Source organism: Amblyomma maculatum, chromosome 3 (genome assembly GCF_055883805.1).
Source record: "Amblyomma maculatum isolate TAMU_Amacu chromosome 3, ASM5588380v1, whole genome shotgun sequence".
Lineage (NCBI taxonomy): Eukaryota > Metazoa > Arthropoda > Arachnida > Ixodida > Ixodidae > Amblyomma > Amblyomma maculatum.
This window is the reverse complement of record NC_139346.1, coordinates 84,253,379-84,325,467: the sequence shown is the minus strand read 5'-3', so window position 1 is coordinate 84,325,467 and position 72,089 is coordinate 84,253,379. Positions and strand designations below refer to the sequence as shown.

The following is a 72,089-nucleotide window of genomic DNA, read 5'->3' as shown; positions in this document are numbered from 1 at the left end:
CTTGGATGACAAGCAAACTTTTTGGCAAGTGACTCAAGTCCTGGGACGACGACCTGGTAAGCCAAGGCAGAAAGGTCTGCTTGCTGGTTGATAACTGCTCTGCGCACCATTGCAACGTCAGCAACATCGAGCCTCGTTTTCTTCCGCCCAACACAATGTCGGTGCTGCAGCCTTTAGACCAAGGTGTCATTCGTGCACTGAAGGCAGGCTATAGGCAGCGACTTGTGCAGAGGCTTTTGCTAAACCTCCGCACTGGCCGGGAACTGAAAATTGACCTCCTGGGAGCAATAACCATGCTGAATGCATCGGCAATAACCATGCCTGGTATGCATCGGCTTCCCCCTCCCTCTCATTGCTCGGCGATCACGGTGGCTCACCAGGCCAGAAGATGCCAGTCTCCTCTGGAAGCTTCGGCGGCACCTAACCAATGACAATGCGCGGCTTGGAGGGAAGAAATAGGAATGCTTAAAACAAGCAAAGCTACATGTGTGTGCGCGTTAGCTTTCGCGCGTCAACAGACGCGGCGTGCCCTATTTATGGAGGCCGCGTTGCTTGTGTAAGTCAGTCAGTGTGTGAGCTACTATTGCGGCGTGTTCGCAAGTGCTACGGCTCGACTCCCGGGGTTCTCCCGCTGCTGGCAAGCCCAGACCTGCGAGAGAGCTGCGCTCGTCTTACATGGTGGCCACATCGTGACTCTCGAGGCGTCGGTCTGCAACAATGCCCAGTGAATAATTTGGTGTATGTTTATTTGGCTCTCTCATGTATTGTTCAGTGTTGTAAAGCCTCTGTGTTATTGAATGCCTCTTTAGTTGCGTGCTTAGCGATGCTTTTCTGCGAACCTCTCATCTGTACATTTTAAGTGATCATGTATACTCCTTTGTATCGTCTCTTGCTGTGTATAAAGATTGTTTTGTTTGTTACTTCTGACTCAGACCCTTACTCTGGCCTGAACCGGCGAAAGCTGGGCATCAAACGGCAACCCCCTTCTGTCACTACAAGGTAGTTGAATTCCAGTTGAGCTTGCCACGCAAGTCGAGGGCATCTCCTTTGTGACCGGAACAGTTACACCCCTCACTCTAAGGGTGTCTGGGAGTGTGTGCACTATTAAGGGCGCATCGTTAACAATTCTCTAATTATTAACGGGTGACAACAAGGTACCAGCCATCAGAGCTGTACAATGCGGATGAAACTGGATTTTTTATCAAAGGCTACCAAATCAGATTCTAGCACTAAAACAGGATCACTGTCACGGCGGGAAGCAGAGCAAGCTGTACATCACGGCTCTTCTGTGTGTAAACATGGATGCCACAAACAAGCAGGTGCTGCTTGTGATTGGCAAAAGTAAGAAGCGGCAATGTTTTAAGAACGCTCAGAAGCTGGAAGTTGAGTACACTTCATCTTCAGTGACTGGTTCTAGGCGTTTGACAAGGAAATGGAGCGTGACAGCTGCAGTGTTTGCCTCTTGGTGAACGAATGTTCCGCCCATCATGCAGACGACATGGAGCTGAAAAATGTCCGAGCTACGGTTTTTCTCGCTGAACTGTACTTTGCTGATTCACCAGGGAATAATAAACAGTACGAAGTGCGCATGTCGTCAGTTGATCGACAAGCTACTGCTTAGCTTGAAATGCCCCACCAAGGTGGATATTTTTCAAGCTTTGGGGATGTTTGCTGCACCCAGAAAGGCGACGACGAAGGACGAGATTCAGAACTGTTTCCGGAAGGCCGGGTTTGAGAACGTTGCGGCTGGAACGAGTGCCCCTGAAGAATGCGACAGCGCCGTTCACTGCCCATGCACTTGGACATGGCGGGAGAGACGATCGGGCCGGCCTCGAAGAAGCATGCAGATGCCTGGAAAGTGACGGGGTCATTCCTGATGGTGTTACATTGGAGAACTTCCTCTGCACCGGCAATTGCATTGTTGCTACTGAGGAAGTGACAGACGAGTCCATCGTACAGGATGTGTGGGGAAACACGCAGGAGGACCCGGGCAGTGACATTGACGCCGAAGACAGCGAAGCCCCAAGCAACCGTGGAGTGCTTGACGCAATTGACGTGCTGCGGCGCTAAGCGAGTTTAACAGGACTGCAAGAAGTGATGCAATTCCTGTGGGCCTATGAACGCAGTGCAAGGCCATCTCTGATAGCTAAGCAGACGCAAAAGGAGGTCACGGATTACTTTCAGAGAAAATAAAAAAGTCCTTACAACTGGCAAGTGCCTTGGTAATGTCACTGCATGTTAGGCATGGAATTTCAATGCGAAATTTCACTCTAACAAAGCAAACTGCAGCCGATTTTTAAGACTTTGTTATATCAAGGGTTAACTGTACAATAAAAATTAAAAAAAAAAAAATGGGAGGAAAAATGCAGCAGTGAAGGAAAAGCCCGGCAGTGAAAGGCTTAACAGAAGCACTATATAGAAAAAAAATGGACAGAGCTCACCAGACGTTGAGGTGAGGCCCACTTGCTCACTGGTAGTGCAGCTTACCGCTGGAGCATCACTATTTATTGGGGTGAATTTCTGGAAAATAAAGACGAAATGCGTGTAAAACCACACTACTTAACCAGCTCCCTGTTTGTTAGGCCCGTGTGACTTTCACAAATAACTATGAATATGCAATGTAGTCGCCAAGTGCGGCATTCCTTGCTCTGATGAAGCCCCCCCCACCCTTTACTCATTTTTCTTAGAAACTGAGCAGTACCTTCATCAGCTATTTACATTCTTGGCCAACACAACAAAGCAGAACATGCTTAGATTCAGTTCGTCAACCCTATGAGTGATCTGGGAGATGTTTGTCCCTACTGCTGACACAAACATTTAGACACATACCAAAAATTCAACATGCTGAAAATGATGTCAAAACCAAAAGCCATAAAATTTCAACAAAAATTATGAGAAGCTGCTCATCACATCACAACCACTCATTTCAAAAACTGTGTTCATGCTGAACAAAAGATTTGAACACACGCTTTGAAGAGGAGGGCTAAACACTGGAAAAAAAAATTCAAGGGCTTTTCAGGAACCGTAAGGCACTGATGAGGTAGTCTCAAGGACTTCAATCGATGGTGAGATAAGTGTTTTGGTAGAAAATAATGCCTACAATAAGACTGCTAATTTTGGTTATGAAATATAAAAGCAAGCAAGATGTACCATCAGGGACAAAAGTCTGTGGACCACACAAACTGCAACCAAAGCATATAACATTTGTACCAGCCAGTAGTCTCTGACCAGATTTGTCAATGTGAAAGTTGGACTTCAGTTCTCTTATGTGTGCTAGAGAAATAAGATGATACGAATTTGTTTACATCGTGTTTCTAGTCCAAAACCACCAGACATGTGGTACTTAACCCTAAAAAATACTAGTAATTCAAAACTAAATATTTCAGTTTCATTGCACTTTTTCAGGTCTCCTTCAGCACTATGATATAGGTAGTTACGCTTGCTGTTGGTACTAAAAAGCAGGCTCAACTACACAATGCTAAACAAGAATACTAGGAACGCTTTTGAAGTTTTTGCATTAGTGCAGAATCAATGGCTTCATACCAGACTTGCCTTCTGCAGTTATCCAATATCTGTCTTGTTTCACAATATGCCTTTTATTTTCAATTCCTCCACTGGCTTTTTAAACATACTTGTAAGCAGGTTACCTTATGTCAGCAACTGCTTAGAAGTTCACACTTCTGTCTGCTGCAGAGTCAATATCTTTTTGATTGCACTGACTGCTGAGCTGTATGTTGCCTTTGTTCCATCGAGTACACTCGCCAATGGTGCCATGTGGCTCAAACAGACATCCGGAGCTCCTTAGTAATTGGAATTTTAAGGACACCACACATCCTTCATCCTAACATGCAAGAAATCTATTTTAAGCTTTCCGTAAGCATTTGGTGATTAACACTATACACTGTTTAGTAGCCTGTCCCTGGATTAAAATAAGAAGAATGTAGACTACACCACAAAGGACTGATTTTGAAGTAGCCAGTATCATGACAAAAGAACCCTGAAAATTGCGGCTGTGGTTCACTGTTTCAAAAAACCTTCGAGCTGCGTCATGGGCACACTGCAGGTGGCTGCAGTGAAAAGCACTCATCCCTGTTCCAAAAGGGTGGAGAGAACAGAAAAGAGTAGGGGTGGATCTTTCATGGCTCACATTCTATGACTCGACGTCAAGGAGGCATTGGTCCAAGTACAGCAGGTACAAATCAAAATGCGTTGACTTCAGCCTTAGAATGCCAGCACACACTTGGCATAATCTGCATAACTGTACTCAGACTTCTCAGTAGTTCCGTAAATCCAAGGGTCTTCAAGACTTCGAATATAGTGTTTAAGAGATCAATAGTTTAAGGATTTATGGCACCATTGTGAACCCTATAAATATCAGCCTTTTCTGCAGCAGGTTTTTTCTGGACGTGACAAAGCCATAAAAGGGAGTCCTTACAGAGGCCTGCACAAAGTAAAAGGCAGCAACTTGTGAAAAAAAGATGAGAGAGAAGAGTGATAAAACAACTTGGCTTTCCACTGATAGTGGTGGGCAAGCCCATGAAGGTGCAGATGCGCAAGCCCTATCAGGGTTCGTACAGGTTCAAAATAAGCAAATTCAAGGATATTCAAGGAATTTCAAGGCCCAGTTGGAGTATTTTCAAGGACTCAATGCAATGCTACATGCAGCAGTTTTCAATATCAGGTACCGATTTTACTGAACAAAATCGAAAAAGAAACATTTCTAGGAACAGCTTGTATTGCACTAAGCCAATATTGTACTAAGCCAACATAATAAAGCCAGTATTGCACTAAGCCAAAATAATTAAAAAATGTTCAGTCTTGAAAAACACCCTGCAATGCATTGCACCATTGTCGAAGATTAATCCACTCTGCAAAACTGCTAATGGCAACTTCAGTGGAGCTGCTGCCACTTCTCCTGACTCTTTTCGTTAATGCTACACAGCTCCTCAGTCTTGCTTCGTGCAGCCTTCCTCAGGCTATTGGATCTGACAATTTATTTCAGATCATTAGCTGCCTCTGTCTTTTCAGCATACGTATCTGCTGAAGCCGGTATGAAACCGGTGCAACAGCAAGTGGTGCAAGCCGGTGAAACCGGTGTGCAACAACGTTTAGGGGAAAAGTCTCTTGACCGGTAACTGCTGAGAAGTCTTTCCTCCTTGCAGAAGAACCATGGAAAAGCGCGCTCAGACTTGAGAGCAGGCTGTCAACTCCCCACTTACTTGCTGTAACCCCTGCCATGTAGGCGTTGTGCATGGTGTGGAGGCCAAAGGTCCCAATGTTTAAACATTGAACTTGGTCTGCTTGATGCAGGTGCTCTTGGAAATTCTTGAGCAACTCAAGGTTAACATTGGGACTATTCATTGAAATCTGAAGAATTTTCTCAAGAGGGAAAGGCTCGAGCGCACTCAGCAGCTTTCCCTGGCTGTCCTCGGATGTCGAGTGCCTCATAAACACCGAGGTATAGTACCTCGTTGCCGCCTTGTGAGACGAATTCCAAAACCGGATGTGAACATCCATTTGTTTTCGCTGGAGATAGCCGTTTGTGGACTCGTCGAAGAGTACCATGTAGTAATCACAATCGTTTATCTCCTGCTGCAAAGCAGATAAAAAGAAGGGTGTCAGACCATGGCACGTCATGTAGGCACATTCTCTCCGCAAGAAAATGCTTTGGCCGCGCCACTGTCCAGGAACATACGCTGGAATAGCTGGCCTGCTTCCGATGATGACCGATAGGAGAAATGCGATGTGACAACCTTCAAAGTCCACAGAATCTCTGCGTTCGTCACCAGCTCATGTGCCTTGCAAGCACCACCTAGCTTTCCCGATTGCGAAGGAGGTGGAATGGATGACTGTTGGCTCGTACTTGGAACTAAATACTTTCGCACAGAGCTGTTGACTGCAATCTTCATGACACCAGCATGCTAAGCATTCTTCATATGACTCTTTAACGCCGACTCGCCCATGGTGGTTATATCGAAGGTCTTGCTGCAAGGCCTGTATGTTGCGCGGTGCTCGCTCGTCGTATCTGGTGCAATCCAGTCTTTGCTAGCGTCGTTGTGAAGCCACGTGCCTTGAAATTTGCATTTCCCAGGCATTAGCTTTGCATTCGGTTGCTTCAGCTGCAACAAGTCGGGTGCAGAACAGACGTGAAAATACAATGCCATCAACCACCATAACAAAGCGCCAAAGTTGGAGTGGATTGAATCGGCTCAAGTTGGCTTCAGAGCAAGTGGCTCCAATGTGGCTAACCGTGGCGCAACATTGGCTATATTAGCACAAACTTATTTTTTACACCTGAAACGCAGATACTGAAACACATTATTGAAAATACAAATATTTTAATTAACCGCATTTTTTTCTGATTAATAACCATTTGCATGCAGTACGCTAGGAATTCAAGGATTTTCAAGGGCCTTGAAAACGAAATTTTCAAATTCAAGAGTTTTCAAGGTTTTGACAACTTGACACCCTGTAGCATATACCAGTGACAAAACAATAAAACACTCTCTAAAGTTGCAAAGTTATGAACTTGTTTAAACAAAGAACCCCAACAGCAGGGTTGTTCAAACACACAGGCCTCCAGCCTTCTCTTTGGAAATCACCCTAACGCTAACTATCCCAACAACGACAATAATAATTAGTGATTCTAAAGCAGCCATTGGCAACTTTGTCAAAGGCAGAATCTCACCGATCACAGCAGAAATTCTCAGAAACTTCCCAAAAGGCACGAAATATGTATAGCTTATTTGAGTTCCGGCTTACTTGTCTAACCCTGGGAACAAGGCAGCACACCAAACAGCTCGCGAGTCATTTGGCTGAGCTATGGAAGAGAGCTTGTACGAAGGGAAGACGAGCAAGGAACTGAATGCATACCACATTACGCTACATTAAGGCTTTTAGAAAGACTCTCCCATCTCTGCACAAATACCTAACAAAAGAAGAGGAAGTACTTTGGAGGCAAATCAAAACCAAATCACTTACAAATCCATTCATATTTAGTAATGTGTACCCAGATAGATACAAACCAGAGTGCAGCAAATGTGGCCGCAAAGCCACTGTAGATCACATCTTCTGGAACTGCCCGACAGACGTTCACGAGAACTTCTCCAAAGGCTTGATCGCTTGTGCCCGTGGGAAGACTTGCTGTTCAGTTTCAAACTGGAAGCCCAAGTACAGGTCGTCACAAGAGCACAAGGGGCCGCATCAGACTACGCTAATGGCCATCTACAAAGACCCACCGATAGGTTAAAGGGCCACTGTCCAGGAAAGGACCTTTTTAAGCAAAGGAGCCCAGTGTTTCGATCAGGTACCGGAGATAGTCTGTGCAAAATGCTACAGTGACACACGCACTGCAAAGCAACGAAAATACAAATCAAAGCTCTCTCATGCTCTCCTTTCTGAAGCCAGCTTCCCTGTTTCCTGCGATGGCCCGTCGAACCACAGTTATGACATACTTCCCGAGAACGACGTCCATTGGTCCGTCTCGTTGACTGGTGGGAGAAGGATGGCTGTCTACCACTCGCTGCGCGCTTTTCCCTCGCCACGGCCAGACTGAATCCAGCGGCGCGCGCTCCCTCCCCCGTTTTTTTTTTCTCGCGCACGCGGAGTGCCACGCCCCACCTCCCACCAAACGCGAAGGAAGGGGAATTCGTCTTGCGGAGGCTAGACGACCTCGGGCAGGAGAGTGAAAAACCTTTGCGAGGGAACGGAAGGAGAGAAGCATGACAGAATCAGATGATTGTGGTGGCTTTTCAAAAACATTTTGCGGCCTTGCGTTCTAGGGGCGAAGCCTCACAGTCACCGGTGAAGAAAATATTTTCGACCGGAGGGTGGACAGTGGGCCTTTAAGACGGTAATAAAAGTTTTCCAATTAAACTGCAAGTTTGAGCACATGAAACTACTACTGCGCAAACAGGCCCTCGGGGAAAGAGGGGTTGGTGCACCGTTTCCACGGCCTGCAACCTTGAACTGAACAAACCCAGTGAAGAGATGATATTACAAGCTTTAGCAATACGCTAGAAATAGTTGCACCACCATAAGTATTCTAGCTTCGTGTTCGGGTGCATACTGTTTTTAATGTATAGCAAACCCTGTACGAGCATGTCATTTGCACTGAAAATGTTAAGGGCTCGCGTAGCCTTTTTCCTTCTCAAAACGCCTCCATCAAAATCGCCACTTATGGCGTAGATTGCACTTCACAGGCGCCAGCTACTTAAAAGCAGTTTCTCCCAAGATGAATAAAACTGTGCACAAGCCGCGTTTACTATACTCACCATTAAAAATATTTCTGCTATGTCAAAGCGCCAGAACAGCGAGCCTAATTTTTAAATCTATCACAAGTATTTAAGTTAATCCTACAAGCATACGCACAAGTATGTACAACAATACTGTCAACCCTGCAGACTGTTCATTCACCTTAGACCCAAAAAATGACCTTCAGGCGCCAACAACAAAAGAAGTGACAGATAGATAACTGGGCACCACAGGTTGTATATCTGTACAATCAACTCATCTCCATAACTAGGTGCAACAAAATGGTTGCAGAGCATGAATGTAATCATAAACCAATCAAGAGGAAAGGAAAGGAAAGGTGGGCAACTTGCAACTAATCGGTCAACAATAAAAGCCACACATTTTAGAGCGCAGCTCTTTGGCGTCCGTTCCTGGGTTTCGCGTCGGCGTCGGCCTCGTAACCAGCTCCGCCCCCCTTTCATCCCCCCCAGCGCTAGCAGCGACCGACTGATACCGCTGAATGCCGCTGACGCCGCCAGAGAGTCAAGATAACGTGACTGCATAGATCACCGTCGCCGCCATGCAGAAAGAGGAGGGGAGGGTCCCCCCCCCCCTGTTCCTGTGTGGCGGATAGGGTGCTCTTCAGTTGCCGACGTGCCGGTTATTTCAAGTAGGCCCCGGCACGTCGACGAATACGTGACCACCTTCCCACGGCTAGACCTGGTTCTTGGCGCTGCGGAAGCGAGGGTACCATATTGTTTGCGTCGGCATCGGCGGCGTTGTCCCTGAAACCAACTCCGCAGCTGGGGTTGACTCACTATCGGCGTCAGCAGCATCAGTCAGTCGCTGCTATCTCTTCCCTCCTCCCTTTATCGCGTTGTCCGCTCGCTGCGCGCGCTTCTGACCCCATCGTTTGCCGCTGGGTGTACACGCCGCCCCCCTCCCCCCTCTTCCTGCGAGTCTCCGGTTGTCAAAGCGCCGGCTCGAATTTAATTCCTTTCTTCGCGCGCAATAAAAAATTCTGTGATAGCGCATACATGTGTTGCTCGATTTCTTTGCCTCAATCTATCGAAAAGGTGGAACAGCTTATTTGCTGCGCTCAAATTTCGCATTAGGAAGTAACGTAATCGTCGGTAATTTTTTTTTCAATTGCGGTATGCACTGCACTGTGCATCAGGCGATAAGTCGCGTGACAGGACGAAATGAAAAGGAGTTGAGCTTAAACTCAGCTCAGATATGCAGACGGATTACGACTGCTATGCATTCCTCTCCAATCTGGATAAAAGGTTACAATACTTCTTTTGTCAAGCCATTACTGTGCCAGCTGCTACCACTTTATCCATGCAACTTCCTAAAAACACAATCAACTAAAGTTATGTCGCCTCCTTGTACACTTACTTTTGGAATCCAGTCAGTTACTATTAGCAACGATCTGTTATATTGCCTTCCCAATTACACTGCTTCCCCATTTCGATTAGGTTGTCCTCAACTTTTCCCACTTCTTATCGTCACGCTCACCATTTTCCCTTCCACAGCTCAGTGCTGCCCTCAATTTAAGATGAACCATTTTCATGGGGTTCTATGCTTCTGATTCACATGACAGTATGGGTAAGATACAGCTTCTATTCAAGGAATATGGCAAAACGTCATTTTTACCTAAGAGAATCTGGCAAATATGGTCAAACTAATCCTTATTCTTGTAGTTATTTCATCCTCATGGTATGGATCTGTGGCAACTATACAGCCTATGTAGGTGTATTCCGTTACCACAGTAGTGCTACTGGCAGAATGCAATTTAGAGCAAGTTTTGTAGCCCTGATATTTCCAATCTTCAGCATCTCGGGGCAATAAGATCTGATTTAGGTGCACTCTGAAGTGTTCTGCAGTATGAGGCTTTAAGTTTCTGACTTTTAAGTAGACAAACAATACTGAAAAAGTTGGTCTTACATTCTGTTTTATGCTGTATAATTATGAGCTCATACTCTGCATATATTGCCAAGTAAGCACATGCATGCTAAATATGTGGCTCCCCACTTTTCTTTGCAAATGTAAGGCTTCATTTATCTCAACATTAGAACCATTCAGCATTTTCATTTATGACAACCATGATGCCACACTTCATGTGCACATGTGCTTCCCTTGCGCAAAACAATAAAAAGCAATTAATCGAACTTCGTCACATTGATGACTGTCGTGAACCAGGGCATTAATGAGGCCCTTGTGCTCACTGAAGAAGTTCTGCCTGGAGTGCACACAAACATGCACTAGCTCTTTCTTATCTCCAATATTTAACACAAAAAGTGAAGCACCAGGCTCATCATGTTTCAAACTAAAATGAACAATGAAGTGCAAACGCAGCAGCTGCATGCTGTCGCGTCCTTCGGATGGGTGGATGGTACCAAATAGCCATGTTCGCCATCAGGCACGCTGCCCAATATTTTCACAAACTGACTTTACAAGAGTGAACGCCAATTATCTGGTGTGACTGCGTAGCGTGGAATGCTTGCTACGCACCACCACCTTACCCAAGGGCTCTTCCCCACAAGCTGTAGCTCATCAAAGCTCAGAAAAGGTAATATTCTGGAAGAAGCAATATGCTGTATACACGAAATAGCCATATTTGCTCACGTGGTTTATGCCACCTAATCACTGTTTCATCAAAAATGCAACCTTTGGTCAATTTCTCACACACGGGCCTATGTGAACAGCCAGTCAAAATTATGGCGGTAAAAATTTGACTTTAAAGGCAGAGAGCTTCAATGTGACCGTTGGCCTTGATCTTAATGTGTCCACTACTTTTTTATTTATGGAAAGAGCGGTAAGGGCAATGGCTAAAAATGCTCACCCAAGTTTCACCAGGCTGCATGCACATGTGGCATAAAAACTGCCGTCAATGTAGGTTTACACTGCCACGAGACAGTCATGCTCGTGTAAGTGGCCTTCAAGGGACGTTAATATTTTTGCAACAGCAGCAACAACCAAAGTTAGCCTTGGTTTTCCTGAACAGCCCACATATGGTGCAGCTCATTTCAAAACCTATGAGTCCGGTGTGGTTTGGAGCAATTTTCTCAATTTTTGTAACAATGGTACACTTTTTGGATTGGCACGGTTTGGGGCAAGCATAGTGTCACTGTTTAATTTCAGCACATCAATACCTATAGCATATTACTCTTCCTTTCTGACACTGATGAACACTGCCCATTCTGTTTTAACCTGTTTGGGTCATTGATCATGTTTTGCAAATTCACCCCTTGTCGCTCAGCTCGACAATAACCTCAGTGAAACGAAGATTACTAACGTTGAGTAACTCTCATGCCCAGGTCTTCCCAGCCCAGATCTGTGAACACCTCCTCTAAAGAAGCAGTGAACAGCATCACAGAGATCATGTCTCCCTGTATAGCACTTTTCCTTATTGTGATTTTATTAACCTCTTTATGAAGGACTATGGTTGGCTGTGCAGCTACCATAGATATCTTCCAATACATGGTTCCGCAATGCCTTTGTGATTGCAGACTGTACATACTGGACCGTGCAGGAGTTTGTTATTTCTGCACATTTCATTGTAACCTGATTAAAACTGTACTGCACAATTCGGGAAACTCGGCTTCTTTATTTACGGTAATGCACAGATTGAGAACAACTACATGGGTGAAGAAATAACTGTTATTTAGGCAAAAGAACCAATAGCCTTGAGCTCCCCATTGCTAACCATGCCAGCTATGCAGCTAAACAAAATTATCTGATTTCACTGCTATTTTCATGCAGAGAGATGAGTTGTCCTGCGATCACCGAGACACTCGCAAAACCGCAACAATAGCGGCTACTTTATTGAAAGGGTGAGCAATGCCACGGGCAGCTTTCTGGTGCACTGTGCAAGGACCTGATTAAGTAGTTGGAACGGCCAAAAGAATTTGCAGCAGACTTTGTAACACGCGGAGCAGCTTTATGTTTTGTAACACAATCAAAAATACTGCTAAAAGTGATATAAAAAGATGCTTTCACTAACTCTGTCAAACATTTGGAAGGCAACAGTTGCACGATTTCATGAGAAGGGGGGTGCAATTTGAGGAACTATTGAATATGCCAACAACCGTTGCCGGTGCTCGAAAATAACTGCTACGGCTACCTGGCCCCTGCTTTGTGCCCAACGGCCGTATCCCTTAGCACGAGTGCGACTACCAAGGCGAGAAACAAGGGGCAAGCAACTTACCTCTTAGCACTTCCATAGTTTTCGGAGATTGTTGATTGTAGCCCTCACAGTCTTCAGAACAGCCAACTGAGATTACAGTGCAGTACCAGCGTCTTATGATATCCTGACCGCCGTACGCCGCAGACATAAAGCATGCAGTCACAAACGCCCGATGTAACCCAACCAACACATCAACGCACGTCACACACGTGAACCTTCCCACAAAATCACGACAAAACGCTGTACCACCCATAAGTCTATCTGCCTCTAACGTTGTCGCTGTGAGGGGCGAGACTAAAACCCGCCATGAATAGGGTTTTTTCGGCTGAAACGTTGTCCCTAGATTCCCCCAAACACATTGCACTCCATGTTTTTTAAAAGTACCTAGAATTCGGCGAATAATTCCCTATCGGGGCTCAAGTTTTCGCCAGAATATTCATGGCGTTCTTTTTCGCCCCGATAGGGAATTATTCGCCGAATTCTAGGTACTTTAAAAAAAAAAAAAAAAAAAAAACATGGAGTGCAATGTGTTTGGGGGAATCTAGGGACAACGTGGCGTTCTTTTTCGTGCCCCGCCGGGGTGGTGCAGTGGTAAGACGCCCGACTACTGTGCCGGAGTTCCCGGGTTCGAACCCGACCGCGGCGGCTGCGTTTCGATGGAGGCGAAACGAAGTGGCGTCGTGTGCTGTGCGATGTCAGCGCACGTTAAAGATCCCCAGGTGGTCGAAATTACTCCGTAGCCCTCCACTACGGCTCCTCTTTCTCTCTTTCCACTTTCATTCCCACCTTCCTCCCTTCCCTTACGGCGCGGTTCGGGTGTCCACAGAGCAAGTGTGACAGTTACTGCGCCTTTCCCTTCCTGTGAACCAATTTATTATTATTATTATTATTATTTTTCGTCGTCTGCCGCTGCGTGGGACATCATGCCCGGTGGGAGCGTGCGCGGTATTGTTGTTGGTGATAGTCAGGTGAAGTTTTTGCAGCGTGTGCGAATCCCGCTGCTGCACACGGTCAACGTGGTCACCTTTAGTTTCGGCGGCGCTACAACGGAGACGTTGCGAAGTCTTCTCCACGGTCTTGGCCTTCGGCGCCAAGATTTCATCGCAGTGTACGTCGGCGGAAACGACTTATTCATTCGGGGCAACGATCCAGTGTCTGTGATCGTTGCGCGCGTTGAGGTAAGCCGCTGTCTCTTATGTTGGGTGGTTGTCATATGTGTTTCGTTTCATGGGCTGGCAGTACTAGATCCGTAAACTGTTTCAGGGCATGCTGCTAATCGGGGCTGACTTTCGCAACGAAGCGGGTAATTCGTCCACTATACTTGGACTGCTAGTTGTTACAGGTCGCTTACTTCCAGAGCGCTGACACTTGTCACGTCGAATTGCGTTGATTTTGCAGCCAGCGGAAACGTGTTTTAATTTGTATAGTAGCAGTGAGTGTACCGTTGATTCAGGGCCACATTTTGAGCTTTCGAATGGAAGCGGCACGCATGGAAGTGCATGTGTGCCGCATTATTGATCTAATATTTAGAGGAAACCTCTAAGGTGGAGTAGATTTATAACACTTTCACTTTGCGTCCTGCATTTCTCGTAAAAACAAAAAAAATGACATTACGAAAATGACATAATATTCACTGCATGTTGCTTCATGCAATGTTATTCACTGCTCATCATATATGTTTTGTATGTGTGTATGTGTGCAGGAGCTTGTAGAAGAACATGATTATACAAGCAATATCTTCATATACAAGATAATTCCTCGTGGGGATGCGCTTGGCCATGAGAGGGAGGCTGACCGCCTCCATCTCAACACTTTTTTTGCGACGTCTTACCAGGCTTGGAGCCAGAATTCTCAATGTTGACGTAAGCATAATTTACATTCCATACATGTCCTGTTCTTCTTATGGTTCATACTGTTCTTAATGCAGTGTTGTAGATTGAGAAATGCACCATATGATACCAATTATATACAGTAACACCAGATAGCTTGCTTAACTTTTTCATTGTTCTTTCTGGCATTTGTTAATGGTTGTCATTGTATCGATTTTACTTTACCTAGAGAGCTGGTTGTACAAAGTGCAGCTCAATTTTAATCTGTATGTGAATTCCTTAACGTGCCATAACATACATGCCATACATGACATACATGTACATAGGTTCCTTGCGAACTGTTTAAATTGCAAATTGATGTACAGGAATGGAAAGGCATAGTACCCTTCATATATGCTGCTTGACACCAGAGCCGTACTTAATGGGAAGGGAACAAGGAAGAGTTAAAGAGAGAAACAGGTATATTGGAAGGCTATGGAACAGTTTCCACCACCAAGGGACTTTTACGTGTGCGAACATTGCTGTGACAATTTCTCAATGCTAAACAATCATGCAAAATCATGCCAAACTGTGCTTTCCTACGTCTTAATTAGTACAGGTAAACCCCAGCATTTTTGTTCTTTTTTTTTTAAAGAAGGCTTATTAAGGTGTTATGATAATTCCATCACCTGTACACTACCTAACCCCTATCCTTTCTTTTTTTTCTTTTTTGTGCCACTGCTTAGCAAACACCCATGTATTGTGAGTGAGGAATAGTATAGAATGGTGAGCAGGCATTCACGCATTCCTTAGTGAACTTTGTTATGCGACGTCATCACACTTTGTACATTTTGAAGTGGAACAAAGTTGTGCAAACTTAGCACTGCAAGAGTCAAATACAAAGGACATGCAATGCTCCAAAACGTTTGCAGCTTAAAATTGCCATTGTGGAAACATAGTTCTGCATTTAGCAGCCAGCCATGATGGCAATGATTATGTGCTTAGCTACCGAACCAGAGTACTTGGGTTTGAACTCAACTGCCAGGGCTGCGTTTCAGTGAAGGTGAAGTGTAAAGGTGTCTGTATGCTGTGTGATGTCAGTGCACATTAAAGATCCCCAGGTGCTGGAAATAATTCTATAGTCCTCCACTACGGCACCTTTTTTTTTTTTTACTCTTTGCCATGGTTGAGGTGTCCACTGAGAAGTGTCACAAATGCAGTGTTTTTCCAGAAACCAATTTACAACTTTTATTTGCAATCACTAGCATTTTCAATGAATGGCATGCTTGACATTACTTTCAATATCAGGCCCTTGTGTTCCCAGAACAAAGTCAACATCAGTTTTCCTGCAGGTCACTCTGTGTGTAACTTGTGCAACTTTGTTGGCTTTGCAAATATGGTACAGTACCACTCCATCCTGTCATGTTTTTACTCAGGTTACAAATGAACTCGGATACTGCTCACCAGTGCAAAGCATAACACTTTCAAGAGTGTGAAAAAATGGTGATTTGTGAGGAGTCTTTGCAAAACTTTTAAATGACATATTTAAAGAATCCATGAGTAAGTAAGGTAAACCAGCTCTGATATGTTCTTTCATACAGCCGTTATTTCATATCAGCATATTACACGACACGGAAAAAAAATCTTACAGTGCAAGAGTTTGAGGGGGAATATTAGGCAAAAATCTTAAAAGAACATGGATGTAAAAGTCAGAAACCATGTTTCAAAAAGAAATTCCAGAACATGCAAAATGTGATACAATGTCGCCAGTTTCTTCTGTTGCTGTTAGCTTGTTTGTACTGTTAAAAAAAAAAATGACCGACTCTAAAAAGGCATGGAGAAAAAAATATGCCACAGTAAAACCTCACCGATACATATTCTTAAAGATGCTGGAAAAAGTGAAAACTTTAACTGCTAAATGAGCTACGAAGGCATTTAAAATTGTGACTTTCACTGCATAAAAGTGTAGATTAGCATTTATGGACATAAAGTATGCACTGCTTTTCTTATTTTTTTTTTTTTTTTGTTACAGAATTTAGTCCATATTTGTGTTGTCCTATATTTGAGTTGTCCATATTTGCGTTGGGAAGAGATTTATTAACAAATCGCGTTCGTAGAAGGCAATGATGAGCTGGGATCGTTTCTTTGGGCACTTCCGGATGCCTCGCCCCCCTTATGCCAGTGACCTGTGGGGAAGCCATTGCAATGGCTTACAGTCGCAGCATCTTGTATTTTTTTTAGTGGCGCCGTGTTGGCGCAGTGGTTAAGATGCCCGACTACTGTTCTGGAGTACCCGAGTTCAAACCCAAGCACCGGCGGCTGCGTTTCGATGGAGGCATAATGGAGAGGCATCCGTGTGCTGTGCGATGCCAGTGCATCTAAGAGACCCCAAGTAGTCGAAATTTCCGGAGCCCTCCACTGTGGCATCTCTCATAGCCTGAGTCACTTTGGTATGTTAAACCCCATAAACCAAACCAAACCATTTTCCCTTGTGTGTGCGTCACCCAGACCTGGCCCGCTCATATGCAAGCTAAAGGTTATCAGTTGTTCCACCCCTTTGCCCCTAAGGCACTACAAAGAAGCCACAGCAATTTCTCCTCATTAATCCATGTTTCTGCGGGAGGAACAGGCTCCTCGTATGTTGGCTTGTTGGCCTTCTTTGATGCTTCACCCCTTCGCAGCCTGGCACAGCTGAAAAGTAACTGGGGCGGATAAGTGCCACTGACAACTTTTTCATGTCAAAGTGCTCGTTAGCACATGCCTCGCTGATCGCAGAGCATATTATATGATCAGAATTTGTCAAAATTTCCAAAGTAGCAACCAGTAAATCATGTTATCCGGAACTGTATTAACTAGCAGAAAAATAGTACAACTCTATGGGAGATGCTTTACTGCACGCAGTTTTAAGCATATGAAAAGGTAAATCGTATGAACCAGGAATGTATCAGCAAGGTTGTGCAGTATGTACACAGTATTTAAAGCATGTATAAAATGTTGTATTAAAACATTATACATAACGTGGAGAGGAGCTGTTTGCAAACTTACTGAAAAAAAAGGGATTGAAAAAGGCATGAATATCAAAGTAAACAACCAATATAAAAACAATTCAGAACATACAAAATATGCTACACTGCTTCTTTTCTTAGCTGTGAAAGTTTGGCACATCTATCTGTTAATTTATTTTTTTGCTCTTTTGGTGGTGTTTGGCACCACTGGTCGCCAAGCTGTTGTCACGGCGTGTTTCGACTTTGGCATGCCCATTGTACCAACTACACCAATAAAATACAGTGAAGCCAAAGCACCAGGATACTATTATGTTATGTGAAGTCCATTGTAAAGGTGTGCCGTTCTTATAACAACATTGCTAAAAACATTCATTTTCAGCTTAGCCTTTTTCTGTCCATAGCACAGCTTACCGTTTCTCTGTTTTTGACCTTGTCTGTGTCGGCACCTTTAGCAGAGGGTGGCAGAGTGCAAACTGTTTGCCACCAAGATTTAAAATCTGCTCAAAGAGCTGTTCTCTAAAATCTACGTAATCAACCCTGACTCAATGTTCCTGAAAGACCTTCGCGTTTTGGTGATGTTCTCGGCACCGGAGGTTTCCTCGTGACAGCTGACTCGCATTGTCCAAGTCTGCAATTTGTAGGAATGTTGGCAGCACAATGAAGCGGCTTTGCATCATTATCCATGGTAAAGGTAGACCACTGCAGATGTTTCCCACATTCCACTTCATCAGCCAGAAAATGTTCACAGTGCTCACATAGATCACGAGGCCCCTGAACTGGAGCATTTGACTTAGTGTCACTTGGAATCTCAACACCTCTCATAGCGAGCATGCATTGGTTGCCATGCATTGGAGAGGCAAGATTTCATAGTGTTGAGGTGAAATTCACATATGTGGACACAAAATCTCAACAAGATATAAATAAATGTATTGATATCATTCCAATCGCAATAAAGTTCCCAATAATAAAAAAAAATAATATTGGCATGCAATTGCTCAGTGAAAATAGCACCACAGTGCTCATGCCTCAAAAAAAAAAGAAAGAAGCAGGAGCAGCTGACTGACTTCTTTGTAAATAAATGCTGTCTTTGGACTTTATAAGTCCAGCCTGACAGTGTTTTGGGGCTGATTTCGCCGTGACAAATTTTTTTGTATTCCCTGTCAGTTTCGTTGTAGTGAGTTTTTAATCAGAATTGCCACTTTAATTGCCACTTCTTAATCAAAATGCAGTAATGAGTAAATATAGGCCTATTTCAAGGCCCTATTCAGAGTTTGCACTGTTTTCAGAAGTGTCGTTTTCACCGTTGCCTCAAGTGACCTGATTAGTGGGGACCCGGATGTTAGTTGGTTCAGATGAGGGCAGAAATGGTGAAAACAGCACTTTTGAAAACAACACATACTCAGAATACAGGGCCTGCTTGGCTTTTGTACCTGTTTAAACTTTGTTCACATGCTCATACCTGCTGCCACATGCATGAGCAGACATTTAAAACCAGTATGTTGGTCAGTTACTAAATAATATGCTGTGTGCACCCTTCAGAAGCACTTCATCTCATAGTGAGGCAGTTACTGCTGGAAATATTATTTTTTCACTTAAGTTCCTTGTTTCATTGCTTTTGATGAAAATGCAGCTGCTTTGATTCTCGCTACTTATGCATGGGTATTACATACCAAGTAGCGCAAAAATCCTTGCTATTTGGCTGTATATCTTTTTCTGTAAAAATTATATAGCTCATACAAAATGTGTTTCGTGGAAACTAGTCTGCACACACCACCTAATGAAAATTGTTTTTATCTTTCTAAGCACCTCTTCCTGAACACTCAGCGGAAGCCAAGACTAGACATGCTTGCCATGGACCAGTACCATGCGTGCCGTGTTCGCGGCATTCAAGCGTTGGCATTCGTCTTGAGCCGGGGCGTGGCTGCCCTCTTTGGCTCTGAGCATCGTGGCAGGGCTGAAGAGGCTGCAGCCCGTTTTGAAGCACCATTTTGTGTTGAGTGTCGGGCCAAGGGGCACCACCGTGGGGAGTGTACAAGGTTTAGGATGAGGTTCTAACAGTTTATATTCTTAACCTGAACTCTGTAAGTGAGCAAGGTTGCAAGTTGGGCGAGTTGAATCTTGTTCATTTTGAAGGTAGCGCAAAAAACGAGGCCGAAAGAGCAGGACACAGCACGAGAATAGAAGGACACGGCACAAGCGCTTCGTGCTGTGTCCTACTCTCGTGCTGTGTCCTTCTGTTCTTTCGTCCTCGTTTTTTGCGATACCTTCAAAATAATTTGCAAGTGAATTTGGCTTTTCATTATGGTATTGTCTGGCACACAGTTACTGTCTTCAGTTATTCTTTAAGGCAGATAACCCACCATTTGATTATTGCTTCAGAAAGTATGAGCTGCTGATCATCTCTAGTGAAGTGGCTTTCGGTTTCATTGTAAAATCGTTTCCTTTCACAATGCCCTTGATTATGCTTTACAGTGTTTCAGCACAGTCTGGTGGGCATCAGAATTGCATGGATAATTGAAAGGGGGGCACAGAATGCAATGGTAAAAGCACATTTTTTAATGCAACAGGAAGATTTGCAAAAGAAACAGACAGAACCTCATGCTTTCTGCACTGATAATAGGACAGCGACTTCTCTGTCTGCTCAATGAAAAATTGAGCACGGCAATAATCCAGTTCATGGTGTGTGTGCTTTTTAAAGGGACTAGGAATTATAGTCACTAAATTAAGAAACAAGCATAAGTGATTGGCATCCCACCATTCATATTGTAATACAAAAATGAAGCTTACATTTCATTTACATTTTTCATTGCACAAAATACCAGCAATTAAAATTGAAGCTCCTCTCCCTTCAACCCAACATATGAATGCACAAAAAAAAAAAAAGTAAAGTAACTAGGTTGGGACAGCACCTAGTTGCACCCATGTCACTTGGCCATGCATGGTCCCATGCTGATATAGGGCCCATGCTCAGCTTTTACATCTTTCTGTAGTATGCGTGAAGGCCACCTGCACAGGTCTGCTGGTTTAGAAAATGACTCATGCAAACATTGTATTCTTTAATGACAGTGTGTCTGGAAAGAATTATTAACTTTAAGTGTGTGGAAAGAGTTACTGTCCTCAAGGTTAATTCTTTTTATCTGCATCATTTACGCATAGGGCCTGAGAAACTGTATTTGCAGTAATATTCTAATACAAGAGATCCAAAGAGATGATCTTTTTGAGTATTCGAGTCAAATTTGAAATGTTTGCTTGGAGCCTCTAATTTACAGATAATTTTTAAAAGTGTTTCCTGCGACTGCTTGCAGCCAATTGGGGCGGCACCTCCCTGTGGTCTGCCTCTCTAATGACATCATTGGGGCTTGCTGGGTACACCCTGTTATTGGACGCTTTCAAGTGACAAAGGAGGGACAGGAGTTGTGGCCCGCCATCAGACTTCGATTTCTTTTTTTCTAGTGTGCCGGCTTACGCTGATTTTAGGGGGTAGAGGAGGACCATCTTTTTCACTTGACGATATGTTTGCTGCTAATGAAGGTAGCTTAAATATTTTTGCACTGCAGAGAAACCTGATAGGATAGGATACCATGTTTTCTAGCCTTAGCAAATAGCTGTTCATGGGTCCTTTAACAGAACAACCATGGGAGATGGTATGTCGGGTTTAGTGTCCCAAAGCTGCTACGTGGTATGAAAGGTGTGGATTAATTTCGACCACCTCAGTTTTGTACTATTGTGCACCAGTGGTGTCACTATGGTCAGAGGCACACAGTGAGGTGGCGTGGTGCCGCACCCCCCTGCGCCCCTCTCTCTCTCATCCTCATGATTTTCGATTGCCTCTCAGTTTTTCTCTAATGCTTAAGCCCAGCAGTTAAACCAGACGCGGCCTTTTTGGTTTATGCATTGCTCCCAGCTGCAGCATGACTGAGCATGATGGAGACGATGAATTCAATGTGTTCATCTTCCTATTCTGTAGAATGAAAGAATTATGTGTAAAAAAGCGCAGAAAAACGCGGAACGCCTTCATGTTCTTTGTTAAATCGTTGCGAGCTGTGGAAACTCATTACTGTTTGAACTTTTGGCTCTCAATTTTTCTGTTCTTATTTCTTCCACCCAATCTTTCAGTGGTAATTCATACTCCACAACCCACGCATGTCCCACTCTCCACCGTACCTCGTTGCGAGCTGTGGAAACTCATTACTGTTTGAACTTTTGGCTCACAATTTTTCTGTTCTTATTTCTTCCACCCAATCTTTCAGTGGTAATTCATACTCCACAACCCACGCATGTCCCACTCTCCACCGTACCTCGTTAATTCGTGCAGCTGGTGCTTGCCGTTGTGGAGCCCTGTCTACACCTTTTTGCCTCTAATAAGAGCAGCAAGTACAGACTATGCTCTACTGTGATGAAACCACTGCTCCACGTCTTCCACGAAGTACTCGCGGATCACTGTGATGCCGAAAGCAATGGGTCGAACTGTGACCTGTGTTGTGCACAGCTCAGTGCACATAGTTCTTAGTCGTCTTCGATACCTCCTAAGGCTCTCAAACTAGAACCATTTAACGGTCCGATTCTTGAGTGTCAAATACCGACATCCGGTCAAGCGAACGCAGCATAGGCTAAAATGCCGCCTGTGAGTGCCTGTGCAAGAGTCATTCAGCTAGCAAATATGACATGGTATACGGAATATTGTAATTGTCATGCAATTTGTTCAAATGCAGGCTGTTAATGTGTGCAGGTGTGCAGATGTACATTTTTCCATAAATCTAGATATTTTTTCTTCTGGACATTTCTAAAAATTTGGGGGAAAAAAGAGAACTTTTCCTTAAAGTACTTTATCGATTGATGAAATCAGAGAGCATGTATTTTGTCATGTAAATCAAAAGTGTGAATGTACATTTTTAGAAACCTATTCATTTTTAGAAACCTAGTATCCGGACGGAGGTAATAAAACTATTTATTTACGACAGAAAGTGTAATCATGTGGATTCGAGCAAAGAGACAGAAAAGCGCCGACGATGATAGCACTGGCTGTATAGAAAGTGAAATCAAAACTTGTGCGGGATACAACATAAATATTCAAAGTTGTTGTATAAGGTCCTGCGTTGTAAGGCACAGCTTTAATTCCATCCAGTGAAATGTGGCACGCTAGGGGAAATATGAAGAGAAAGCATGAAAAATGCAGTTTATATGGTAGGACGCAATGCAGTGCAGCAACAGAAGAACAGGCATTTGGGCGGAATGATTAAAGTTCAGGCTTTGCTTGTCCTGCATGCATCTTTCACTTGTTCATCGTTCCTTTTGCACTGTTTTTCATTGAAAGTATTACATTGAGGAGTGGTCCAGATGTCACACAGATCCACATTAACTGGTTTTCACACCTCTTTGTTTCAATCCAAATGCAGTACACAAGGACAAGTGCATGTTACATATGTCTTGCAAAATGCATGTGTTCTAGCATACATAAGTATGAACATACCTTTGTCGGGAAAGCATTTTTCACCTCTGAGAGAACCAGCCCACAGTGTCATAGACAACCGACTGGCAGCACGTGATGTAGCTACTGTAGAAGAAGCTTGACTGAGTGTAGGGGCCTTCTAGACATGCACATACGATGTGAGTAAATCTGCGCAATTTTTCTCGAGCACAGAGTGTGATTTGTTCATAACATGCTATTGATGGTGACACCTGATATTATATGGCATGGAATGTGCATATTTATTTGGACACCAATTGTTAGGTACAATCGTACCTTGTTAATATTTGTACTATGGCTCTCGAGCAAACTTTTTGATAAATTGGCTCTCTGAATGAAAAGAAAAAGGAATTAGCCTGTGTGATTAATATTTAGTTTTGCGCATAGTTGTGGGCAGTGGGGTAGGGATTAGACTTAATCTTGTGATCAAGCTGTATGTGTGGGATCAAAGCTATAGTTGCCACTGCCTTGAAAATAATGTGATGCTAAGAGTGCCTACATAACCACAAAACACTTGGTGACTCAAGGCATAATGGTGCACCTCCTACTGCGTCTCTTCACGTCCAGGAAACCAGTAATTAATATCTGTACTGATGAGTGAGGTGACAGTTGCTAGATTCAGTTTTTAGCATAGCACAACCATCTGAGCAAGATTTCCTCACAGCCATTTATTGGTAATTATCCAAAAAAAGCAGCGCAAACAAACGGGGACGAAAGGAAGAAACCACAGAAACAAGCGAACAAGCACAGGAATTTGCTTGTTCCTGCGGTTTCTTCCTTTGTTGTGCTCCAGTCACCCAGTTGTAATAAACTTGCTTTTGTGTGAAAACGACCATTGAAATGGTATGCTTTTTATGATTGTGCCCACAATTGTATTTTTGTGTGCTGTCGTGAATGTAAATGCAAAAAATGTATACAAACGTACAGATAATGTTTCCAGTTCAAGCTGGACTATGTAATCGGAAGGCACGTCCTTTCCACCTTGCAACTATTCATTTTCCCGTGGAAAATGATGTTTCCAGCTGGATTACGGAACTGGAAATGGTGTTCAAATGGAATATTTCTTGCTTCCAACTGCAAAGTTTTTTTCCAAGCAAAAACTTTTTAGCATTTTTAGCCATTGTAGCATCAGATGCAAAATGCGTGACAATTTTTCAGCTTGATACCTCAAGCTGGAAGATCATCTCATTATTCTGCCCACATGCCAAAAAAAGAATGGTTATGGTTCCTATTTTGAGATCTGTGGTGTGCTATGCTGTGCTGTTGCTGTCTGTACAGGTTTTGTCCATTACTGTATCACCCAGTGTCATTTGCCAGAATCTTCATTTTGGTCAAGTTCGTTTTTCGTTTTTTTCGTTTTTTTTTTCTCCATTCTTGTACTCCCTGTACAGTTGTATTACCATATTCACCACTTAATTATGCAAGGCTGTGCTGATCTGCCAAGTTTTTATAACTCTCTTGGCACTCTTGTGCTGATAACTGTTGTTTACGGGGAAACACAACCCAGTTCCGGAAAATAAACAGTTTGAATCTTGCAACTGACAAATCTTCAGGACCTTAAAGATTCATGCAGTATTCAGTGTGCTAACCATCACCAACAGCGGCTTTGTGAACACTGTTACAGGAAAAGAGTAGTTTTTACCTGCTTGCTCAAACATGAAATTTCAATACAAAATCAGTGGTGATATTTATTCCCATCAAAGGCTCATAAATATTGTGGTTGTGATTAAAAGCAATGCATGCTTCTGGCATGGCACTGCATATTACAAGTGGTTTCTGCTATTTGTACTCGTTTCTGCACAGCTGCAGGGCATGGTCGACTCAAACGAAGGCAGTGTTGCACTAGTGGCAGCATTGTTCAATAAAGCTTGTCTATAAAGGCTGTTGTGTTTTGCTGTGCACTCTGAAATTACTAAAGACTAGTACAGAAGGTTGTGAGGACCTGTTTCTATAGCAGTTTAAAAGCTGGGGAAAAAAAATAAAAAGCATTTCCAAACTATGGGCTCAAGGAACTTAATTCATATTCGATTACAGCACACAGGCTAGACGCATCGAAATGGTTGAGCTTGTAATTCAGTATGATGGTTGCTTTTCCATTTTGGCAGCCACAATAAATCTCACAAGGGTATGAAATCAATTAAATGTTCTTGCCGACATCTCGCAGGTCACGCCCAGACATAACATGCGGGCACTCAATGGTCAAAACAAACTGCGCTAACATAAAAAAAAATACTACTTTTGCGTTATTGGCGTTGGCGCACTGTCAGAGTTCCAGCGACTCTGCAACCTTTTACGGATGCAAACACGGTGCAAGAATAGTATATTATTCTTACACCGTGGGTGCAAATAAATGAGATTTCTCTCTCTCTCTCCAACGACTTAAAGACTGAATTGCACGCTAGCGCCATCTATCGTTTGTAAGACGAATTCATCTTGTGCCTGGCGCCATCTGTCGATTTTTGACAAAATTTGTTTTAAACGTCGTTGGACGCCGCAAGACAAACAGTCGTGTAAGTAGCTATCGCATTTAGTTTAGTCGATTTAGCCTTCCACATAGAATATAAATACTGTTTTTTGCCCCCGCTTAAAGGTACGACATGCTGCATTCCGTAGGCTGGTCTTTGTTGCGGCGGAAAGTCTGAATACATATATAGGCCCAAGGGAACTTTCCGGGCTCCGAATTGTGACAGCAGCAAGATTATGCATCCCAGATACGTGCCTTTAATCCTCATTAATGAACCCTGACATGTGTCGCTTGAGTGGAGCAACTACCGTAAGAATAACCGCAAGCTAACCCCTCTTCCAGCTTTCAATAGCCAGCAAAATATTGCTCCATTATCGCGGACGCGCGATGCCGTTCCCGCCGAGTTTCTTTGTGACAGTCGATTGCTTCGCATTGAAAGCTTGTTTGCGTCAGATCACTCTCTACAGGGTATGAGGAACTTACAACTTAGGACCGGATGGAGGGCTACGCTGGAGCTGGCCAACCTGCGCTCCATGAAAGTTGCGGTGGGAGAGTTTTTTTGGCGACGAATCAGGGCAGGTGGATCAAGGAACATGATTTGAATTTGGCAGCAGTTTTTGTCCTACTGTAATGTTTGTGAAAGTACATTACTGCTTATAGTAATACGTCACTTAGTTTGGCCGTGTCGGGTCAATCACTTCGGTGGCTGGTGGTGGTCGCATGCTACGGTCCCAAATTCGCACAAAATTTCGCGGCGTTAGCTATCCCGATAGATGAGAAGGAACTTCGCTTTCTGTAACATTTACTGCTGCTGTGAGCGAGGCCAAGGGCATTGCGTCGGCGAGTTGTGTATTTGTGTCACCATTCCCTATTAATGCATTCAAGGGCCTTGTTGAATTCGGTAAAGTTTGTGACCGAGACTGGTCCAAATCACCAGGCTGGGTGGGAGGTTTGGTGGTTTTTCTCACAAATACCGGTAGGTGGAAATGCACACCGAAAGTGGTAACAGATCCTCTCATAACGGATGAGTCGTGAAGCGTTCCTTGAATGGACCCAGTCCTTGACTTTTTAGGTCAAATGCCCAACGAAGTGCAGGAGACTTGTGAAAAGTTTGAGAAAGGTCAGACATCTAGCAACTGCTGGATGCCGGTGCTTGCTGGTTTTGCTAAATCATACAATTTACGAAGCACCCTGACAGTACTGACTGCAGAGATTAGCAAGGTAGGCTGTGGTAGCTTTATTGCTTTTGTACCCTTTGGTTTCAGTTCACGTTAAAGCCTCCCCAGGTTAATGTTACCGTCTTGGTTTGTTGGCAACATAACAGGCTCATGTGGTATGTTTGATACAGATAGCCCTATGTGCCTATGTACAGTCTTGAGCAAAAGTGGTATACAACACTCAGCCGGTGGCAGAGCTCGAGAAAACTGCACACAAACTTTATCTAGCAGCAGCTATCCAAGATCAGACAATAGTGGTAGTGCCCCATTTGATCCACATGCATGTGTCACTACTGCTGTCCCTTACGCTGTCGCTAGATAGCATTTCGATGCAGTTTTCTCGAGCTCTGTTGTCACTGGCCAAGTGTTGTATACCACTTTTGCTCACGACTGTACAGTAAAAGCCAGCACAACACACAGTAAGTAGCCTGTGATGAGCACTATAGCCAAATGGGTGAGTTGGCCATACATATTGAAGGGCAAACACACAAAAAAATGACAGGACCTGTGGTTCTTCTGCATCCAACTTCCGTCTTCTGCGCTGTGATCGGACTGGGTGAGACCATTGAAAGTTCATTTATATAAAATGTTTTGTTATAGTGCTAGGCTGGAATAAATACATGGGACGTGTTGATGCACAACACCTTTTATACTACTCTGTTCTATGCACACAGGCAAATGTCTGGTGTGGGTCATAGTCCCATTATGCTCTCACTGCAGTGTAATCGATCCATGAATGTTTACTTCACCAACAAAGTACTGGTGGTGAGAAAGGTTGACAGAGAAAAGATGCTCCTTCAAAGCTTGGCAAGATCTTTGTCCATCCCTTAGTGACATGCTCTTATAAGCAAATTACATGTCAGAAAAAGAAAAAAAAATCATTACAGCAATAAATAAGGAAAGAAGATGTAAAGAATTTAAGGGGAGATGCGGGTCGAAAAACGCGGTTTTTTTTCGGAAATGGTCATTTTTTGTTTCCACTTGTTTTGTAAAGTTTAGCCCCTCTACTTTCTTGAAAGTAAAATTCAGAGCTGAATTCCTACTCGAACTGGGTGAAAATTGCATTTAAAGAGCCCAAGGTGGCATTTAAAATCCCGAAAGTGCGCCGACTTCTCGCCTCCCACTGCCGCCAATGCGCGGCGGCACGCCATCGCAGATAGCATGAGGCGTTCAGCCAAGCCTCAGTCTCCCACTTGACAACGTTGCCTGGGCTGCTGCGGCGCAAGAAATAATAAAAAAAAGCATTTGTTTGCCGCGGTTTCGGAGCTATGCGGCTGGATTTTAAATCACGTGGTACGAATCGCGGATCGCCATTGGCCGCTTGCCGCTTACGTGTGGCGAAGCCTACTTTCCGGGTCCATGTCTCGCCGAGCTACGCATCTGAACAACGATCTTTTTTCATATTGACCTTCGCTATGGATCAAGTAAATCGTAGCAAACGCAGCCATCTGGCAGTTAAGCATCGATCGGTGCATAAATTTCGAGGACGGCGGCGCAAATCAAGGCCGAAGGCTTGCCCAACGGTAAGGGCACCCGCGGCCGCGAGGCCTAGCGTCAGCGACGCCGATCACATCAGCGAGTTCGACGCTGCGGTGGAGTACGTCAGTGCCTCGCAAAAGAAGATTGAACTTTTCAGTGACGAGGAAAGTGCTCGAGATGAGGAGTTGGCTGTGATTATCGACATCACAGCGCTGAACATCCTCGTGAGTGGTGCGATATGTCCGACGTGTCACTGTTCGGAAATGCGCGTCCGGGAACCGGCTGAAAAACGCAAAGGACTTGCATCCTTTCTGCAGCTACAGTGCGAGAAACCTGAGTGCCCCGAAAGTGTTCTTTCAGGAACATACAGTTCACGCCGAGCATCATCAGGCGACGAGGTCAGCGCGAGTGCAGCGGGTGACGGACCGAGCTCGAGCCGAGCCTACGACAGCGGGAGCTCGCGTGATAGCTTCGCTGTCAATGTAAAAGCAGTTGTGGCCGCGCGCTCCATAGGAATGGGGTATGATCAGCTTGTGAGGTTTTCAGCAATTCTCGGGCTGCGAAAGCCAATGCACCACAAATCGTTTGCGGCCCTCAGCCGGAAAGTTCGCGATGCGGCAATGACTGCAGTCAACGACAATCTCGAGAGATCGAGACAGCTCACCAAAAGTGAAGCGGGCGGGGACAAAATTGCAGTCATGTTTGACGGTACGTGGCACAAACGAGGCCATAAGAGCCACAATGGCATCGGCACGGTAGTGTCCCTCGACACTGGACTTTGTTTAGACTTCCAAGTCCTGTCCAACTTCTGCTTAGCGTGCAGTCGACACAAGGCCCTGCCATATGAAGAGGAAGAAACTTGGCAAGCTTTTCACAGCCCTGTATGCGAGAGGAATGTCGACTGTTCGGCGCATGCGATGGAAGCACAAGCTGCAGTGCAGATATGGCAAAGGAGTCGGTCCTACGACACACCGCTGCACTTCCAAAAATTCCTCAGCGATGGGGATTCAAAGGCATACACTGCAGTAGTGGAAGCAGATGTATATGGTGGAGCTACAAAAGTAGAAAAAGAGGACTGCACAAATCATGTGGCAAAGCGCCTTGGCACTGCTCTTCGCAAGCTAAAAGAACCGCTGCCAAGAGGGGAGAAACTAAAAGATCCCACAATTCAGAAACTTCAAACTTACTATCAGGTTGCCATCACAAGCAACAGGGGCAGTGTTCAGGGCATGCATCGGGCGATTTGGGCCTCCTATTTCCATTCTTGCTCTTCGGATGGCGCGAGCAGCCACAAATTCTGCCCAGACGGACCAGCATCCTGGTGTAAACATCGGCGTGCTGAAGCCTTGGGTGAACCAGCACCTGCCCACACACCCCTCCTCACTAAAGCCCAGGGAATGGCAATACTCCCTATATATAAGCGACTAACGGATGAGAAGCTGCTGACCCGCTGTGTTAAGGGAAAGACTCAGAATGCGGCAGAGTCGCTAAATAGCAAAATATGGCTTCTTTGTCCTAAAACACGGTTTGCCTCAAGGTTTGTGGTGGAGATGGCCACTGCCCTGGCAGTTTTGTGGTTCAATCGAGGGCACTCCAGCTTCGAACGTGTCCTTGAAGAGCTGGGTGTGCTTCCACCTCAAGATCTGGTTGAGCTCAGTACATCACAGGACAGCACACGGCAGAAAAAAATGTCTGCCAAGCAGACAGCCGAAGCAAGGGCAAATCGGCGTAAGCTGAAAAAAAAAGCGCGCATCGAAGAGTCTGCGCGGAAAGGCCGTGAGGGAGAAACCTACTGTGCGGGCAGCTTTTAGTGGCAGTGGCTGCTTGAGGGACAGTTTACCTGTTTTATGTGCAAGTTTGATTACATTTTATGCTTTCTTTTGTAAATAAACATTCAATTTTGACTTTCAAATTGGTTTTTCTCAGAATGCACTTTTTGGCAACTTTTTGAGGTTGCCCGCCTTGTTTTTGGTACTTCTAGTGCTCGGATTTGGATGAAATTTTGCCCACATATTCTCTAAAGTGTGAGGAGTGCCATTATCTCCTTTATATCTCGATAATGCATATATACATTACACAAATTTCAATTAACACTTCCTGGGATCTGAAAAAATGTGGACTTTACAGGTTCAAAATTTTCACCTGCTTAACATATTTCAGATGCACTTTCTAGTTAGTTTTTGGCATTCTACTGTTCAAGTAGAGGAATATGAACTATCACTGGTCTATAATTATGGAAGTTTAGTGATGGAAAAAGTGAGGGCAAAAAAGCCTATATTTTACACATTGTTATGATACAAAACAGAAACTTTGCAACATACATTAAAACTAATTACATATTTGAAATCAGCATAAAAAACTATATAAGTAGCCTGTGTTTCATTGTTCTAGGATGTATATTTAAGAAAAAGTGTCTTCGAGTAGCATCTCCCCTTAATGACAGCAGTTCAACAAAGCTGCAAGCAATAGAGCATTTGCTACCATACAATGTGTGTCGTAATGCATTCTATGCACGTTTTACAAAGAGGGTATTTTTGGATGCTTGTATTTTATTTCATATTAATGTAAGAGCATTATATGTCACAGCAGCACTAAAGACGGCATTGTCCGGCGTCTATCCATGTTTAGTCGGGAGCATACCACTGCAAGGTGGTGGTTAGCTGGCAGGTACCGACTGGTCGGCTGTATCATGACTTTGCCCTTTTCAAAGTGACATAATGTAAGGTTTTTAAAGTTTGTACAGACATTACACACTGTCATGACTCAATCCTTACTGAAAGTAATATGCTTGCGTGTTCTGATATAAACAGTGTGAAGTCTCTGCCGAGTTTTCTACAGTGCATAATTATCCGTTAAAGTTTAAAAAATAAAATTACTTGGTAAGACGCCCGACTACTGTGCCGGAGTACCCGAATTTGATCCCGACCGCGGCGGCGGCGTTTCAATGGAGGCAAAACGAAGTAGCGTCAGTGTGCTGTGCGATGTCGGCGCACGCTGAAGATCCCCAGGTGGTCAAAATTACTCTGTAGCCCTGCACTACGGCTCCTCTTTCTCTCTTTCCACTTTCACTCCCACCTTCCTCCCTCCCTTACAGCACAGTTCAAGTGTCCACAGAAACAAGTGTGACAGACACTGTGCCTTTCCCTTCCTGTGAACCAATTATATTCCTCTAAAGGGCGATACAAGATTGTAATGGACATTCAGCAAAGAGTATGACATGTGCACTTCTATCAGTGCTAAGTTATTGTGAATAATTCAATATATTCTTAAGACTCCTTTGTGGACAGACGAAGTCGCCAATATTTCTGTAGCTGCATGCTGCTTCACCTCTCATGAAATATTTAGTGTGTTCGATGAAACATTCCTTCCTGTCACACCCATCTCAGACATCGTGAGCAGGAGCAGGACCCAAAAGTCCACAACATTGTGTTGAAACCTGACATCCGCCATGACAACACCAACTACGTAGGCTAAACAAGCTGCTTTGCTAGAGAAGATTAGTGGCCCCTGCAACCCGGGCATATAAGCCTGTTATGGTGAGCACGATCCTACTGTGCAGTGAAGGTGGCACAGCTTTTGCTCTGATTTTGGCAGTCTTGAACAGAACAGAAAAAAAAAAGGTACCATGATGGAAGCAAGACCTCTTTTTCTAAGCTGGACAACATGATCTTCAAAGACACCTGATGCCTAAGTTAGTGAAACTTTGAATACTGTGATAAACTCATCTGAAGAGCAATTAGATTTAGCTTTCAGTTGCACTGACTAACCTGTTCAAGCTGCTTGTTAAGTCAAAAGCTCACTGCAGCCCAAGCAGTTTCTGCAGCCCCAATTGCACTGCTTAAGATTTCAAGATGGGAACTGCTCCTTAAGTTTCAAGCTGGCCACTGAGTGGCTTAAGTGAAAAGAAAGAAAAAAAAAAGACTGCTGCTTCATTTATCTCAACATTAAAACCATTCAGCATTTTCATTTATGACAGCCATGATGCCACACTTCATGTGCACATGTGCTTCCCTTGTCATCATCATCATCATCATCATCAGCCTGATTATACCCACTGCAGGGCGAAGGCCTCTCCCATATCTCTCCACTTAACCCGGTTCTGTGCTAGCTGCATCCACTTGACCCCTGCGAACTTCTTAATCTCATCCGCCCACCTAACTTTCTGCCGCCCCCTGCTACGCTTTCCTTCCCTTGGAATCCAGTTTGTTACCCTCAGCGACCATCGGTTATCCTCTCTTCGCACTACATGTCCTACCCATGTCCATTTCTTCTTCTTAATTTCCACTAGAATGTCGTTAACTTGAGTTATTTCTCTGACCCCCTCTGCACGCTTTCTATCTCTTAATGTTACCCCTACCATTTTTCGTTCCATAGCCCTCTGGGTTGTCTTCAACTTAAGTAGAACTCTCTTGGTTAGCCTCCACGTTTCAGCCCCATAGGTGAGTACAGGCAAGATGCAACTGTTGTATACTTTCCTCTTGAGCGATACCGGTAAGCTGCTAGTCATAATCTGCGAGTGCTTGCCAAATGCGCTCCATCCCAATCTTATTCTTCTTGTTATTTCCTTTTCATGATCCGGATCTGCGGTTACTACCTGTCCTAAGTAGATATATTCGCCTACTACTTCCAGTATTTCGCTACCTAATGTAAACTCCTGTTCCTTCCCGAGGCTGTTGAACATTACCTTAGTCTTCTGCATATTGATTTTCAAGCCTACCTTTCTACTTTTCCTGTCTAGGTCATCAATCATTATTTGCAGTTCATCTCCCGAGTTGCTTAGCAAGGCAATGTCATCAGCAAATCGCAGATTACTGAGGTATTCTCCATCTACCCTTATCCCTAACTGCTCCCATTCCAAGTCTGAATACTTCCTCTAAACAAGCTGTGAATAGTACTGGGGAGATTGTGTCTCCTTGCCTAACACCTTTCTTTGTGCAAAACAATAAAAAGCAATTAATCGAACTTCATCACATTGATGACTGTCGCGAACCAGGGCATTAATGAGGCCCTTGTGCTCGCTGAAGAAGTTCTGCCTGGAGTGCACACAAACATGTGCTAGCTCTTTCCTATCTCCAATATTTAACACAAAAAGTGGAGCACCAGGCTCATCATGTTTCAAACTAAAATGAACAATGAAGTGCAAACGCAGCAGCTGCATGCTGTCGCGTCCTTCGGATGGGTGGATGGTACCAAATAGCCATGTTCGCCATCAGGCACGCTGCCCAATATTTTCACAAACTGACTTTACAAGAGTGAACGCCAATTATCTGGTTTGACTGCGTAGCGTGGAATGCTTGCTACGCACCACCACCTTACCCAATGGCTCTCCCCCACAAGCTGTAGCTCATCAAAGCTCAGGAAAGGTAATATTCTGGAAGAAGCAATGTGCTGTATACACGAAATAGCCATATTTGCTCACGTGGTTTATGCCACCTAATCACTGTTTCATCAAAAATGTAACCTTTGGTCAATTTCACACACAGGCCTATGTGAACAGCCAGTCAAAATTATGGCGGTAAAAATTTGACTTTAAAGGCAGAGAGCTTCAATGCGCCCGTTGGCCTTGATCTTAATGTGTCCACTACTTTTTTATTTATGGAAAGAGCGGTAAGGGCAATGGCTAAAAATGCTCAACCAAGTTTCACCAGGCTGCATGCACATGTGGCATAAAAACTGCCGTCAATGTAGGTTTACACTGCCGCGAGACAGTCATGCTCGTGTAAGTGGCCTTCAAGGGACGTTAATATTTTTGAAACAGCAGCAACAACCAAAGTTAGCCTTGGTTTTCCTGAACAGCCCACATATGGTGCAGCTCATTTCAAGACCTATGAGTGTGGTGCGGTTTGGAGCAATTTTCTCAATTTTTGTAACAATGGTAAACTTTTTGGATTGGCACGGTTTGTGGCAAGCATAGTGTCACTGTTTAATTTCAGCACATCAATACCTATAGCGTATTACTCTTCCTTTCTGACACTGATGAACACTGCCCATTCTGTTTTAACCTGTTTGGGTCATTGATCATGTTTTGCAAATTCACCCCTTGTCGCTCAGCTCGACAATAACCTCAGTGAAACGAAGATTACTAACGTTGAGTAACTCTCATGCCCAGGTCTTCCCAGCCCAGATCTGTGAACACCTCCTCTAAAGAAGCAGTGAACAGCATCACAGAGATCATGTCTCCCTGTATAGCACTTTTCCTTATTGTGATTTTATTAACCTCTTTATGAAGGACTATGGTTGGCTGTGCTGCTACCATAGATATCTTCCAATACATGGTTCCGCAATGCCTTTGTGATTGCAGACTGTACATACTGGACTGTGCAGGAGGTTATTTCTACACATTTCATTGTAACCTGATTAAAACTGTACTGCACTGTACTGATTACTGTACTGCACAATTCGGCAAACTCGGCTTCTTTATTTACGGTAATGCACAGATTGAGAACAACTACATGGGTGAAGAAATAACTGTTATTTAGGCAAAAGAACCAATAGCCTTGAGCTCCCCATTGCTAACCATGCCAGCTATGCAGCTAAACAAAATTATCCGATTTCACTGCTATTTTCATGCAGAGAAGATGAGTTGTCCTGCGATCACCGAGACACTCGAAAAACCACAACAATAGCGGCTACTTTATTGAAAGGGTGAGAAATGCCACGGGCAGCTTTCTGGTGCACTGTGCAAGGACCTGATTAAGTAGTGGGAACGGCCAAGAGAATTTGCAGCAGACTTTGTAACACGCGGAGCAGCTTTATGTTTTGTAACACAATAAAAAACAAAAATACTGCTAAAAAGTGATATAAAAAGATGCTTCCACTAACTCTGTCAAACATTTGGAAGGCAACAGTTGCACGATTTCATGAGAAGGGGGATGCAATTTGAGGAACTATCGAATACGCCAACAACCATTGCCGGTGCTCGAAAATAACTGCTACGGCTACCTGGCCCCTGCTTTGTGCCCAACGGCTGTATCCCTTAGCACGAGTGCGACTACCAAGGCGAGGAACAAGGGGCAAGCAACTTACCTCTTAGCACTTCCATAGTTTTCGGAGATTGTTGATTGTAGCCCTCGCAGTCTTCAGAACAGCCAACTGAGATTACAGTGCAGTACCAGCGTCTTACGATATCCTGACCGCCGTACGCCGCAGACATAAAGCATGATTGCTCTCGAGTGATTGAGCAACGCATATACATAAAGAAAAGGCACTATTAGGTTACGCGGAGTGTCACAAACACCCGATGTAACCCAACCAACACATCAACTCAAGTCACACACGTGAACCTTCCCACAAAATCATGACAAAACGCTGTACCACCCATAAGTCTATCTGCCTCTAACGTTGTCGCTGTGAGGCGGCGGCAACACGCCAGGCTAGTAGCCAGCAACATTAATTGGGGGAGCTGCGCGCGTAACACTATCATCATTATCATAGTCGTTCGTCACAAGCAGGCGATTTCGCTTTGAAGACGATATTACTTGTAATACTCATTAATTTGCCATGTGCACAGATGTGTACTTTTTTTCGTACGGAGTATCGGCAGTTGCAACATGGTTGCAACGCTAAATACAAAGCGCAATATGCTTCTCTCGGGTAAACGTCTGTCTTATTAGAGACGAAATTTGGCACACAGATCGCACACGGCCGTCTGTAATTTTCGTTATCACGTTTGAACGATGCAGTCGCCTGTTCGACCAGATTTGATTAGAAATTCGAATCGTCTGAAATATCGCCGACAGAAGAATAGCGCTGTACCCACTACATTCCTGCGTAACGATTCAATAATTTATTTCAACAGGGAGGAGCCCAACTTTTTAAACTGTAGGAGCAAATCGTGCAAAACGTTTTCTGTGCACACGGATCGCACACATCAAAGCAGCCTGTAAATTATCTTTACATTCCCAACTCAACCATGTTGACTCACCGTCGTTATACACAAATATATGTACCAAATTGCGCTTGTAGCGTCCGCACCTCGATAGCCATCCGGCCATCCCACCAGCCTTTCCATCCATTGAGGAAGATAAGAGTTCAACGCTGCTGAACCACATACTGGGCGAAAGCATTATTGTTGTTCTTGTTGACCAAATAACATATATATGGCACATACGTGCACAGAGGGGGATCAGCCAAAATTTGGGTAGCTTAGGAATTTTTTGAAGTAAACTGATTTGAGGAGGAAAGGGAACAAAATTGGAAATAAAGAAAATATAAAATGAAATGTGGTAGCTGCGAGTGACCGAGCGTTCTTCTTTTTTTCTTCTTTGTCAGTCCACATCCTTTGCAACGAGGGCCTCGCTGGTCTGTTGTTTGCGCCTGACGTCAACACGGTGGAGGCGGCAGAGGCGGCAGCAGAACCGGTTTGCAACAGTCCAGAGAGGAGGCGTTTCGACAACCTCCTCGCCCGATGCAAAGGCTTATAAAGCCCCGCTTTAACCAAGCCGTATGAACGTGCCTAAGTGGCCTATAGGGGTAACAATGCCAGGGTTTAGCAGACTGATTCTGACATAACCGTGCCATGTGAAACGACAGACCCAGGCAGCTCCTGACAACTGAACTAGCGGCTCCGACCGCGCCACGCCGACCGCTTGAGTTGGGCATAGAGCTGGGGCCCTATTCTCGACAATTGGCTATTTTGTTCAAATTGTGACGTACGTGTGACGTGTGCATCAGGAATTCGGTACCAGGTGACGTAAGCACGCAATCGGGTTACGCATTCTGAAGAAAAAGAGAAAGTGACAGAAAAAAGCGCGCTGTCGTATGAAAATGATGGTGCTCCTGCAGGAACAGATACTCTGCAGTGCATTCCGTGATTCGAAAGCCTCGGGTTGCTGTGACACGAGTGGAGTATGTTGTGGCGTTGCATTATTAATTAGTGTGTCATGACATTCGGCATCAGCTACGCAGGGAAAGGCTGCGAGAGTTTCACCTGAAGAGCAAAAACGACAATGGAATATTCGCAGTGGGTTGGTGCAAAATGGGAGCGGATTGAAAGTAGCATTGCTGTTCATAAGCGCCGATGACCTCTTTCACATTCACTTAGCGGCTTTTAAATGCAGAAACTAAAATGTTTAAGGACTAGGTCGTAAACAGAAGGAATCGAGAGATTCCCAAACTCCACAACTAATGAAGAGGCGCCGGCGCAGCCGGTAATGTCCATCTCTGAGGACAATGCTCGCAGTGTCAAAGTATCAATTACTGTTATATGCATGGCTGTGCTACCCACCTTTTTCGAAAACTAGCTACCGTCAGGTCACCAAATCTGCTTAAGGTTCAAACATATTGTGTAGGCTTGAGTTGTGTAGTGCGCGGAAAGCAGCGCAGAGACAGAAAGAGAGTGTTGTACACACACACACAAAGGGAGGACGTGGACAGGGCAGGCCTGTCCTGCCCACTTCTTTCCAGTATTGCGTCCTTTGCGCGGTTTTCGTTCTAAGCTCGTCGGTGGACACACTAATTATCTGGCCCATATGGGACCACAATATCACCGCCACCACCGCAGTTATCTGTGCTGTGAAAGTGCCCGCGCGTGAATTTTTACTTAATGCTTACAAAGGCCCTACCCCGATGTTCAGTCACACCAAAATCAACAAAGTCTGAAGGGGGATTATGGGCAGAAAACTTCTGCAACTGTGATATTTAAAATCCAGTGGCGTGGAGGACAGATAGCCTTCATCCGAAAGCTGGGAAAATCGACGATTGATTTAGTCACTTTCGTGGGGCATACAGTGCCGCGTTACGTGCACTATAACAGTGTGGTGACTCTGGTGCGCTAATATAAGCGGAATTCTAACGTGTTTCTGATGCGGCACCATTGGCCATCACTGCGGCCATCTGGCCCCCGTTCTCGTCAACAGCAACATGGCGCCACGTGAGTGCACTCCTTCCTACATCATCTGTGTTGGCAGCCATCCTACCGGTTCGCACGACTGCAAAGCCTGATTCCAACTGCCACAAAACCCAGGCAAACCGACCAGTCAACGTAAGCGTCATCATGCAGAGTGCACACACACACACACACACACACACACACACACACACACACACACACACACACACACACACACACACACACACACACACACACACACACACACACACACACACACACACACACTCACACCCATAATATATATATATATATATATATATATATATATATATTGTAGTGTGGTAATCTTTATCGTTATTGTCGCTGCCATGCATCGCATGCTGGCGCTCTCGAGGACGAAGAAGTTGGTTGCTGGCTTGCTGATTCGCCACGCCTGACGCTCCGCACCGACCGCTTCGACACCCCTTGATGTTCTTCAACAATCTATTGATGCAGATCTTCCACCCACACAACACGATCAGCTCGCTGCTCTTCTGCAGAACTTCACTTCTAACTTCGACCTTCCTCACATTGCTCTGGGTCGCACGTCTGTCGTTACGTACACAATCGACACTGGTACAAACGCACCTTTACGACAGCGTCCTTATCGCGTGTCAGCCTCTGAGCGCCAAGTCATTGCTGATAACGTGGACACATGCTTCGCCGGGGCGTCATACAGCCATCTAACAGTCCATGGGCTTCTCCGGTTGTTTTGGTCACCAAGAAAGATGGTTCCATCCGGTTTTGCGTCGATTACCCTAGACTAAACAAGATCACGCGCAAAGATGTCTATCCTCTGCCGCGAATCGACGATGCCTTGGACTGTTTACAGGGAGCCGAGTATTTCTCCTCATTGGATTTGCGCTCTGGCTACTGGCAGGTACCGATGGCTAATGATGACCGAAAACTGCCTTTATAACACCGGACGGCTTATACGAGTTCAACGTTATGCCCTTTGGCCTTTGCAATGCCCCAGCTACTTTCGAACGCATGATAGACACTGTTCTTCGTGGACTCAAGTGGCAGACCTGTCTTTGTTATCTGGATGACATCATAGTTTTTTCTACCGACTTTTCTTCTCACCTTCTCCGCCTAAAGCATGTCCTCACGTGTCTCGCCGACGCTGGGCTTCAGTTGAATTTGAAGAAGTGCCACTTTGCCGCTCGAAAACTCACAATTCTAGGCCACGTAGTCTCTAAGGACGGCATTCTTCCTGATCCCACCAAACTTCGCGCAGTTGCAGAGTTTCCGAAGCCAACCTCCCTGAAGCAGCTCCGGAGCTTTATCGGCCTCTGCTCCTACTTTCGACGCTTCATCTTGAACTTCGCCTCTATCACCGCTCCTCTGACCCAGCTCCCTGCCGGCAGCTCCGACCTTTCCTCCTGGACTCCAGCCTGCGACAAAGCCTTTAACACTTTACGCCGCCTTTTGGTTTCGCCTCCCACTCTACGCCACTTTAATCCGACTGCGCCTACGGAGATCCACACTGACGCCAGCGGTATTGGCCTTGGTGCCGTCCTTACCCAACGTAAGCCTGGTTTCAGCGAGTATGTTGTGGCATACGCCAGCCGAACATTGACGAAAGCAGAGTCTAATTATTCAGTCACAGAAAGGGATTGTTTGGCCATTATTTGGGCCATCGGGAAATTTCGTCCCTATGTGTACCCTAGCAAAAAAGACCAATAGGGAGTGTCATTGGTTCTATAAGAATCGGTATTGGTTCTGTAGGTATTCTGTGTTTTATCTGCATTTCTATGAGACTTATTCAGAAACTCATAAATCTTATAGACTGGTACATATTTGTCCTATAGGCAATAGTATTGGTTTCATAGGTTTATCTGTGGGTTGTATAAGAAAAGTATCAGACCAGTGCAGAAGCCTATACATCTTATAGGCTGATACATGCTTGTCTTGTAGACCACTACATATTGGTTCATGTGTCTGATACATCAGTATGCCTTTGTTTATGGGTCTTGCATGCAGGATCAGTACGTTGGAGATTTTAGGTCTTTGTCATTGTTTCCTTTTCCATCTCGGACACATCCCCAAATCTCACGCATTCATCCTGTTTATTGAGTGTTGCCTTAACGTACAATATTAGCCGCAATAACAATTCAGAACGCCGCGACACAAAATATTCTCACCTACTCCCTGCGCGCGGTCTCAACAAACTACGTACGGTTGGAGCCGCAAGACGCGCGACGCTGTTGCTACTGGATCACTGAATGGAGATGGGAAAGCACGCGGATATAGCACGGTTCTGTCGGGGCCCAGCTCAGTCACAATCACCTACATGTGCAGAGCAGGGCGGTGAAATGGTTTGAGAGACGCGTCGAAGCAACTACAACCGCCGCCGAAGCGAGAGGAGTCGACATCGAGCACGCGACGAGTACGGCTCGAGCTGCTGCCGCCGCGGTAGCGCGATGCCGGCGGTGCTTCGCAGCGGAGAGGTAGGTTTCCTTTCTCTCGCTCCTACCACTCCTACTCCCTCGCAAGCATTCCCTTGCTGGCCTCTCTCATCCTCCTTTCCACCTCTCCTCTGGGCGCGCATGCGCAGCTCCGTAGAGGCATTGGCGCTGCCGCGATCGCCGATCTAAAGTCAAGGGGCTTTACGCTGATCGGGCTGGCGGCAGTTCGGTCGGATAAGTTTTCGCCGTTTTTCGGGGTGCTTCTCGATGATATCAACGTTCCAGCGCACGTTCAGCTTTTGATCAGGTGCGTGTGCATCACTTGCAACTTCGGGCTGACGTTTATACTTTGTCAGTGTATGATGTGGTTTTGCGTTGCAGAATGCCGTTGCCTGCACGCCAACAAAGGAATTTGAATCGCGCGGTGTCATATAACGCAGCGCCGAGTTTGAAAGTTGTCGGCATGATTTCTTGAAAGTATTGATGGAAATTTTTAGCGTTAATCTGTTTTTGAATGTTGTGCGCACTGTGTTCAAGTGGCAGAACCTGTGGTGAGGCGCAAGACGGAATGTTGGTTCAGCAGCTACCTCGGCGTTCAATAATGGCGGCGCCGCCTCTCCTAACTGCCTCCGCATGAATAAGCGCGCGATCGCGGTTGCCGGTATATGTGTGGGCCGATTTTTTGAAGTCGCGGTGGTGTCGCGCTCTTGAAATCGCTTATTTTTCAAGCTGTAACGCAATTTTTTATTTCTTTCAGGTGCCTTCGTATTGGAGAGACTACATCATCGGGCCGAAATCCGCAATCTTGGAATCGAGGGCTACCTGGATGCAGTCAATGTTTGGATTATGTGCCAGTATGCGTTGCCATTGTGGATTAAAATGTGTATACATGCACCTGCTGCGTAACTCATCCCTAGAAAATGGAACATAGCTGCCCTCTCCTTTCTGGTGTCCGGAGAGGTAAACACCCGCAGCTACTCGATGAGACCAATATTCCATAGGGCCTACAAAACCAATAGGAAGCCTACTGGTTTTGTAGGTCTATCAGATTATTGACAGCTATGGGTGTACTAGCATTACAGACCTATCAGTTTTACCAGATGCCATAGGACCGATAAAACCATAACTTATACGACCAGTAAACAATTGACCTATAAAACCAATACTCCAGCAGACCTGTAAAACCAATAGGCTAGGATATCCATAAGACCAATACTCTGGCAGACCTATAAAACCAATATCAGTAATCTGATAGGCTATTAGTTTTCTATTGGATTTTTTTGCTAGGGTATGGCCGACCGTTTTATGTTGTGACCGATCACCACGCTTTGTGCTGGCTCGCCTCTCTGAAACACCCATGTGGTCGCCTTGCTCGCTGGGCTCTCCGTCTCCAGGAGTATGACATTCATGTTATGTATCGGTCAGGTCTGAAGCATACGGACGCGGATGCTCTTTCCCGCTCGCCATTGCCAAGTGATACCTCGTCTGACCACGTCTGTGCTTACGATTTGTCTGCTCCTGACTTCTCCATTCGTGACAGTCTTCTCTATCGCCGCAATTATTTGCTTGATGGATGGAAGTGGCTTCTAGTCATCCCGCGTCATCTCCGCGCCGAAATTTGTGTTGCGTACCATGAAGACCCACAGTGTGCTCACGGTGGCGTATTGAAAACCTATACGCGCCTACGTCTGCGATTTTACTGGCGTGGAATGTACCGCTTTGTACGACATTTCGTGCGTGCTTGCGAATCTTATCAACGCCGAAAAACTCCTCAGAAACCCCCTGTTTCGTTGCAGCCGTTACCCTGTCCTGCTCGTCCGTTTAACCGCGTTGGCATAGATCTCTATGGCCCTCTTCCTACTACTGCCGCTGGAAACCGGTGGATTATCGTAGCAGTAGACCATCTTACTCGCTACATTGAAACATCACCGTTACCCTCTGCCTCAGCAAGAGACGTTGCTTTGTTCCTTCTCCGCAACTTGATTCTTCGCCACGGGACTCCGAAGGAGCTGCTCAGTGACCGCGGACGCGTTTTCTTGTCCGACGCTCTTGAGGCCCTACTGAAAGAATGCCGCATCGTTCATCGCACCGCTACTTCTTGCCACCCTCAGACGAATGGCTTGACAGAACGTTTCAACCGTACTCTGAGTGACATGCTGGCCATGTACGTTAACGATGCTCATTCCAACTGGGACCAGGTTCTTCCCTTCGTAACCTACGCGTATAACACTGCGATACAGACCACCACTGGATTCTCTCCCTTCTTTCTTCTTTACGGGAGCGAGCCAACCTGCACAATGGGCGCGCTTTCGCCCTACCACCGTGACGTTTCTGAATCAACGGCACTCTCGGACGCCGCCCAGTACGCAGAAGAATGCCGCCAGCTAGCTCGCTCGCTTACAAAGGAAAACCAGTGGCAACAAAAACACCATCGTGACACTGGCGAGGCTCCTCCTTATGCACCCAACTCCTTGGTGTGGCTCTGGGTTCCTGCCACAACCGCCGGCCTTTCAAAGAAGCTTCTTGCTCGGTATCACGGTCCATACCGAATCCTTCAAAAAAGATCTCCTGTCAACTACGTAGTTGAGCCCTTTACGACCTCTGCGGACTTGCGTCGCTGTAGACGCGAAATAGTTAATGTGGACCGAATCAAGCCATACTACGATCCGTCTGTCCTTTCGGCTCCATGAGTCGCCAGCATGGCTCCTTCTCTACCCGGGGGGAAACTGTAGTGTGGTAATCTTCATCATTATTGCCACTGACATGCATTGCGTGCTGGCGCTCTCAAAGACGAAGAAGTTGGTTGCTGGCTTGCTGATTCGCCACGCCTGACGCTCCGCAGCGAGTTCCACCTGACCAGCTGAATCCCTCTGCGTGGACTGAATAAACACATCCCCTACAATATATATATATATATATTGTTAAGGTTTATTTGCAGAATGGTTCTGACGCCTGACGCTCCGCAGCGAGTTCCTCCTGAGCGGCTGGATCCATTTGGGTTTACCGAATAAACACACCCCTACAATCTATATATATATATATAGTGCGGCTGGGTCATGATACCGCTCCCAAAGCTCCCTGGCAACAAGGTGACGAAAAGTACAACCGACCAAGCACCATTGGAGGGTACCTTGCCCAGGCGTGCCCCCAAGCCTTCTCGGTCAGCTAACCAGAATACGTCAAATGATTCAGGCTCCTCACATTCCAGGAAGGGGATTTCCTGGCTCTCGAGGGCCCTCCGCCTATTGTGCGAAAGAAGACGTCATAGCAAAAGGTAGGCAGCCCGGGCCTCCTGTCAGTCTCCGTACTACTTGGATGCATAATGGCCGGTGCCAGGTGTCCTACACCGCCACTATGGCTTCAAACACCTCTTATACATCGAAAGTTTAGGCCTCAACCATTCAGGGGACATGGTACTCAGATGCAATTACACATGAAGAAAAATATGTGCGCGGCCTCTCGTTGAGAGCACTCAGCTTAACGCATGCTGAGGAGGTGGAGATCTCCCTCGCAGCCTCTCATCCTGGCTCTAAATTCATCCTCACCGACTCTCGAGGAACCTGCTGTAACTTTCATTTCGGTTGGATCCCTCCACTCAATAGCAAATTCTTTGCCACAGTACGCATGACTGATCCAACTCATCGCTTAATCATATGGGCTCCCGGCCACTAAGACATGTCAGAACGAAGCCACCCATGAAGCAGCCCGCGTACTTGCTGGGCCCCAGACGTTTCTTGGGAGGACCTTGATACAGATTACAGCTCTTATCATTCAAAGACATTACTGAACACTATCGTTCCAAACATCAACGTTACCCTGTTCCCATGAAGGGGCTGAGCAAAGCTGGTGAACGAACTATCCCCAGGCTCTATACAAACACCCTGAAGTGATCGGCGGTTCTCGAGCATATTAATCGTTACTTTCACGGACGCTGCTCATTGTGTTGGGAGGTGGCCGACGACTTCCACATAGTCTGGGCATGCAGGCAAATTTTCTCTCCTCCCATCACCCTTCCCTTTTTATCCGAGAAGACTGGGAGGCGGCCTTGTTCCGCTACTAGGAATTATTGGCCCAACAGGTCCTGTTTCGGTGGGCCTGCGCACCGGTCAAGACCAACGGGATCCCGGAATGAGGAATCCGCCTGGTATTGTAAGAGGTGAGACCCACATAATGGCCTCACTCCGAATACCTCTCTGTGAATAGACAAATAAATGCTTTTCACGACCAGAACCATGGACAAGTGTCCATAGAGGTCATACAAGATGACCTCGGCTGGTAATCTGAGGCACGCGAGGTACACAGTAAGCTTTCATATGAAGGCCCCCGCCGATTATGCCTGACAGCATGTGGTTATGATGAGTGTTCCGATACACATAATTCTAGAAGGCACCGAGACATGGACCACGCGCTTCAACAAGTTGAGCCGCAACTTTGGCCTGCTGATACAACCAGTACGGGAGGGAAGTGAGCTGAAGTGGTCTCATGGGGTAAAGAAGCGAGTGCGGAACGAGAAGACGAATAAGCGCCACACAGCAATTAATGTGCTCAAAGTCAACCCTGCTTTTGTACCACATGCACAAGACCGCCCCAGCCCTGGAGAGTTTCAGGTTCAGAATTTTTATGCATCAGCTATTTGTAAAAGTGCAACTGAATTTTGTGTCATGCATTTGACAGAAATCAATAAATATGCTTGCTGGGTGGAAGTACATAGTAGCATTCTATTTATTGTATAACGACTGCTTTCAACTTCAAAGGTATCACAAAAGACTAAGGTCTCCCAGCAGTTTGGACCTTTCTTAATTAGGTGTCCAGCAACCTTACAGTTCTTGGAATTCCAGAAAAAAGTCAGGTAATTTTGCAGTGCAGTGCCTCAAAAAATTAACCTGAAGCAAATTTGTTACTCAGTAAGGCGACAAGTTTGAGTGATCGGACAAAATCTTTATTGGGTGAAATTACAAAATCTCTCTTGATAACAAAATTGACAGTCACAATGGCTACATTTCCATACTGAGAGAAGCTTAAAAAAATTTCAAGGCTGCAGAGTACCTGAACGGTATAATGAACACTTCTCTTCCATAATTAACAGGCCTAGTCAGCTTCATATCACATCATTCGGCAAATGAGAGTAAAAATGCAGATTTCAAGTAGAAATATAAAGTGAAGCAATGCAACTGATCAACCAGCAAAAAAATATATATAAATTCATAAAAAGACCAGGTACCTGCAGAAGTAGCAATGTTCTGCAATTAGAAACATTAAAAACATCTGCACAGGCGTCATGCCATGCTTGAATGCAGTGTTTCATCTAGATTAAGCACCGTATATATAAGCAGTGTTTCATCTAGATTAAGCACCATATATATAAAGCGAACACAAGTGCTGAAAAATAAGCAAAAAGAAATGAGGAACATGCTGTAGCGACTCTCGTGGCATGCGTCCGGCACGTGCCAAAGAGAAGGAAGCAGCGCCGGCTGAGGAACGCTTGTGACCTTCGCCTCGGCCAGACGCTGCTGTCGTCACCTCTTCAGCTTCTCCTCAAATAAATGTGGCCGCGGTCGCCCCTGCCTGGCTATCTCTACAATGCCATCACATTTAAAATCACAAACTTGGCACAGTGGTTTATCACAAGCATATGAAGTCTCGTACGGCCATTGCTGCTTGCATTGAAACCAACAACTTGTACAGTACAGGATCTGACTTTAATGTAACCAGACTACAGTCGTGGCATTGCATGTGTTCTGACCGCGAAAAAATTGCTATTGGACTCTTCAAAGGCACAAGATGTGTGCCTAAATCACATGAATAGAAATAGAAAAATTGCACTTATAGTGACTACAAATTGAACGACATCACATTCAAAAAGTGTTATGAAGCAAAGAAGTGTTAAGAAGCTGCAAGGCACAAAGGATTAAAAAATAAAATATGGAAACACTTGCACATATAACTAATTGCATGGTTTGCCCTTTTCTTCCAGTCAGTGCATAGCTTTGCTGAGGTGTTTTGGAAAAATGTAATGAATATTGCTGAAAACAGCACTCAAAATTTTGAAACGATTTAGAATTTTTCCAACCATCATTTAAGAAAAAGTATTGCCAGTTTTGTATTATTGCCAAACTTACATCCTTACGAAAGGGACCCTTTGTCGATATCGGAAAAAGGTTTCAGACCCCTCCCACCCCTTAAGATGCCCTGAAGCCCTGCAGCAGGGCGTAACTGAAAAATGCAGCAGGGAATACCACTCAAGGAAGAACCTTCAGCTAGTGGCATTGAGCTATTTTCATGATGTGGCGGCTATTCCTGTAGTGCAAAATGACAGGGGCAAGGGCCGCAACGGAAAGGGATTACTGTGACGTCATGACAATCAGTCGATACCTAGCTAGTGGGCATTGTTTGAGTTGTATTCACCACCACATTCTTGAATTGTATTTTGCAATAATAATTTCTAGCTCCTCAGCAGAAGTATGTAGCTGCATTCCCCCCCCCCCCCCCCCCCAAAGACTGAATTTCGACCTACCGCACCTGGAATTCGGAAAGAACTTGCATTAGTTCAACCTTGCACCGGGCGGCCACATGCCACTCCATCTTGTCTAAGGCTAATGCGATGGACAGGCCAAATGCTTCATGTTCCGTCATTTTATGCTGAAGGTGTGAAAGCAATTGCTGCTCAAAGGCATCATTAGATATACATTTTTTTTCTCGCATGAACAGGCACCTCCCGAGCTAGCACTGCAATGTGCAGCTCAGCATCAGGCAGTTCTGGGGGAGGCTGGCATGTATTCACCATCTACGTTGATACTGCCAGCAGGCGATGGCGTCCCTCGCTGTATAGTGTTGAAAATTGCCTCCACTGAGGTTTCAGCATTATCCTGAACTACCGGCACCTTCTGAGGTTGCATGTAGTCCTGCAACAAAGAAAGCAATATTCATTTTACTAAATCAACAACATCTTCTGAGATGAACAAGAAAAATGTGAAGCCCTAAATGAAAACAAAACTTGAGCAATGTCGTCCTCAGTGGCAGATGTTTTTTTTTTCTTTTCCTTGAAACCCTACACTATTTTCAGGTAACTATGGAATACATGCAGTGAGGACAACTCATTATAAAAAAACATTCGAGCCAATTGAAAATCAAAAATGGTCCACTTTGGTTCCTAATTATGGACCCAATTGGACAGTGCAGTGCAATGCACATGCCCAATATGGACGAGTGTAACTCATTGCCGCACTTCATTCCCTGCATCCTACAAATGGGTATAGGCTGTAGTCTAATGGTGATGAACCAAACTGTTTTGCGGATAACAGTTGGGCATTCCAAATGCATTTTCCAATAGTTCAATTAAGTTTAACATTCCAATCGAATTTTTCAAACGACGCTCGAGTTTCCGTCGGGAATATTCCAACTTGCTTTGTGAATTCCCCTCCCCCCCCAGAATGGTATACAGTTGAATCCCGCCAGAACGAATACCGCCACAACGAAATTTCCGCGACAACGAATAATTTTTTATTCCCCGCGAGTATCCTATAAGAATTAATGGCCTAAATTTCTCTGCACAACGAACCATTTTTGCAGAGCGTTTCCGCTTCAACGAAATTTTCGCGTTCAAAATCGAAACCGAAACTAGTTTTATTGGCGAGAAGTCCAAGTCAAATCCAAAGCCACATTAAGCATGAAATCACGTGATTGCAGTTCCGCCATTTTGGCTTTGTGTCGTGGTCAGTGTTGCCAATTTAGCTACTTTGTAGCTAGATTTAGCTACTTTTGGACTCAACTAGCTACCAAGAAGCTTAGTTTAGCTACGAGTAGCTGTTTTAGCTCCTTGCTTCAAATCTAGCTACAAATCTAGCTATTTTGGTGAAATCTGGCTTAAATCTGGCTAAATTTCAGAAAATTACTATTCTGACGTGAAAACTCTTCTCATAGACGCTAGACATGATGAAACTGACGTCAGGCACACAGCGCCATCTGGTAGTTTTTAAACAAGACGCAGACCAGACAAAGATATCTTGAGAGAAAGAAGGAAACACCTGAAAAGAGAGAGGAGGATGCAATACAAAGCGCCACTTAGAGGGTGTTGACTGTTGAGACTCGCCGCGTCTGCCTCCATGAAGCACAGTGCTGCCATGGAGCTTCCTCCATGTCTGGCTCTGCGGGAAAAAGAAAAAAAATGCTCAAAAGTAAGGAGGCGAGGCGATGCGGCTGATGCGCCGGCGCAGCTTCTGACTGGTGTCGCCTATCGCGCAGCGCTCCGATGAGCATCGAAGTCGCATGTGTGTACACATTCCTATTAAACTCTTAACGTTCCCTGCGCGACGAACATACGGCGCCTGGAATCGACTGTCTGATTCGACTCTCTTTGCGGATCATGCGCGGTCGGCGCCGAGCGGATGAAAGAGACCAAGAGGCCCACCGGTCCGAGTTACGCCGAGTCGCGGACTGAAGATATCGCCTGGACAGTCATTAAACCTTTCATAACTCTCCGTTCGTAGGCCTCTGTGTACGCGCAAAAAGTAGATAAAAGTCCAGTCTTTGCGTGTTTACAGAGGAGTGATGCATTCGCAGCTCGTCTTTTCTTAGCGCGCAAGCCTTAACGCTTTGTGAAAACTAGGTCTGCCTAAATTATCAGAATCGAAACCTGGGCACATTTATCATTCGTTATTCGTTAGCACTTGTCATGCGTTGCCGCCTGCAGGAAACCATGTCTTGAAAGCTGTGTTTAATTTTTACAATAATAGGGCTACCAATAAATGTGTTATATATCCAAAATATAAAATAAAAATTCCTGGGAAAAAATCTAGCTACTTTTAGCTCCTTGCTAGATTTTTTAGCTACTTTTAGCTACTTTCACGTTGCCATCTAGCTACTTTTGCTCACCGACATTTGGCAACACTGGTCGTGGTCGCGTTGTTCACTCGCTGCCTTTCTCTTCGACAACGACGAGTTTTCATCCGCAGGACACGATGGCAGCGCAAGTGAAAAAACGCAAAACTCTTTCCCTTGAGCAAAAAGCTCAAATAATCGCCCAAGCAGAAAGCGGAAGGAAGAAAGCGGCAATTGCTGAAGACTTCGGAATTCCTGCAAGTTCGCTGTCAACGATTCTAGGCAATAAGGACAGCGTGAGAATGGCACTTGCTTCAGGCACATCCTCGAAGCACAAAAAGGTGACGCGGCCCCTCCATGAAGAGTTGGACAAAGCAGTGCATGCGTGGTTTGTGGAAGCACGAGCCAGCAACGTCCCCCTGTCCGGAAGCATCGTCCAGCAGAAAGCCTTGAACTATGCATGCCTACTTGGCATTGATGATTTTAAAGCCAGCATTGGCTGGCTAAACCGTTTCAAGGCCCGCCATAACATCGTTGGAAAAGTGTTGTGCGGCGAGTCAATGTCAGCAGACGTGGACGGAGCAGCTGCTTGGAAGGCGAGTAACATGGCCGGAATTTTAAGCAACTTCGCGCCTGCAGACATTTACAACGCCGACGAGACCGGGCCATTCTACGAGATGTTGCCGGCTAGGACGCTCGACTTCAAGGGGCAGCGCTGTCACGGCGGCAAACACGGCAAAAAACGCATCACAGTGCTGCTTTGCACAAACATGGATGGCTCGGACAAGCGTCCGCCGTTAGTCATAGGCAAAAGTGCCAAGCCGCGCTGTTTTAAGGGAACTCGTAGCCTACCTGTGCAGTACAAGGCGAACAACAAGTCATGGATGACCCGCGCTATTTTCACCGAGTGGATGATGGCATTCGACCGCGACATGAAGCGGCAGGGCCGTAAAGTTTGCTTGCTTTTGGACAATTGTTCAGCGCATCACTCCGACGAAGTCAAGCTCACTAACACGGAGCTGAGGTTTTTCCCTCCCAATTGCACGTCTGTCTTACAGCCTCTCGATCAGGGCGTGATTCTTAGCCTGAAGCGCGCTTACCGCGGGAGGTTAATTCAGCGGCTGCTTTTTAACACTGAAACCGGCCGAGACACGAAGGTGGACTTACTTGTACGTGGCACTGCAGATTATGTCTGCTGCCTGGAGCACACTGGGGCGCTCAGTAATTGTGAACTGTTTCAGGCACGCCGGATTTGCCGAAGGTCGACCCGTACACTCTGCTGGCCTAACACCAGGCGTTACAGACGACGACGAAGAGGCGTCACCGGCTCCGGGGATCGCGGCCGCCTGGAAAACGCTGGGAGAAATAGGAACCGTGCCGCCTAATCTCGAGCTCGACGAATACATCGGCGCTGACGCTTGTGTTGTTGTTCACGAAGATGTGAGTGATGAGCAGATCATAAAAGCTGCCCGGAATGATAAGGACTCTTCCGATGAAGAAGACGACGACGTACAGGAAGCGCCGGCTGCGGCAACCGCCGTACAGGTGATGGACGCTTTTGATGTCATCAGGAATTTCGTTGCTGTCCGAGACGACGATGTTGCAATGGGTTTGCTGACCGAGTGCGAAAATCGCGTGACGGCGTTGCTCGCCGTGAAGCGTAAGCAAACCAAGCTTACAGATTTTTGGCATTAAACGCCTTTGCTGCTGCTTGGGCAATTCTTTCTGCGTTTCACGTCAAATTTTTGCGATAACGAAGTTCCGCGAGAACGAATTTTTTTTCGTGCACCGTGAATTTCGTTATAGCGGGATTCAACTGTATCTCCAAAACGATTGGTTGGTTGGCCTCAGAAGACTACATGCACATGCCTACTATGGACGAGTGTCACTCATTGCCACACTTCACTCGCTGCATCCTACAAATGGATATAGGTTCTTGGACACATGTAGCAAGCGACAGCTGGTGCTGCTGAGCAACTGCCAAAGCTCGGTCAGAAGACACAGGTCGAGGGCACAGCCGTGTCCGATGGTGTACATCGAGCCATACCCTCATAAGAAAGTGAAACTGAATTACGAAATTAACGATCTCAGGTTAAAATTTTAATGTTAATTAATTATGGAAAATTATTTTCTGCATGTGAAACCAGTGAAGCTTGTTGATGGTGGCGTACCGTCGTAGTTGTGTACACCACGTGGTGCCGCAGTTTTTTTCTTTTTCTTTTGTGGACGTCATGCATGCAGATAATGGTAGGCGTTCATTTACATGCATGCGTTGCATGAAAAATTGCTCAGTTAATGTGAAGGAATACCACTTTCAGCACAGCAGCGACTTCAAAGCGAAAACATAAGCTGGAGACCACAGCAAAAGCAGAGGTGAGTAGGGCGACTAAGCTTCGTCAAAATATGCATGCGTAGCAGAACTAGGAGCTTGTTGCACCAAAAACCGGGTGTAGTCGCACATTACTAGAGAAAAGCCTAGCGAATGGATTGTCGTGTGTGTGTCACAGTAGCAACCACACTAGTGTAGTATGTGCAAGTACCGTGGAGAAGGTGCTATCGATGCATTCCACTCACAAGGCAAAGGTTGTTAAACTGATGATCTTCTAAAACTGGGTTTGGTGGCTACTGAACTGGAGTATCCAGGTTAGAAGCTGACCACCGGCGGCTCCGTTTCGATGATGAAACCCATGTGCTGTGTAGTATATTTCAGTGCATATTAAAGTTCCCCATGCCGTCAAAATTATTCCAGAGTTCTCCACTACATCACCTCTTTACAGTGAAACCTCGTAAATATGTACCCGCTTACCAAGTAGTTGCGGTTAAAACGTAGTTGTGAAGATTCCCCAGCTGAGCCGCTATTGAAACCCATGTATTGCTTGACCGCTTAAGGCGTAGTGGCACGTGAAGTTCCTACCTGGTAATGCATACTTTTTGTTGCAGTTCGGATGATGCTGTGCTGCGATGCAAAACGTTTTCACCTTTCCAAAAAGCATTATGAACGCACGGACTGATGGTGATACAACTATAGTGTACTAGAAAGTATTCCTAGAGAAAGTAAGCGGTTATTTTGACCATGTGCCAACGAGCGCTGTTCGCCGCGGTGATGTCCATGTCAACAGGCAGCCCGGGAATCGTCGGCCGTTTAGATATCGTTGGCAGCCCTATCGCAGTAACCATCACAGTCACCCCAACCCGCCCACGTGACTTCGCGCTACGCATGCAGTTGCGACGTAGCCCATCTTCCTTTCTTTGCTTTGTGGATGTGGTGCACAACAGGTGATTGCATTGTCTGTATTGAGCTGTGATGCTTTGCGAAACGATTGTTGGATGAGTGTGTGTGTGTGAACAGGTGGCACTATGCCCCTTCCCAAAGCGATGAGGATATAGAGAATTAAGACAGCGGCGATGACTTGAAAAGAGCCAATTCAGGCCCTACTATGATGGAATCGGCTCAGACATTAACTGTGATGAGAGCGTTCTCTGAGAAGATGGGCCTTATGAATAAGCTTGCTCGCGGTCTCGCTGATTTTGAGACAGCTGTTGTCGCCGCGCGACCGCCTCGGTGCAAATTGAAAATGACAGACTTCTGATCGGCGGGACGGGAATAAAGTGCACGTGTACGTGTATTCACGGGAAATTTACACTGCCTGGTTTTTTCTTCACTTTTGAAGGGCGAGTAATAGCAAATTTGTTATAATCAGTTAAGGTGTACTGCCGGATAGTACATACTTTTGCCGCGTTTCTGCCAACTACATATTAACGGGGTTTTACTGTATCTCTGTCTTTCAATCCCACCTTCCTCTAAGGCGCGGTTCAGGTGCCAAACAAGAAGTGTGATAGTTACTAAGGCTTTCCTTTCCTATGAACCAATTCACGCTGTTTTACTGTCCCTGTCATGAGATTTTCGTCGTAGCTAGCAAGCTTGAAATTGGTTGTGCACCACTACAAAGAAGACCATTTCAGATAGCCAATGCCTTTTCTGTGGCTGGCTGAAATTACTTATGCATGTGTTATAAGTTTATTTTACTTGGGGAACGCCTCTGATACTACCTACTGTAGTCTTTAGCATGTATATGCATATCTAGATTTTAAGTCAGTGCAAGTACTGTTCGGATTTGGTTGATTGTATAGGTAGTCAGAGCTGCTTTCCGTCAAGAAGACTAGTAGTTTACAAGTAAATATTTATCTTGTCTAGTTTTCAGGTCTGGGGATAAGGCCAAGGCCAATGATTTGTCACGCCGAGTGCCGATTTTGCAATGATCTTATTTCTGTGAATAAATTATTTCAAAGCATCCTTTGGAAAGTGCCAATTGTTGTGTTACACGAAACTGCGTGTTCACGGCGGTTGCACAGGTAAGCGTCAGGGTTGATTTTTTTTGTCTATCGAGCATTCTGACCTACACCAGCAACAAGAAAAGAGTTTGTATTCACTGCTTTTGCACACTCAGTGTAGAGTGCAGAGACTCACTTTCTCGGTTGAAAAAGAGTTTGTATTCACTGCTTTTACACACTCAGTGTAGAGTGCAGAGACTCACTTTCTCGGTTGCATACAGTTTATGTAAAACTCCATCGCCTTCACAAACTGCCAGGTTATGCGGGATACGAACCCACTGCCGCTCCGTACAGCCATTTCGACGCCCTTCGACTCCCTAGTATATCGGCCTCAAAGGCGCTTCTAAAGTTTTTGACATTCTTCCACTGAATAGATAAGGGAAACATCATCGTTACACCTCCTTGAGCAGTGCAAGATGCATCGTTCACTGCAGCGAAGCGCTCACCTGTGTCCAGGCCACACAGCTGGCAGATTGCCTCCCAGGCATTTTTGTTTTCTTTCTACATCTCTGTAATCTAATCTTTTAGTATAGTAAATGCAGGGATGCGCCTGAATGCCTTCCAGCAGCCTTTCTACCGCTGTGTCTGAAAAGTCTGACATGGTTTTGGCGCGGTTAGCGCGGTCGCTGTCTACACAGTAGGCCGCCATACTGACCTACTTCTCATTCCCACGAGGAATGCTGAGATGCGTGGCCGGCGTCAGCGGCAAATAATAAGAGCTATTCTTTTTGCGCGTCGGGGACGTTGAGCCATGCCAGCTCACACTCGCTACGTTCGTCACGCCGTAACACTGGACTATAGACCTGTTTTTCGCCGATGTAACGTCATGGAGGCCGACGTACGCGCGCGTGCAATGTGTTGGACTATATTGGGGCCTTAACAGACATTGGATGTAGAAGACAAGTGGCTATAAACGACAAATTAGCCTCAAAGTTCGGCACTGAGTCTTGCTTGTAACAGACATTAATTTTAACATTAGATGCGGCATCATCCATCGCCAGGTTCAGTAGCAGCTACAGTCGAACCTCATTACAGTAAAAGCTCGTTAATTCAAATTCCACGGGGCCGCCAGGCCAGTTCGAATTAACCAAAATTCGAACTAATGAAAGTGAGCAAAAATGAAGGCGTTTGATGCCCGGAGGGCACGAAAAACATTTATTGAGCAAAAAAGTCTGTTATCATCTTCTGCTTCTTCTCTCTGAGGGCTACAGTACTCACTCGGTCTTCTAGCATGCGAATGCGACGCAGGGAGTCTTCTTCCCCCTCTTCAAAGCTGAAGAAAAGGCGCGCGACATTCAGCGCTCCCATAACTTCTGCCGCGGATGGACGCACGGGTTCTTGCTCCTCGTCGTCGTCCTCGTCTTCTGCCTCTTCTGGGACAGACTGCTCCCCAACAATTTCAGCGACAATGTCCTCATCACTTAGGGCACCGCACACTGCTGCATCGCTGTCTACTCCAACGTAATCATCAAAACTGACGTCCTGCAGCACAGCACGCACAGCCGCAGGCAGAGGCTCCGGACTCCCATCGTCGCCACTTTCTTTCATACTTCCGGCAGCAAAGCCACAGTGGTGGAAGCAGTTTGCAATTGTGGACGGCGTGACCTGCTCCCATGCACGCACCAACATGTGCATTGCTGTGAGCAATGTGATGGCGCTGGTCTTCTGGTTTCCAGTGCACAAAGTCATGCGCTCGATCATGTGGCGCCTATAGAAACATTTGATGCTTCTGATCACCCCCTGATCCATCGGCTGCAAGGCCGCAGTCGTGTTGGCGGGCAAAAAGACGAGCCTTGTGGCTTTCAGCTCGGCGTCGACTTTGTGTGCCGAGCAGTTATCCACAATGAGGAGAACTTGACGCTTCCCTAGCTCCATCCTCCGATCGAATTTCAAGAGCCATTTTTTAAACAATTCGCCCGTCATCCACGCCTTGCTGTTGGCGGAGTATTCCGTCGGCAGCGTCCTAATGTTCTTGAAACATCTAGGCTTATGTGCCTTGCCGACAACAAAAAGAGGGACCTTCTCCGTCCCGGTCATATTAGCGGCGACCAGAACAGTAATCCGTTCTTTGCTTCGCTTGCCGCCAGCGCAGCTGTCCCCTTTAAATGTTACTGTTCTGTCGGGCTGGAGCTTAAAAAACAAAGCCGTCTCATCAGCATTGAATATATCATGTGCCGAGTAGCTTTCTAAGTACTGCTGCAGAGCACCGCTTCGCCACGTGGCACAAGTTTCTGCATCCACTTCTTTGGCTTCTCCAGACAACACCCGGAAGACAAGATTATGTCTGTCTCTAAAGCGGTGAAACCATCCTTCGGAGGCGACAAAATCTTCCACATTCAAGCGCAGGGCGAAATCGGCCGCCTTCGCCATGATAATTGGGCCGCTCAGTGGAATGTCAGCGCTTCTCATTTCTTTCACCCACGTGATCACAGCGGTCTCAATTTCCGGATACTTGGCTAACCGAAGCCTTTTTCTGTTGCTGGCGAAATCTTCAGCTTCATACGCATCCTCGATGGCCTTCCTATTTCGGACGTACGTCGACAACGTGCTTGGTGGAATCCCGTGCTTTTTCGCGATTTCCACTTTGCTGGCCTTCCGTTCATCCACCTCGCGTAAAATAGCCACTTTCTCCTTCACCGTCTTGGCACAGTATTTCCCACGCGAACACATCTCGCGGACACAAGCTCACAACAAGCAGTGTGCAAAACGAGGGCTCACGAAATGCAACACGAAACCGTGGTCGATAACACTAAAACGTCGTTCCTCGAAGGAGTCGCGGCAGGAAAGACTGTTTAGTACTTGTTCCAGCACCCTAGCGGCGCCCCGATGGTTGTGCCATCTATCGTTCTGCCGTGAAAGCTTCCAACGATGGTTTTTAACAGCGCCGCTTGGCGGCGCGCAGTTCGAATTATGGGTGGCGGCGCCAATTTTTGAGTGAATTAACGAGCTGTTACGCGCATAGACTTCTATGCACTGCGGACCGGACCACGATGACTATTTCGAATTATCCAAAGTTTCGAATTAACGAGTTGTGAATTAACGAGCTTTCATTGTATAACGAACACGGATATAGCGAACTAAATATGAACTTTGGTTGGTCACGCTTTATTTTTACGACATTTATTCTTCTATAACGAAACTGAAAAACGGAGATCCGCAGCGATATCGGCTGTAACGAAGAAATATTTGGTCTACTCAAGGCTCAAAACTCTAAATGTAGCATAAAAGAAGCAAAATAAATACTGAGTCAATTCCCAACTGCACTTTTCTTTTTTTTCAACGTTTGAAAAAGTTTTAGAAAGTTCAGCCGTCTAGAACAAAAATTGCGCATTTGGCTGGTCGCGCCACCTAAAAACAGAGGGCAGAAACTCTGCAAGCTCCCGTGGCGACAAAAGGCCGAAGGGTGGCGCCACTTGCCCAGCGGTGAAAGCAAGCGCAGCAACACTGGCAACCACCCATGGGTGACGACGTGGCAAGCCCCCCCCCCGCATACCGCACTCTTTCATCGATCAGCGGCCGAAATGGCAACGAAGAGGAAGGCGATCTCGCTCGAGACGAAGCTTCAGATATTGAGAGCTGTGGATTGTGGCCGCAAGAAAAAGGATGTGGCATAGGAATTCAACGTTCCACCAACTACGTTGTCCACCATTTTGGCTGCAAGAAAGAAGATTGAGGGCAACACCGAGGACGCCATAAAAGCTGACCGTAAGAGAGTTAGGCCTTGCCATTACTCGGACGTGGAAGCGGCTTTGTTCTCGTGGTTTAAAGATGTAAGGGCACGAAACTTGCCAGTATCCAGATCACTCTTTCAAGCGAAGGCCAACAGCCTGGCCTGCGTACTGGGACACGATGATTTCCGTGCAAGCAGCGGTTGGCTGCAACGTTTCAAAGATAGGCACGAGATCGCATGCCACACTTTGTCTGGCGAAGGTTCTGCTGCTGATGCGGAGTCGTGTGACAAGTGGCTGGAAAACTTTTGACTTCTGCTCCAGCAATACGACGAGCGCAACGTATATAACGTGGACGAAACCGGCGTATTCTTCAAGTTGTTGCCAGAGCGGTCGCTGGCAGTCAAGAATGAAACCTGCCATGGAGGCAAAAAGAACAAAAACCGGGTGACGGTTGTCGTTGCCGTCAACATGGACGGCTCTGACAAAAGACGGCTCATTGTCATTGGCAAGTCTGCACGTCCGAGGTGCCTGAAAGGCATCCAGAATTTGAAAGTTGAGTATGTTTCTAACAAAAAAGCCTGGATGACATCCAAACTTTTCGGAGACTGGCTGAGAGCTTTCAACGAGGACATGGAGAGGCAGCAGAGGAAGGTCCTTTTGCTCTTGGACAACTGTTCTGCACACAAAGTCTCTACGTTGTCTCTATCGTACTGAAGGCAGTTCGTTTGGTGTTTCTGCCACCAAACGCAACTTCAGCTTTGCAGCCGTTGGACAAGGGCATTATCCGTTTGCTCAAGTGCAATTACAGGAAGCGTTTGGTGATGCGTCTGGTTTTTGATATTGATCGACGCAAGTCAACAACCATAAACATCAAGACGACGCTTGAAATGTTGTATGGATCATGGAATGAGGTTACGCAGTCCACAATAAGGAACTGTTTTGCGGATGCCGGTTTTGTTTTGCCTACCGTTGAAGACGAAGTTCAGCACGAAAACCTGGTAGAGCTGGACAGAACTTGGGATCAATTGGCGCTCCCAGGCATCACATTTGAAGACTTCATTTCGGCCGATGAGAACTTCGCCGTGGCGCCGGAGCTGACGGATTAGGAAATTGTGGATCGCGTCCTGTTGCCTGAGCATGACAGCAGCAGCGATAGCGAAAGTAACGAAGACGAACGGGATGAACAACCGATAAACAGTGCGGATGCCGCGGACATGGCCCGGAAGCTGAGAGGCTATTTGGAAAAGCTCCCTACGGCCAAAACTGCTGAAATAGAAAAGGCCCTCACGTGCGTGGACGTTGTGGAAAACTTCATTCTGCGGAATGCTGTGAAAAGCCACCAGACGAAGATAACATCATTTTTCAAATAAATGAACGCAGATCTGTTTTGCCAAACGAACTTGGTCCTGTTGTATTTCTGCTCCCATATTCCGATCTATTTTGTTTGAAATGCCACAAGGAGACAGGTAAGGGTTACTTCGTTTATAGTGGGTTCGAAGCCAAGAATAATGCATTTTAGTATATCTTGAGTAATCGCGCGAGCCAAATTTTGGATTTGTCAGCCGATATTTATGTCTACCGTTACAACGAATATCGGATATAACGAACTAATTTACTGTTCCGATGCTACTTCGTTATAACGAGGTTCGACTGTATTAATTATAACTTCGGCAAACAAAGACCAGGTCAATTGGTTATGAAATGACTAAAAGAAACCCCTGCAGTAGGAATGCAATGTAGAAGCCTGAAGAGCGTCGACGCTCTTCAGGCTTCCCACAAAGAGCACAAGTGCGACTGCATATGCGAGCATGTGAGTAAGCATATTGGGAGAACGCGTTGGATTCTCCAATTAGTGGAACTACCTATCACGAATAACCATAGGTGTTGTATCCCCTAGCCTGAAGAGTATAGCTAAAATTGTCCATTACATTGCATTTCAGTATGAGCAACAAATCTATCAGGTAAATGCAAAGAAAGTACTCAGCTGGTGCCACTGACATAAGCAAGTCATTGTGCCGAGAAAGTGAGACATAGCCATGCCAAGACCAAAACAAATGACACAAAAACGAAAGTGGTTCTGCAATGGCTAGGAAAAATAAACTGCTCTGCTTGCTATTCAACCAGAGTCAAATCCACTCAGAAATGCCTCGTTTGCTTTTCATTTACTGTATTTACACGATTGTAGTCAACTAGAATACAAGCCAACACCCCAAATCGCATGTCCTGAAAAAAAAAAAAAAAGAACATACCGCGGTAGATGCTATCGACGACGAACATTTATTGCCCAGCTGCACAACTCGTCTCCACTTCAAATTACTTATTTGGGCGATATACGCGGCAAGCTTGGCCTCCAGCTCTGGATAGCTTACCAACTGTATCCCTTGGAAGCTTCTTCACTTGGCATCAGTTGAAAATTTTGTCTCGCTGCCGCCGCCACTCCCGCATAACAAATTTAGAAGCTTCGAACTTGCGGCCCACAGTGCAGCTGTTGCTTCAGCATAAATGATAGCCGCCTCCTTGAACACTGCACGGAACAAGCACCAAATGCTTTTTGGACTGGAGAGCTCGTGACGAAGCATATAGCCGGCTGTAAAGACAAAAGTGCGAATGCGCAATGGGCGCGAACTTAACGAATGATATGTGTCGGCACTTCCGTCAACCATCGACACTTCCTGGAAGTGCCGCCGTATCATGTGACCCAACGCAACTGACGTGCAAAAAGGGAGCGTCGCCACAATTCTAACAACAGCTCTTCCATAAATTATTGACACTCCCACAGCTGCAGTTTCTGCTGCGCAGTAAAAGTTAAAGAAAAATTCTCCCTGAGAAGCACGCACAGTAACTGAATGTTGCGTTTAAATCCGTAGAGCAAACAAATTCATCATAGCCTCCCTGATATGGTTTTTGCCTTGCCCTTGTTAACAGTGCTATGCTTTGGTTTCAATTGTAAGTCAACCCCTGAACTTCAGATTTTCGGATTTTAAAAGGGGCTAGACTTACAATCGTGTAAATACGGTATTTTTCATCTGAGTAGCAGCATTCACAGACTTGTTACTCACAGCCGCTGTTACCCTTTCTCAAACAAGCATAAACTGAGGAATATTTCTGCCGGTGATGTTTTATAGTTTTGGCTGCTTCTAGCACCTCAGTAGTAAGCTGGTTACCTTTACGATTTTGTGCCGCTTTCTTTACTTGTTACCGGACACATAGCTTAGTACCAATGTTTGCCAATGTATACAGCTTTGGCACATCGGCCATGAGACTCCTGGCCCGATTTTCAAGCTGGGAGAGGCTGTGTTGAACAGCATCAATGCAGCCATGAAGCAGATTAAGATTTACAACTATTTCAGCAATAAATAAATGTAAGAAAGCTGCTAGGTGTGGTCAGTGGGTGGTCCACGAAGCAAATGCAATTGTAAACGAAAGCTATAGGAACGCTTTCACGACATGATGTACCTTTCATTTTTGTGTATTTTAGCCATAGGATCCCTGCACTCAAATAAGGTCTGGTTAAAAAATGTAAACATTGTACCCTGCTTATAAGGAACCTCTCATATAAGAAACAAAAAACTGCTGCCCCCCCCCCCTCCCCTTATGCATGTCCCTTATAAAGGGGCTCAACTGTATTCATATTTAAAGAGTGCTCCTTTAAAATAAGGAAATAAATCATTAAAGCAACGACCTTGAACCACTGCATTTTACAAAACAAGTGCACTAATTTGCAAAGTACTCGTGCCACATAAGATAGTCCATTTTCTCGGGACTAAGCAGTAAAAAACACATGCCTACTTTGGTGTTTACAATTTTTAGGTTGACACATACGTTTCCAGACACATAATGCTCACCTTGTGCACAGCAGGAATCAATATATCCCCCTGTAGGCGGTCAAATGTCCACTTGTTAAAGCCTGTGGCTCCAGTGCACTTGAACAGCCGCAGGACTTGTGTTGGACTCGAGCCACTGAAGAGGACTGCAGCAGCCAAAGAAATGTTGCCAACGGCGAAGCGCCTTTTCTTTGGCTGGCTGTGCCAGATCAAAACATGGCCATCTCGACATGCGGACATTACCACAGCTAAAGAGCCAAAAACCTGCACAAAAAGTAAAACACATGCACAATTCTGTATATACAGTAGAGCTCCTTTATAGTAAAATCACTGAGACCAGCAAAAACCTTTACATCTCGGTCTTTACTATATCAGTTGTTGGTGATGACATGGCCCTGAACATGCTGTCTGGTAGTTAAATAGGCACTTACTGAACACGTATTGTTGCTTAATGAAAACTCTGAAATACCTTCCATCTCACTTTTATGATCTCTTCATGCAATCTTTTTGTTATACAAATTTTTTACATCTTGTGAAAGTACCTCTTAAGCATGAAAACAACGTGGCTACGAATGCAACCAAGTTCGATTTCATGCAAAAACCATAGCCTTGCATGAATATAGTGTCCCTTTTTGCTGTTTCTGTCTTTTAAAAGGCAATAAATGATAAATGCGCCTGGCAGTCAAGTGCTGTAAGATTGCACTCGCTGCACCTCCACTGTCTCATGCTCTGTGCTGCACAGTGCTGGGAATGTTCGCCCATTTCTTCCCCTTCCCTATTTCTTGCTGCACTTTCACTCTCCTTTACTTTCTAACCAGACCATGTCACACGTTTGTAGACAGCTTTACTTTTTTTTTCCCTACGCGCTGCGTGCTTTCCCTCAGTTCCAAGGCCTCCATAAAGTAGGCTTCTCCTCAGTGCTGCTAATCCTGGCGGTAAAGCCACTTACACGGACATTCGGTGTTATTTTTCAGTTTTCAATACAAAAAATCTTTGCCTCGCGATTCTAGGTAGTGCACTGGCGGCGATATCATATTGTGGAAGTCGTCGTCATGGCCAGGCGCACTTTACTAAAACCAATTTTTACCGAAAACATCTTTACTATAAAGGGGGAAAATGTACAGCTGTCTATGGGAAATGAACTGGGACTTCAGTTTCACTTTACTATATCAGAGTTTACCATAGCGGGGTTCTGCTGTATATGCGTGACATATGACTACAGTTCCTGTTACACTGCTATTGCAATAATGGTGGGAAATCAGGTGCCACGAGGTAAGGCCACCCTTTTCATATATGGATTTCAACAATCTGAAATGGAATGATGGGTGACCACTTTTGACCAAGAAATCCCATTGGCTATTGGGTTCAATTACTGACACAGTATCTGCATGGCCAAAAAACTGTTTGCTATTTTCATAGAATTTTTAACATGAGGCCACAAACATCTTTTTGCCTTACAACTTCTGTCATTTAAAGATATCTAAACCATGCACACTTTGCAAAGGCAAGAAAAAAGCAGTGCAGTTATGGCACTGACAGATGACAGCATGAAATGGATCTCTCCAGTCACGCACCCTTGTAGTGGTCATCAGGCAGAGGATGTTTGAAGTGCCAGGACGACTAAGCTTTATACCATCTTTTCAAGAAAAAAATATTAGAAGGGTTCAGTGCTGCTGAACCAAATATCGAGCGAAAGCATTAGCTGCAGGTGGCCGAGCGTTCTTCTTCTTCTTCAACCCACACATAAAGCCCCGCTTTAAAGGAGTATAGACATATACATTTTCTGTTCCGGTATTTTTGCTTTAATCGATCCACAGTGGTCCAAAACAGAGGAACTGGAACCCAAAAAGCCCCAGCACAGATCAATTAATTTATTATCAGTGCATTTATCAGGGCCAGTTTCGGTTTCGATCTCTCCGGACACGAGCGCGCGATGACGTCAAAGATACGAGAACGCCACTCGAGTGCCCCCTACTGGCAAGGTTGGTGATCGCGCAAACACAAAATCTGATGACGTATTCGGGTCGCGTTTTTCGTCTGCTTGCTGTCGCACGTGCAAGAAAATATTGTCGTCGAGCAGCGCTTCAGTGTAGCATAATTAGTACTGCGACGTTGTTTCACCCAATGACGTGGATGTTACTAACACTGCCGGGCACTTTAATCCCGACCCGCTCGCCTGCGACTCAAGCGACGAAGCAGAAATCAGCAGCAGCCACGAAAGCTTGGTGGGTTGATGCACAGGAAATGTCAACTGTTAGGAATGTTGAACCGTAAAGATGCTGCTTTATCCATTCGGTTGGCCAGCGCTGTGAGCCAAGCTGTTCTAAAAAAATGTTTTAGTAATGACGCGATCAGCCACCGTAACCCGTAAGCTCTCCCGATGGCTCCCATGCTCACGCACTGATTGGTCCCAACGAGGCAGGCCTGCGTGCCACCGTCCAAGCATGTGGCGCCATCTGGCGCAGTCAATGCAATCTGGGTGCGTAAAGCCGTGGCCGCCACGTTCGGCTCCCAAGTCATAGCTGCCTCAGAGCATCCGCTATCGGTAATCTAGCTATCGCGGATCGCTGTTCATTGGCTTACATAACTATTTGTACAAAGGACTGTCAGTCACGATTAAATTGCGAGGATTAATCGGCCAATACTGAGGTCCTGGTAGAAATTACAGTGATACAAGCGAACTTTTGTTTTTCCTACAGCTGCTGCCCAGTGCGACGCAACTGATGTCTGCTAGCTCCGCTGCTGAAGGCGTCGCTCGCGCAAAGCAAGAAAATATTTTACGAGATGGGCTCGCCAATAAAGCGGCGCTAAACTCCAACGTTTATTACAGCGTTAGCCTGTTCCAAAGCGCCTTTCGCTGGCACTTCGATGTGAAACCAGCTAGTGCTAGCGACGTCTAGGGTAGGCAGGGAGCGGCGCAGTATGTTCCCGGCGCGCCATCGAGAGGCACCGTTGCCGTAAGCCCTGCACTTGTGCAGGCATGCTGTTGGGGCCCGAGTTTAGCAGGCAGTCTCCATACGTACACCGGTGAGGTAACTGTAACATGCACCAACGAAGAAGCCATCGAGTAAAGCCAGCAGAAGCATAGTTCTTCTCAGGGCACGGCAGGAAGCGGCGGCGGCGCTGTTCGAGTCCGGCCACGTGTCGTCACTGCTCTTTGCTTTGCAGACTCCACGTCACAGTTGTTTGATTATGTCATGTTTACCTATGTCCACGTTTTCGCCACAGAGATGTCGATGCCAATGGGTTTCGAAAAAATGGAGTACTTGCCTGGCTTGTTTTTAAAATCAAATTAAAATATCTTCGCGGAAACGTGCGAGGTTGGGATTGCTTGGGGAGCATCTCTGTATAACCAGGAAAGCAATCGTATTCCTTCCGACGCTTCAAAAAATGGTGTCTATACTCCGTATGAATGTGCCTTAGTGGACTATAGGAGTAATGTGAATTCTAGGGTCCTGGCATGCTGATTCTGACATAACCATCCCATGCGAAAGTAGAGACCCAAGTTGGCTGCTCCTGCCAGCCCATCTCTCGCTTTTGAGTCACGTGGGGCGTGATGTGATGCTGTGCCCATCTCTCTCTCTTGTGTCACGTGGGTTGTGACATCACGCGCTACGCCGTGTCTGCGACCACGCTACGCTGACCGCTTGAGTTGGTAGCCCAGACAGTGTCACGCGGGTAAGACGTGGCTACCGGCCGCATTACGCTGAAAACCTAGAGTAGTATTGCTTTTGCAATAAAAAGAACAATGCTGAAATAGTGTTTTTTCTCGAGCAATAGTCCCGAGCAATGGTGGCTTTATGTACACCAAGTGAGTGTGAGTCATCCGTGGGAACACACTTGATCTACTTAACCCACGACCACAGGGTACTAGTGGCACTGCATTTTATCCCATTGGGGACACCATGCACACATGCATGGGCTGTAAGATGCCAATAGTGCACTGAATTATTAACCTGCAGCTCATAAATTTGTGCACCCAGCAAAGCCCATTTGTGGAAGAATAAATGCAGTTATCTTTCCTTTTTTTTTTGCTGTAGGCATGGCCAGCAAAAATGGTAAAGGAGGCGTGGCACACTCTGATCATCATCATAATCTGCATGACTATACCCACTGCAGGGCGAAGGCCTCTCCCATATTTCTCCACTTAAATCGGTTCTGTGCTAGCTGCATCCACTTGACCCCTGCGAACTTCTCAATCTCATCCGCCCACCTAACTTTCTGCCGCCCCCTGCTAAGCTTTCCTTTCCTTGGAATCCAGTTTGTTACCCTAAGCGACCATCAGTTATCCTCTCTTCGCACTACATGTCCTGCCCATGTCCAATTCTTCTTAATTTCCACTAGAATGTCGGTAACTTGAGTTATTTCTCTGACCTACTCTGCACGCTTCCTATTTCTTAATGTTACCCCTACCATTTTTCGTTCCATAGCCCAATGGGTTGTCCTCAACTTAAGTAGACCTCTCTTGGTTAGCCTCCACGTTTCAGCGCCATAGGTGAGTACAGGTAAGATGCAACTGTTATATACTTTCCTCTTTAGCGATACCGGTAAGCTGCGGTAAGCACACTCTCAGGACCACAAAAGGTCCATTCTGGATAGGCACACTCTGGTGCTCGTGAATTTTGGTTTGGAGCTTCATGTGCGTGATTTTCAGTTTCACCAACACCAGAGATCAGAGCAGTGGCACCTGCACTGACAGCACAGCCTCCTTTCCTGCAAACATACCTACGTAGCCGCCGTATCTCCAATAAACGAATGTAGCCCATGCTGTCAGCTTTGAATGAGACGAAATGTTTTCATACCTGTAGTAATGACTCTGGTGGGAGGTGGCATTTTCTACAAAACTTAACCAGATGCAGGAGGTTCTCTTCAAACACGACAACGTTACGAGCACATTGTTCAGTGGGGGTAGTGTAAAATAAATTTATGCTCTATTTACCCCAACTGCATTGATTCCGCTCAGAAATTTTTGCAGATTTTTTTCGGATGGCATGGTACACTACAACCACTGACCCCAAGAAGAAGGTGTTATGGCGACACCAGGAAACACTCAACGATAGGTTACACATAGCACAAGTGCCTAAAAGAGTGGAAGATTGAACAGCCCTGCCGTAGCAAAGTCAGTATGGAGCACCTGACGCAAAATTTGCAGGTCGCAGATTCGGATCCCGCTACTGGTGGCCTATGGTTCTTTCTCTGCTACTTTCTAAGTGTTTATCTTCATGATTATATTATTTTGCAATAATCGATGCCCCAAACAAGTTCCCTACACTTTCCTCAGTGCCAGTGGCTACCGGCCCTCTTTGAATGTATTTAATTAGGAGCATCTCATTTTATCTACATTTGTTCTAAAAGCTCTCAAGAGGAACTGTTTAAAAATTATTTATTTTTACCTTAATACCTCTATAAAGCTTTGATGGCCCAAACACCTGCATTGACCAACAACGTTGCATGTTTAAAGTGTGGAAAGCAATATTAATTTTGTGTCATGAGGCACACTTACACTGCTGAGTCCTCCAAAAGATGGCTCATATGTATTATTCTTTGGGTAGGCCTCAAGTCTATGACAGCTCTGGCAGTTGTGGCGTCAGTGGTTGTGGTGTTGAGCGCCTCAGCTGCTTGCCAACCGGGATCATGATGTTAGCGTAATCACACTCCACTTGGCATTCTGCAACAAAAAATTAGGGTGTGCCATAGAGGTGTACATGTTGATTCTGAAGCTAAAGAGGCAACAGCATAGGAACACAACAGCTCTGCAAAAAGCTAGCTTTCTAGAACAAGTATAGCTATGGCATTGCTTCTCCAACACTTGCCTAAAACAAAATGCACTCTCCCTGATGCTTGAGAATAGATGTAAGGATGAACCGCTTCGACATACCGGCGTAGCCCATTCTAGACATTGAACCTCACAGCGAGGCAAGGTCTCGTCTCAGCCAAACCCAACTCTCCGGCCACCGTGTTGCTCTGCGGCCAGAAACAAAAATTATACGAGGGCATTGCAGGGCGCAGAGTGCAATGTCCTCACTTAATTTTTGTTTTTATGCTCAATAAAGGGGCCATCAGGTGACATGCATGTTTTTCAAGAAGCTCTAAAGCTGGCAAGCACCTACGGACTATTACTCACACTGCACGCTCAACAATGCTAAGCTGCACCAATGCTGACTGCTAGCATACATGCACATATATGTGCATACATGCGCCTCACATACTTTCGGTAAGTACTACTGGATATGTTAGTACATTGCATACGCACCCCCAGTCTGATATATGCACTTCCTGTCTGTGCACCGATGCTTTTCATACTTGGAGGCATTGTAGCTTGTGTCGCCTTAACTGACACTTGTACAGTGCACTGATTCTGGGAGTCGCATGTGTTGCACTCAATCCCGGCTGTGGCTCCGCATTGTTGTGATGCGCTTCTGTGATTACCAACTGCTGGACAAAATGGAGATTATCAGAGATCTTGAAGGAAAATTCATGTTAATAACTTGTGCATACACAGCAAAGGGCAAATGTGATATATATGGCACAATCATGTTAGTGATTTCTTCACCAGGTGCACTGGGCACCATTTTCTGTCTTTCTTTTTTTTTTTTTTTCATTTTGGTTCACAAAGCATATGCAAACCAAGGATAAGCAGGCATAAGGCATTAGTGTAATCGATAATTACAAACATTTTCCGCAAACTGCATGTTTACATGCAGACCATGCCAAGAATTTTTAGGATTAATGACATGCACTATAAATTTTGTAAGGACATATTCTATGTAGGTTTACTGGGTTTACCGGCAAACGTACTCTTTAGCCAACGGCCGTTTCTATTACTTTGAGATTCAGTTTTTGGCATTTCATACAGCATTGCTATTGAGGCCTGCAAAGGAGCAGATAAGTGAAAATCGAATACCTGTGCTGGAAGATACTTCTTCTGTGGCCGTCTCCTCGCAGAGATCAACACCAACGCTGCCAACATTAGCCAAGCACTGCGCAAAGCATGAAATACGCCGGTATTACCGCCACTGTCGATAAACATACGCGCAACCAAATTATGCGACATAATACAAACCTGGCGCTTTGCCGCAGTTGCTCCACTTTCAGATGCTAGGAGACTTTGTGCAGCAGCGGGATACACCATCGGCACGGCACCGGCCGCCAGCCAAGGCTTTATCGGAATCCCGAAGCTGGCCGCGTACTTGGCCAGGTACGAATCAGAGTCGAAGTGCAGCGAACAAAGCATGCTCGACTTCACTGGCGTCCAGTTGTGCCGCCCGGTAGCCCGAACGAATTCTATCCAGGCGTTTCTTTGTACAACGTCCCGAGGGAACCTATGGAAGCTTACAGGATCCCCGTATCTACTAGTGCAGAAGTCCACCGAGCAGTAATATGCACGTGAAGGCATGATGGTCGTTGCACAAGCAAGAGGCCGGATGCGACACTCGACCTCGACCATGCAAAGACTGTTAGCCTTCGCAGCTTTACGTGACGATGTCACGCAAAGTCATGTGTCACGCACTTTGCAAAACGATAGCTAGAGCGACGACACACAGCGCACTGCACACACGACTCGCGGCTTGGCAGACTTGCAGCCTGCAGGGACGTTCTTGTTCACGCGCTTGCTGCAACGTCACTTTATAGTGCTGTTACGTCACTACAGCTATAGTGCCTAGAATATACTGGCTAGTGTGCCGACCGCGGCCTCCTGGATGGCGCCGCCAGCGATGAATGCCGGCGGCCGCCGTCAGGGGCGCTGCAAACTGGGTGGGTACCTGTCACGACGCCCGCAGCATACCGCGCTCTCGCAACACCGGCAAGAGGTCTAGGCGCGCGCTGCATTTCTTTGCTTTCGTCAAGTTGGTAACAGACCACAGTTCCCCCTCCCCTCCCAACATCCCATCTCCCCTTCCCCCCGGACACCAAGAGTGCCGCCGCGAATTATGGCCGGCATAACCCGTGTCCGGTATCCCCCCCCCCCCCCCCCTCGAGAATAACCCAAAGACCCCAACCAACCAACCAACCAACCAACCAACCAACCAACCAACCAACCAACCAACCAACCAACCAACCAACCAACCAACCAACCAACCAACCAACCAACCAACCAACCAACCAACCAACCAACCAACCAACCAACAGTTCTACTGGAGGCAGCTGACTACCAGTTTAAAGGTTTGTTTTGAACTTAGACTAGAATTTTGCGGCATATTCAATCATCGCCGCTTCGGTGCAACTTCGAGTTTTGAACATCCCCGGTGCTCACAAAGTAAAAACGGAATATGTACCCTGGCAACGGTAGCACCATAGGCTTTTATTGGTGTAATGTCATTTTGGTAGCTTTTTCCTAACAAAATGTAAGGATCATATGCGTACATGTGTTCTACCACTAATTCAACTGAAATAGATCAGTAATAATTTATTTGTAATTGGTGGTTCTCAATGTGTACTCTACATTTGCTGACAAGCAAATACGTGCAGTTTAGTCATAGCGTGTGCGTGCGTGCGTGCGTGTGTGTGTGTGTGTGTGTGTGAATAATGCAGGAAAGAACAATACAACACTTGTTTTTATTGCTACAATAACAAGACGCAGACAGTTGCATGCAGAGCATGAAGGGGAGCATTATACTGGCAGCGGCGCTGTTTAAGAAACCTTTGTCGTTGCCTTCGAGCTGCCCTCTCTTTGTTTAGCCCCTTGACAAAAAAACGAAACCTTAAGAGAACATAAAATTTTACAACTGCAGTTAGAATTGCCTTTTCATGCTCTGGACAGCCAAGTTCAGGAAAAGACACCTGCTGTAGCTGGGTCAAGAATTCAACTAAACTTCCTTCATGGAGTTCGTTTTTACTAAAAAAACGTTGTAAAGGCATCCTCCATGGCCTTTAGAGCAGTTAACAAGCTCTGGCTATGGTACACCAAGCCCCAATTATCAAAATGAGCAGTAAAGTATGAAGAAGCATCGGTACCAGCTTCTGCCTTGCTGACGCAAAGATAGTCTGCACACCGTGGACAGCAGCTCCTGGCAATCACCTTTCTTGCCACATAGCCTATAGTATAATAAATTAGAGCACTATTGCTCTTTTTTTCTGTGTATGATGCATGGTCACTGCTAGACACGATTACTTCAACAACTTCATGAGCCTCGCTGAGATTTCCGTGGTCAAGTAGGTCATCTATTTTCTCTGAGAGAAAACTGCTCGTTGTTTCACACAGCTCATTTGGGTTTAGCAGTGCTTTGATCACCTCTGGGGTGCAATTTCCTCCTCTAGGCGGTTTCGCCAGGCTGTAGAACGCTAGTAGATTCACAGTCACGAGAAACTGTGAAGCGGTGGGGTGGTCGTTGCATCCCGACGACTGCCTAATTATCCCAAAAAGGTTTTCAATTTTATCCTGGCTTAATCGGGACGTAAGCAGATATTTGAACCCCACAGCCGATGCTCTTGATCGTCACTCTTAATCCTGCCGATGTGTTTTCCGTAAGGAAGCCACCGCCAGCTGGTTTCGCATGCTGCTCCCATTCCTGCAGATACTCTAAGAAGCCTTTGATATATTGTTCTTTCGGACTATTAGGCGTGAGTGCCTTCTCGCTTGTTCGCGAAGTCATTATACGAATCAGACGGTTCATATCTTGCACGAAATCTACTGTCGGCTGCAGACTGAATTTGTTCTCTGTAAATGAAAAGTCCTTTGATGACTTGGTCACCAAACAGCTGAAAAGTGATGTCAACTTTCATTTTTTCAAAGCTGTGCGGCTTGATATATGTGCATTTGTTATGCTTGGCATCACCTTGAGGGTCACATTTTCCCGATCCACTTCGAAAGCTGCTTGTATGAGGCCGCAGTGAACACGTCCAGCTGGTGTGAGGTATCCTTTTGCAACAAACCCGTTTCTGCCATTCTTAATCAAATGTGGAAAGTCTGAGAAAAAATACAGCTTTCTCTTTTGATCTACTGGGTGCTTGGTGCTATTTCGGACGTGGCTTGTAGAACCTGGGAAAAAATCAAATAAATCCAAAATGATAAAATCTGGTATTATTCCATCGCCACATTTTAAACAATGCAAACCTAAAGCTTCAAAATAGCAAAACACTGTAAAAGAGCAATTTTGTATCTTGCGTGAAATTACATTCTTGCTCTTACCCTGTATTCCAAAAAGCCGCCACATTCCTCTATTCCAGCTAGCGCCGTCACATGTTATGGAATCCACGAAGAGGCCAGCTTTTTCCGCAAGGACAGTGGCTTCCAAAATAATTTTCGCCAAGGTCGGGGCTTTAACATTTCCCTTTGAGGCAAAAACCCCTAGGATCTGAGTCCAGTTTCCTGCAGAAAGGCAGAAGTTATCGCTCACAGATATGTGCGTATGTTTATATATTTAAGGTTGCGATATAACGAAGAAAAAGTTATTGAAAAGAGCAAATCTTCGATGGAAGACCGTCTGGTTAGGGTTGAAACACTGGCTACAACCAAAATTTATTAGGAGCTGACGCGTTTCGAGGCCACCTTCGTCTCTATGAAGTGAACATATTCGATAGAAGTTTGGTTGAGAAAGCAAGAGTTTAAATCAAGTAAAAATGCGAACCAAGTATACCTTAGGCTGAAAAATCGTCAACCTAAAGAAAACACACCCAAGGCTCGGCGTCGTACCAATTGCTGAATTAAATGAAGAATTTTAAGAAAATAATGAAAAAGCCCAACCCTGTTAGGCTAACGTACCGCAACCGAAGCACGGTGCTAAGCAATAGAAGCACAAAATTGACTTTAATGGAGGTAGTTGTTGCGGTGTAGACTATCGAATCCTCGCAGGAGCTTCAATTGTGTCATATGACACATTCGAGACACGGGGAATGATAATCGCCCTGTGGAACCACTCGCGATTTTCACTTCACACATCCACGCTTTGCGTTCAGTGGCCCGACGGTTAAATATACTCGCTGCAAATCACCCGAAGTCATATAACCGAATGGCGCGGACAAACAGGCTTTGTGACGTGTTTTTTTTTTTTTTTTTTTTTTTTTTTTTGTCAAGAAGTTGCTTGGAGGAGCCAGCGGCCTTGGTTCGCCGTTGTTGCAAAGTGACACAGGCCATTCACATATATGCAGAGGGGAGCCTTCTTGAAATTATAAATTGTAGTACACTATAGACCTTTGCATCGGCGGGCGGGAAGGATGACGCCTCTTTACTGGGTCGTTGGAAACCGGTTTTTCAAAAGTCCAGAGAGGAGGCTTTTCGAATCTCCCTCGCCCGATAAAAAGGCCTATACGATAACCTGGAAACGCTGCAGATGACATCAGTGGGGAAAAGAAGAAGATTTCCTGT

General features: G+C 45.6%; 1 protein-coding gene, 1 long non-coding RNA gene and 2 pseudogenes across 5 annotated transcripts in view; 1 reads left to right on the top strand and 3 right to left on the bottom strand.

Annotated features, from left to right (window-relative positions):
• Positions 1-12,812, bottom strand: part of LOC146195149 (uncharacterized) — a 15,797-nt gene extending 2,985 nt beyond the window's left edge. The window contains exons 1-3 of the long non-coding RNA XR_014705966.1: positions 12,443-12,812; positions 7,026-7,158; positions 1-2,520 (exon numbers count right to left, since the gene is read on the bottom strand). The exon at positions 1-2,520 is cut by the window's left edge and continues 2,985 nt beyond it. This is a non-coding gene — a long non-coding RNA (uncharacterized LOC146195149). The remainder of the gene's footprint in view (positions 2,521-7,025; positions 7,159-12,442) is intronic.
• Positions 12,813-28,063: 15,251 nt separating this feature from the next.
• LOC146195148 (uncharacterized) lies at positions 28,064-29,711 on the top strand (annotated as a pseudogene).
• A 16,933-nt stretch (positions 29,712-46,644) lies between these two features.
• Positions 46,645-68,379, bottom strand: LOC146195147 (uncharacterized). Of its 4 annotated transcripts, none has more exons than XM_084596191.1 (8): positions 67,848-68,379; positions 67,689-67,764; positions 67,038-67,219; positions 66,663-66,748; positions 66,288-66,452; positions 60,806-61,048; positions 59,330-59,484; positions 46,645-47,042 (listed from the first exon to the last, which is right to left on the bottom strand). In XM_084596191.1, the coding sequence occupies exons 1-4, from the start codon at positions 68,229-68,231 to the stop codon at positions 66,677-66,679; spliced, it is 714 nt and encodes a 237-aa protein (XP_084452317.1). In that variant the 5' UTR covers positions 68,232-68,379; the 3' UTR covers positions 46,645-47,042; positions 59,330-59,484; positions 60,806-61,048; positions 66,288-66,452; positions 66,663-66,676. The 4 variants fall into 4 exon arrangements, with proteins under 4 accessions (XP_084452317.1, XP_084452320.1, XP_084452319.1 ...); XM_084596194.1 differs by having other exon boundaries at positions 67,038-67,216; XM_084596193.1 differs by lacking the exon at positions 59,330-59,484.
• A 2,693-nt stretch (positions 68,380-71,072) lies between these two features.
• Positions 71,073-72,089, bottom strand: part of LOC146195146 (uncharacterized) — a 5,281-nt pseudogene continuing 4,264 nt past the window's right edge.

What these genes read in the sequence shown, in the direction of transcription:
- LOC146195147 (XM_084596191.1), bottom strand. Translation starts at nt 68,231, where the DNA reads ATGGTCGAGGTCGAGTGTCGCATCCGGCCTCTTGCTTGTGCAACGACC. An exon ending in CAACTGCGGCAAAGCGCCAG is followed by an intron (nt 67,765 to 67,847) that starts GTTTGTATTATG and finishes TGCTTTGCGCAG; the next exon opens with TGCTTGGCTAATGTTGGCAG. An exon ending in AGAAGTATCTTCCAGCACAG is followed by an intron (nt 67,220 to 67,688) that starts GTATTCGATTTT and finishes CATTTTGTCCAG; the next exon opens with CAGTTGGTAATCACAGAAGC.